The sequence below is a fragment of the Diospyros lotus genome, chromosome 5 (genome assembly GCF_014633365.1).
Source record: "Diospyros lotus cultivar Yz01 chromosome 5, ASM1463336v1, whole genome shotgun sequence".
Classification (NCBI taxonomy): Eukaryota; Viridiplantae; Streptophyta; class Magnoliopsida; order Ericales; family Ebenaceae; genus Diospyros; species Diospyros lotus.
This window is the reverse complement of record NC_068342.1, coordinates 34,071,025-34,143,113: the sequence shown is the minus strand read 5'-3', so window position 1 is coordinate 34,143,113 and position 72,089 is coordinate 34,071,025. Positions and strand designations below refer to the sequence as shown.

Genomic DNA, 72,089 nt, shown 5'->3' with positions numbered 1-72,089 from the left:
AATAATGACAGTTGATCTTTGTTACCTTTCGAGGGAAAGGCCCCATGCAATAACCCGGACATCTTCTGGGAGTCCCATGGGAAGCAGCATCTCAGGTCTAAACATGCCAGAATTTCCAATTTCCACCCATTTCTTTAGGCCTTCATGATAACTGATCAAATGCAGGAGAATTAATCTAGAGGAACAGGTATGATAAGAAATGAAACAACTTAAAATAAGATGCTATCATCAGCTTCCCTATATGAGAGGGCCATTGGAAAAATCCAATTTATTACCCAAAAATTTCCATGCTGGGTTCAGTGTATGGATTGTAAGCAGGCTTGAATTTCAACTTTGACATACCTGCACGCAAGAAACAAAAATAGGCTCTTAATAGTTGTTTCACGTTGTGTTCAAAATCACAAGGCTGTTTTTAATATATTACCAAGACGAGTAAAAAAGTCATAGAAAACTCCAATCAAGTCACCAAGAGTAAGACCTCGATCACATACGAGCCCTGAAGTCCCAAACAGAAATCCCATCAGGTTAAAAGGTTACACAAAAGGAAATAAAAAGGCATAATAGAAGTTCAACAATTCCTCCCAGTCATAAGTCATATGAACTCAACTAAAACTTTTATCCAACTACTGACCCAATTTCGCCAATAATGCATCATTGCCCATCTTAATTATGTAACTGACCCAATTTTTGGTCTACATCATCATCCCCCACTACAAATAACATATCATATAATCTTTTGGAATATAAAAACACAGTTCGTTGGGCCATCAAGGCAAGTTAAGTGACAATGTGAAGCTAATAAGATTTTAGATCATGAGATGTCACCATTGCCAGACTTCTCCCTTTATTTCATAACTCTCACATTTGCACTAAAATACCCACACAGATCAAGTCATATGCTGTAGGCCATATGAATGAGACAATTTAATTCAAACAGCACATCTGTCTAGTCCTGCTGTGTGTATATCAAATTAATTGGTGCATAGATGTGCCCATATTAAGATCCCACCAAAACTAACTTTTGCTCCTTTTCTCAGTTTTTTTTTTTTTTTTTTTTTAACTAGGAACTCCTTTTCTCTGCTGAGTAAAGGTTTAGCACCTGAGATTGGCACAACAGCATGTTCAGATCTAACATGACAAAATTTTGTTTACAAAGTTACTCAACCCCAATATATTTAGGACAGGATTGGCACAAGAATGAGATGATTCCAGTTCTACACACTGTAGGCTTGCTGCTTGCCTTACCACTTTAACCCTATACATCAAATACCAGTTTGATGCTAAAATGACCCAGAAAATGAATGACATGTCATTCTAGCAACGACTCAAGGAACACAATTTTACATCCCATACCTTCTATTTGGTGGAACTCTGCAAGGTGAGTTCGATCCACAGCTTCATTTCTGAATACACGATCTATGGAGAAGTACTTTTTGGGTGCAAAACCATTCTGGGAAACAGCATCTTAATCAATACTAAGAAAGGATAACAATTTACCAAAACCTCAGAAAGCATAGCCTCATATACTAGTTACATGTTAAGAGAAAAGATTACACAAATGGGGTCCCCAGTGCATGAGGCCCCTGCTTTGGAAGGGAGCTCAGAAAGACTTACCCTTTATTTGCAAAAAGAAGGCTGTTTCCAACACTTGAATCCATGACCTTCCAATCACAAAGGAGCAGCCCATATTCCACGGATAAATGTGAATTCAGTGCATAAAGACACCCACATTGTGGGCTCTAGGGAAGGTTAGCTGTATGCAGCCTTACCTTTGCTTAGCAAAGAGGCTGTTTCCCAACTTGAACCTATGATCTCTAGATCACAACGGAGCAACCATAACATTCCGTGAAGGTTCACATATTCCACAGATACACCAAAATCTTTTTCTTTCTTCAGTGCTTAAGAAACCCCATTACCCCAAAATGTTGAACAGCAGAAAGAATCTAATCTATAGCACTTCTTTTTGCATTTACTATTTATACCAAGCTACACATCATCTCAACAAAAAAGCTACACCACATGAAACCTGTTCCACTGTATGAAGATCCATAAGAAATCTACTAATGAGTTCAGCACATCTAAAATTAACTAGACTCTACCCTCAAACTAATGAGTTCAGCACATCTAAAATTCACTAGACTCTACCCTCAAATAACAACCACCGATGCCCCCTGCCCCCCACAAAGAAGAGAGGGGGGGTGGGGGATGGAGGAAGTATAGCAACATTAATGTAATATTTACTAATTATTCCCATCATCAACCATGAATACCATACTTGTGAAATCAACCCATAAAAAGCCCTCAATACTACATAATAACTAATGGGTAATGGTAAGGGCAATTGTTAAGGCGCAGTAGATGCACACTGTTTTCAGACAAAGTGCATTTATTGCATTTCATTTTCAACCAAAAAATTGGTTTGTAATAAATACAACATTTTTGAAATAATTCATCAACTAATAGAATTGTTTTGAGGCTAAAAACATGATGTAATAAATGCACCTTCTCAACAGCAAGGTGCATTTAGTACACCCTAAGACAATGGTTAGCATTACCCATAACTAGAACATGTGATGCTTTTTTTTTTTTTTTTTTGGAGGGGGGGGGGGGGGGGGGGGGGGCGCAATATTGAAAAGACAAATAAAATATGAATCTAGAATAGAAAGAATATACAAATTCTTAAACAATTTAGTGAAAATAAACCTGTGCAAGCATGTAGAGCATCCTCGAAGAAACAGCAGTTGTATGAGTTCGCAAAAGGTTTTTGTTTGCTTCCTCCCTTTTCCAATCGTATTCATGACTGCAACAAAAGAAATATTGTCTCAAACCAACATTGGGAGTTAGAGCAAGAGAGAAAACCAAAAACACAAAGGAAAATGAAGAAGAAGAATCTAAAGAATAAAGAGAAAAAGTTGTATACCCCCTGGACCCATAGCCACCAGACTCATGGATACGCTTCACCTTCTCAACATAATCTTCAGGTAGAGTCTTTGTCATGGAAGGGACTACAGATGAGATGAAGGAAAAGCATCAGAAATAAGCTACTAATTATATGTAATGACATTGAACTGAAGCCAACTAAACCTTGCAGGAAGAATGTATCATGAGAATCACGAGCTGGGTGTTGTTGTGGCTGGAACAATGCATCAAAATTCCAGAAGCTGCATAGCCATACAGAACATTTATGATTGACTGCAGTTTGCTGTAACACTACCCCCATGAGTTGCAACCAGAGTCCCATCGAGAAAATATATGTAGTCTAAAGTCAAGATAATAAGATCTCCTCAGGCTTCAGCAAGCCATTTCGGTAGTAACTTAACACTCAGATATTCATTGGCAACTCAATAAATTCATTGTTTAGAAAGTAATCAATACAAAAACCATGTGATATGACAGGCAACCATCTCTCCTGGTCATCAGTAATTCGGGATTATTTGGGGAAAGCAACCACATGTACATCCAAGGCTAACATATTCTGCCATAATTGGTTATTTCTTAGTCTTCAGAAGCACCAACTTCAAGGCTATCAAGGATATAGCTGACAAAGCTAAAGTTTCTTATATGTTGCCACAAGCTCAAAACAAATATCATAAAAAGGGTGTGAACAAAGTTACCTGCTTTCAACAAAGTTGTTTGTGGGCATTTCCTCAAATCTGCATCCAAAAGTTATCAATTTAAGAAAATGACAACCTCAAAATCACAGTGATTCATACAGCATGAACGAACGGATAGTATGGTAGGAAACTGTCTTCCATAGCCTAGGTTTTGCTTCACCATTTTTACTCTTTGATTAAAACTTAAATATGATCTAGTTCTTGCTAATTATACGTTGTTGATTGTACATGTAAATAAGGAATTCTAGGGTATTCACAATCTGTTTGTGGGTTATGTATCTCATTAAGCACTGCATATATCCACTATAACCCTGTATAGATATGGGTTGTAGTGAATTCATGCCCAAAGTGTTAAACAGATGAGTTCTACTGTGTATAAAACCAAATGATAACTAGTCCTTGAAGAATCTAAGCCAAAATATAAATTTGCTAGCATCACAACTATTGAAATGTGAGAACTCATTTACCAAGAGACCAATTACCAAGGCAAATATTTGAAAAAATAGAAGGCACCTATTAAAGCAACAGTGCTAGCTTTCTACCTCTACTATGACATATCAGCACATACATTTTGTACATAATCACATGGATCGGGTCTTACCCCATTTGAAGAAAAATCATCTTGAATTGTTGTCGCACCTGAAATGAAGAAATATGAGAAAATGTAATCTTATGTAGACATGTGACTGAGTAATTACCCATAAACCAAAGTTTACCATGATAAATGATCAATGGAATGCAGATGAGAAAATTGTTATTCACCAGACTTTTTGTTGCCATTCTCTCTGCAATTATCATTTTCTTTTTCTTTTTTCATGAGCATTGTTTTGCTATTACCTTAAATATTGTCACACAACCATTCTTATCATCTTAAAGAACCATTCGGTTAGGAATCTGTGGGTAAAAATCAAAAGGAGAGAAAACAAAATAAATTTTATCCTTGCCTTGAGCAATGGATGGAGATGACCACCTTCAATTGGCTGACCTTTAGCACTGAAGTTATATTCTTTAAATTCCAGATCCTTCCAATCTCCCCTATAAAAGAAACAGACAACAACTTTCAGCATGACTTACTGTAAGTGCCAACCGTGTTAAATTAAACGAGAAGAAACCAACACATGAGCTCCATAGCAACTAGCATCTAGGCTCAACTTTTCATTCTTGGAGAATGACAAGCAGACACACATTCAATAGCATCAATAGTTTAATGCACAGACAATCAACCTGACATCAATACTTCCAAGGGGACAGAGGGATACAACTTATGGTCATGCATGTCCAATAGATCCCACGCTGAAATTAGTTCATTGAAGCAGTTGCACCATATACCTTTTAGTGATTAAGTAAAATGTTATAAGTTGGAATTGGAAATTAATTGTTGTGCAGAAGGAGGAGACTTCTTCCACAAAGAAACACTTTCAATTCTGGTTTTACTAAAATTAAAAAAAGATATAAAGAATGACTACCAGACTTCAAAGTTCAAGAAGATTTTTCCTATAGATGAACACCTGTTTCCTGATATATCATTAATATACTAAAGCAGTCAACTTGTACCCGTGCTTTGACATGAGTCAAGCTAAGCACTCAAGACAAATCAATACCATACAAGCGGTGACGGTGTAGGTGAATGAGGAAAAGATGAAAAGGGCATAGAATTATAAATGTATATTTATATTGGAAAGCAACAAAGAATCATACATTTGACTCGACATATAATGCATGGTCTAAAATCAGGTTTCATCATTTGTGTGCACAATACATATCTTCAAGAAATATCCATCAAGTTATCTCCAGTCAGATCAGTGCTTTCCCTTCCTGGAGCATATGAGGAATTTTTCACAATTCATATGGTAAGTGCAGGTTTAAATCACCCAAACATTCAATCCTAAACACGTACAGCAGAATACATATTTTGAAGAAACATACACTGGATATTGAGATTACCTTTGCAGATTATCTCGAGTCAAATCAGTGGCAAATTTTTTCCTTTTTGGAGCATAATTAGGACCTTTCCTTACTGAGTAGCCCTTCCAAGTCCTAAAAAAGAAAAAAGACAAGGATTCAGAAAATGAAAAGATATGATATGTCAGAATCAAAAAATTTCCCATGGTTTGCAAGTTTTCAGTTTGCTATCATTGCAACAGAAGAAAGAAAAACACAAAAAAAAAGGTTACAGCAAAACAGATAAAAAAAAATATTGAAGAGATAGTTTAATTACTGGGGAACAATGAGCTTTCGTCGTTTGAGAGCATCAATTTCTTTTGGATCAATGCCCTGTGGAATCAAAATAGTAAACAATAAACAAAAGGAAAAAAGGGTACAAATCTGTAGGTATGGTAGGACAAAATAACTAAACCAAGTTCGCTTACATGTTCATAAACATTTATATTCTCTTTTTCCCCTTGAATGAAATAAAAAGTAGTGAGAAAAGCACTAGATATAAGATGCTTCGAGATAGTACTTAACTATACAGCAGTCATAAATCCTATAGCCCATTGATTCTTCTTATTTTTAGAAATCAAATGAGTAGCTTATACCAAATAGTGAACTCAACATTCCCTTAGCTACAGTCTGTTACTATTCCTCAATGGTTCTTATATAATAACCATAAATCAGAAGATATTTACTCAGTAAAAAAAATATTATGATGCTAGTTTCATTGCCATTTCATTTTATGAATGGGAAGTAAAGCTGGAAATTTCATTTATGCTCAAACCGAGAGATGAAGAATGAGAACAATTAACAATTAATTGTCAGAGGAAATAAAAAATTGAAAAGACCAAAAAGTCAAAGATATATCTACCTGCTCGTTTTGTACCCGTATAAGTAAATCCTGAACTTTGTCTTGTACATTTGAAACCTACAACAATTGACCAGCATCAGAAAAATGTAACATAATAAATTGATACAATAGACATGATGTATACATGGGCAAACACAATTCCAACCACATGATCTTTTTATGATCAACACAGGAATCTGAAGAAGTAGATATCTTAAAAGGCAAACAACAAAAATGAAGTTAAAGGACCTTCTATCTAGAATTCACACATAGCAGATGGTGGTCTGGTTAAAATAATTTGGATCCTATAACAAGTAACAATTAGGAAAGGGGCTAAAATTCTAAAATTTTACATAGTTGACTGAAACATTACATGACAAGCAGAAAACCATAAAGATGGTTAACTCATTGTGATCCATGCCAACTAACTTAATCATAGTGTTAACCTTGTAGGGTGCAGGGCATATTATGCGGACCATTGTAGCAGATTATTTCTCTACAAAGGATCAGTTACATCCAGTAACTGTTCTTGGTTAGCTATTATATAAAGCTAACCAACTTGTATTGAAAAGTAACAAGAATATTGAATACAATTCTCAAATTCTCTCTCTAAACTCTTCTCTGTTTCCTCTCTAATTTCTCTCTATTTCTCTCTCTGTTTCCTTCTTCCATTCTTCCTTCTCATTTCTACATTGGAAACCTTAGATTCAAGGCCTAGGTCGTGACACATAGGTCATTTCTGCACTTATAACATGCAGCTAAGAATTCAAAAGCATTGCAGCATATTATCAGGGAGCAGAATCATTAGTGTCAATATAAATTTTCAAATTCAAGAATTCCCAGTAGAAAGATCGGTAGCTCTTCCAAATTGATTGGAATATTTACCCATGTTTACCTTTCTAGTAACTAGTTGCTTTCCCATCTCCACCCATTGGTTCTTTATTGCTTGTGAGCGGCCTATTTTGAAAACTGAAGGGTCTATTTTGCTCTGCATGCAAACCGATTAATATTATGAGCACATAATAGACAGATATATCACCATGAGCACAAATCAAAATGCAAACAGAAGCCAAGTCAAATCCTACAGAAACAGCCGCATATCTAAGTCAGTGATCCAGGTTCTGTCCGTTTGAAATCAAGTAGAAAACAGCAGTTTACTTACAAGTAAAAACAATGACATGTTTTTTTACATCAGAAGTATCAAAATAGGCAAAATGATGCAACTACAAAACCAGAGCATAGTTGTGCCTGGATGCGGAATCTCATTACTTAATCAATTAAGCGGGTAAGTCTTAACCACAATAATTAAATATGTAGAAACATAACCTGCAATTCTACGGGTGAGATGCCCTCAGGCGGTATGGCCAAGAAAACCAGCACTTCTGGTGATCCTGCAGCAGCGTATGTTTTCCCTTCCTCAGTAAGTACCCATCTCTCCCTCTTGATGTCCTGCACAATTTTCATGAAGCACGTGTGATACACGTAGATACACAAAAGTGAGGAATAAATGCTGCAATACAACCCAATGAACTACTTTCTCCGTTTTACAGAATTCCCCATAATCTGAAATTATTATCATGAGACAGTGGATAAATACAACGAACTTAATCCCAATAAAGATGAACATGTTGGAGACACCAATTTATATCCAAAATGTCCAAGAGACAATACGTAGCTGGGAGCAAGGAGAGATCAAAATGTCCAGGAGGAAAGTGAGAATAAAAGGTCTATGCTAATTTCCAGATGGTATTTGGAATAGGAAGACAGCAAGAAGAGAGGAATTAGCTCAAGAGGAGAAGAGTCAGCATGCACATCCAGCTGGAGACAAAGATCTCACAGCTGGGACTGGATTGAAGGATGCTGATGGTGTTTGAGCACTGAGCAGAGCAACTTCATAGGGAATTTGAGTGATTATGCCAACTGAACCATAGCTACAAGACTAAAGAAGCTGAATATGAGGGATTACGGGGTTCTACGCTATTGATGTTGTACCTGGTAGTTACAGGTAGTTGTGTAGTTAGTTGGCAGTTACTAAGACTTGTTTTCCAGTTGTGAATTTTATATCAAGCCATTTGTTGTACTGAATAATTGCATAAGAACATTCTCAATTCTTCTTCCTCTCAAACTCTGTTTTCTCTTTTCTCCTCTTGAACTCCATTTTCTCTACTTTTCGATGGTCATAGCTCATCACTGGTTATAGCAGTAAACTAGCTTGTATCACAGGTGCTTCCATTGGGAGAATTATTCCCTGCAATCTCATAAAGCAGCTCACATACTACATTCTGCAACTTGACGATCCAGACATGGAAGAATCCACCAATAATGGAATTGATGATGGAGTTGATGAACAACCCATACAATGAATTCAAGGAAGGCATTATGAATGAAGTGCAAGCCTGGTAACAAAGACATGAGGCCACAGATTCCAGGTCGTCCCAGATTCAGATCCATGATGAGACAGTTTCTCACTTCTCATCAATCAGATTAACAATCTAGCCCCTGAAAGAAACCACTTCAAAAATGTAGAATTTGATAATTCTACTCAAGTCTGAAGGTCCCAGCTCTGTCCCGACCACTGGTTTTGAGCCCTTGCGAAGGAATAGGATTAATTCACCTTAGACCATGCAATACTACCTTCCAAATTTCAATGACCATGAACCCACAAATTGGCTCTTCAAAGCCAAGCAATACTTTGAATTTTACACTATGGAATGTCACAAGATATGGGCCTATTTGGCATTGTTGTGCCGTACTGTGAAAGTAGTGTTTATAAAAGTAGCATTTAGTAACAAAGTGTGGCATTATGTTTATTAATAAATTATTAATATTAAAAGGCACGTAATAGTATTTGGCTAACCTTTTACTGTTATGCTGCGTAGATGTGCAAAATGAGTAAACAAACTAATATATTAAATAAGCATTTCAAGCAAATATTTTATACCAAGGCTCCGTTTATTTCAGCATAAAATATTTTTAAGCAAAAAACATTTTACATGGAAATGGAATAAATTACATACCCAAAATTTTGGTAAGTCATTTTTGTTTTGAGGCCAAAACTAAATTATTACTATTTTGAAAAGAAATCATACATATACACACAAATTATCATCAGAAGAACCAAGTGTTTGGCTTTTTCTTATATGAGTCATTTTTATGTAAAATATTTTGACATAAAAAATAAGATGAAAAATATTGTTTGCATGAAATAATTTTTACTTAAAATATTTTTTGAAGTACTATTTTCTTTTCAAGAACTATATAAGATATTTGTTTCCACATATATGTCTTATACACAAATGCAAAACTAGTACCGGTATGCATTAGAAAGTAGATTTAATTTTAAAAAATGTAAAATGCAAGCCAAACATCAAAAAATAAGATAGAAAATATTGCGTGCAAAACATTTTCATAGGAAAATTGGTTTCCAATGTAAGTAAAAAACAAAACAAAAAAAAACCTTTAGTACATATGTAAGTATGTTTAAAAGTTAGGGGTAAAATTGTCCACTAACTTCTGATAATAGTGGTTCCCACTAAATGTAGTTCTGTTTTTTATCTAAAACAGAAGATCGCTTGCTTTCGATTTAAAGCAACTTAAACAGCTTTTCTAGAAGGTTCAGGTATGATTTAAAAGTACAAGATTACCAAATAAGCCCCAAGTCTAGCTTCATTCCACATAGGAAATGTTGCTAGCTGGTTCTAGAAGATGAAAATGAGCAACCAAAATGGACTTGGGATTGAGCTCGAGCCTGTCTTACTATTGATTTTTGGCCCTTCTGAATATGAAGATCTATTCAGGGAATTACCCAAGTTCACTCAAGCGAGGTCTGTCAGAGAATATCGAGACCAGTTTGAGGCATTGTCAACCAGTCTTTGGGTTATCCAAGACATTCTTAAGAGTTGCCTCATATGAGGTTTGAAACTTGAAATCCACAGAGAAGTGATTGCAAACAGACACTATAATCTCACCCCAAGCTTTTGGGTCTACTAGATTACAGAAGGACAAGCTAAAGGCTGATGGCTTTCGTCACCAAACCCCCCGCCCCCGAAAAAAAAATCCTCTATTCTAGGTCCTGCACCAATATGGAAAGGTCCTATAATTTCCCAAATCCCATCTCACAAACCAGGTCCTCAATACCTATAAGGAAATTAACCCCACAGAACTGAAACGGAAGAGGGACAAGGAAGGGCAGTGATGAATAAGAAGAACTGAAGTGCTGATGAGGGAGTCAGAGAATGAGATCAGTTACCATGCCTTACCGGGGCAATCGAATCCCATAACCATATGGCTAACAGGGAGCGTCAGAAACCAACCATAAGGCTAACAGGCCTTATAGATAGTGGAAGTGTCCACAATTTCCTTCAATTGAGGACTGTAAAGAAATTGAGGCTAGTTGTGGAGAAGTGGAAAGCTTTCAAGGTCTTCGTAGGGATCACCTTAATTGTGATAAAAAGTGCCTCCAAGTTTCCCTGAAATTACAAAAAACCTCTCTTTTACTGGATCTTTTTTTCTTGAAAAAAAAAGAAGCAGATCTCATATTGGGCATTCAATGGTAGGAAATCTTGGGACCTGAATTTACAGATTGTATGGAACTCGCAATGGACTTTCAGTGGCAAGGTCAGCAAGTGAACCTGCACGGTTAGACAACTTTCAATGAACATCCTATTTGTGTACGACATCTATACAAGTTGAAGCCAGAGGAGCAGAAGCTGAATTTTTTCAGCATCAAGGTTGAAGCTCCAATAAGAACACTTCACAGGCATCTCTTTCTAACCCTAAGGAATTGGAAGACCTTCTCCAAACTGAAGCGCCAAATAAGAAAACTTCACAGGCCTCTCTTTCTTACCGTAAGGAATTGGAAGACCTTCAAAAGTTGTCTTCAAGGAACCTGAAGGTTTAAGCCCTTCAGTGGAATTAACTATCAAACAGTATTAGAACCCAATTCAAAATCAATTAATGTTAGACCTTACAAATACCCACATTTTCCAAGGAATGGCATAGAGAGGCAAGGGCAAAAATTGTTAGACAATGGAATTATACAACCAAGTGTCAGTCCCTTGACAAATTTCTCATACCTACAATTGAGGAACTATTAGATGAGTTGCATGGAGCTATAGTTTTTCTAAACTCAAGTCCTGATTATCACCAAATCAGAGTCTTGAAGAGGGATATTGGGAAAACTGCTTTCACCACTCATCAGGACCATTATGTAAAAATGCACATGCGTGGATGCGAAGAAGAGAGAGAGAGAGATGGGAACCTGAGCATCGACGAGTCTAAAACCATGAAGGCTCTTGATGATGTTAGTGAGTTCTTGGTGATCGATTCCCCGTTCGGAAGCGAACTCGCCTGAGTCTGAGATCTCTCCGTGCTTCTCCAGGAAGCCCAGTACGGCTTCCTCGGCCATCTCTCTCTCTCTCTCCTCTCTTTCTGTGCTGCAAACTAGGGTTTTGTGCTGCCAAACCAGGCACCGATGGCCGATGGGCTAGACTGAATTATGCACCGCAGGAAACTGATTTGGGTCGGGTTTGGAACTTCGAATGGACTAACCATCAACACAAGCGTTCCAGCCCATCCCCATACAATCCAAGGCCCAATATTCCTATTATAAGTGGGAAAATAAATAAATAACTACTTCTTTATAATTTACACAATAAATATACATATGTATATATATATAATTACTCTTTATTAATTTATATAGTTTACTCAATAAACTTAGCGAAAACTATATTGAAACAAATTTCCTTGTAATTACAATTCTCATAAGAAACACATATAATGACTTAAAATATAAAATAAACATTACTTATTTTCATGAGTCAAAAGCTCGATCAAAATCATATCTAATTTGGATAAGAAAAAAGAAGAGAGAGAGAGAGATGAAATATCTTACTGTTGATCAATAATTGTCGTCTTTATCCTGTACTAGGAAATAACATGGATAGAGTGAGGGGAAGAAAAGAGAATTTTGGTGAAAAACACTCTTGATTGCATATTCGTGTGCACAAATAGAGTTACTATGTTTTGTAATGGCGACCATGGGTGTCAAGAATAGTGATGAAAATAAAGGCAATTTTTTCTTATTTTTTTCTCAATCTATTTCAAATTTGGAACCCAATAGCGATGGTGGTGAAATGTGTGATGAGAAATGATGGGCAACGATGAAAAAGACGGTGGTCAATAATGAAAGGTTCAACATAAATTGCAATAATAAGTGAAATAAAAGAAAAGATAGAAAATGATAATAGATATGAGAGAGAAATAGAGAGCAATGGTTTAAATATAGAGATAAATTTATTAAATTAATATAGTCTTGAACAATAAGAAAGGTCAATGTTATTTTTGAAAACACAGACAATTGATGTAATTTAGGCAAACATATGGATGGTATGTAAAATTTACTAGATTCTTTATGTCTTCTTTTCGATTTTTTTTTGTGTAAACAAATAAAAAATATTATATTTTGTCACTTAACCAATCACATGCCATATTAAGATTTCATTGAAATATCTTTAACTTCTATTTAAAAATTCTTGAATCTTATATAATGTTAAATTACTGAAATATTGACAAAATTATCATTCAACCTCATGATATTAAATTTGCATATCGTCATTTTTTATGCCTCAACCACTGAGAGTTGACATTTTTTCTAGTTTTCAAGAGACTTACAAAAGAGGAAGCGATTAGGGGAGCGAGATGTCTCTGCATGGATTTTTTGATATTTATATTAGTTTTTATAGAAAAGCGTAAAAAAAACAAGAAGATTATAGTCTGAATAGAGTTATAGTCTTAACTCAACAAAAAAAATCATCTTTTATTTATAAAGGTTAAAGTTGACGGGTAAATAAGTATTTAAGTCTTTTAAATCATATATTTCAAATTTTTAAGTAGAGACATTAAAAGTGAGTTTGACATATTCTTGAATAGGGCTGACAATGAGCCGAGTTACTCGTGAACTGGCTCAAGACTCGATTCGAAAATTGACTCAATAAACTATCTCATGACATAAATGAGCCAAGTTTGAGTTCAAATATTCGGCTCATTTAGTAAATGAGCCGAGCTTGAACTACCATTAGCTCGACTCATTTGATTTATGAGTCAGCTCGATATACTTATATATATATTAATTTTATAAATTTATTAAATAAAAAAATATTTATTACTTAATACTCAATAATATAAATATATACTTAATAATTTTATAAATATATTATTTAAATATATATTTATATTACATATATTATTTAAATATATATATATATATATAAAAGTAAAGTAATAGTCAATTTCGAACTGAGCCGAGCAGAGTCAGCTCGTAGTCATCATCGAGCCGAGCTCGAGCTAAAAAAATCAATTTATATCGAACTCGAGTCGATCTATGAGCCAAGCTATAATCAATCGAGCTAAACTTGAGTTGGGCCTAGCTCGGATTATTGCCAACCCTATTCTTGAATCTAAGAAAATCTTTCAAGAATATCTCTTACGAGTATCGAGAAAAAAGATGCGGAAGAGTCTCAGGTGGCAATTTTGTCAGAAATGTCCCCTAAACTTTATGTTTTGAATTCTTTTTCTCGGATCTATCTTAAATTTGATCGCACTTTCTTAAACACAATAATTATGAATGTAAAAATAAAAAATAAATGAATAACAAAAATAGAGAAAAAGACAGGAAAACGTCCCCCTCCCCCTTGCGTGTCTTTCTCATTCCCCGGTGATATATAAATAAATAAATAAATACTTAAAAAAGAGCAGTAGAAAAGCAAGAATGCTTCTAGAAGGAGGGACAGATGAATCATGATGAATTAGGCTTTTTAAGAAAGAGATGATGTATGAGGTGGCAGCAGCTTATACGTGAAGGTGTCGAGGCAAGTCAAAAGTGGGATGACGACCTACGCAATTAATTAATTAATTATTTAATTAATTAATTATTACCATATTGTTGATGAAAGAATTGAATATGGAATGGATGGCTTTTGATTTTAATTTTGTTCGTTTGATGATTACATTACAGCAGGGTTAGCCCCCGCCTCCCTCCCCCTCTCTCCACCATCCATCTGTACGTAGTAATCTCTAATTCCAATACAAAGCTTTTCTTCTTGGATTTTAATGGAAAGTCTTGACAGAAACCTTCCTTCCTTCCTTCCTTCCTTCCCCAAACATAAACAAACAACACTTAAATTATCTTAACCCCCTAACTAATTGCTTCACATCAATTCCCATTACTGCTGCTACTGCTGCTGCTGCTCAAATCATATCATTTTTGCCACTATTTTCCTAATTTTTGTTCTAAATTAAATTAAATTAAATTTCTTACAAATAACATACATTGTTCATATAAATTAAAATTATTTTAAGAAGCATTTGATCTGGTGGGATGGGAGATAGTGGTTCAATTATTTGAGATCCCTCTTCTCTTCTCTTCTCTTTCTTCTCTTCTGTGTCCAATTTAAATCCAATCACATCTCCCAACTCATCTACTCTCTAAACTCCCCTTCTTTATTCCTTTCTTTTACATTATTGCTATTGTCCAAAATTCTACTAAATCCAATTTTAATTTCCTAAATTATTCCCCCAAAAAATAAAATAAAAATAAAAATACATCAACATCACGTGAAATGACATGACATGTCCCCATTCATGCGTCACCACATACCAAACGCCCCCCTAGTTTGGCAATATTATATACATACATATATATATTTATCTTAATTATAAAATGCTTCATTTTTAACATTTAAAAAAAAAAAAAAACCCAATAACTTAATTAATTTATTTGGCTGAGATGTCATGCGCATGATGATAATATAATAAGGGATTAATAACTTAATTATTAGCATTTGTCGATGTAAAAAGTCTCATGTGCATGTGATGATGATGAGGTAATTTCATTTTCACCATCACATCAAGAGGAATAGGAAAGATAAATGAGTTTGACCTAAAAAATATAAACAAATAAATAAAGCATTGAGTCATTCACGATCCGTCACGCTCAAAGACATCATCCCCACCCACCAAACATATCCATGCATCTAGAATAGATCCTCCTCCATGGTATGGTATGGCATGCCATGCCATCGTATGGTCTCCATGCATCATTTTGCATCTCGCCCATAATATATTATCTTCATTTCCCCACATCCCATATTTCTATCAATATACATATATATATATTGTTAAATATAATATAAATAAGAATATAACTAAATTTCATTCCGATTGCATTTAAACTTGTAGTCTAAACTAACAAAATAACATCATTTTTTACCCTCTTCTTCTCTTTCTCCATTAAATCATTCTAACCAAAACGCGATCCCTCTTCTCTTCGTCATTGATTGTAGCCAAAGCCCATTTCCTCTCCTATTCAATGAATTTTACATTTTTCTTTTTGATCTTTTTTGTTGAACGAATCTTTTTTGTTGCCTATTGTTCAGGGACGAATTCAAGAATTTAAATTGAGAAAAGTTGAAATTTTAAAAGATTAATGTAATAAAATTTTTATGTAATTAAAAAATTAATAAAACAAATTTTGAGATGAATTATAATTTTTGTTGGGTTGAGCTACTATTAATTTTTTTTATGTTAAAAAATTAAATATGGTAGTAGGTTGTCTTAGATTTCAACACAGGACAGCTCATATGTAAATCAACCTCTGCCACGATCATCAACAAGCCATCTTTCCCTTCTCTTTTTTTTTTTTTTCAAACTTTTACTTCTTTTCTTTGATCTTCATCAATATTATCAACGAGCTTTGTCAATCGTTGTCATTCTAGCTCCCTCTTCCTTTGAAACCCTTTTTAGAGTTTTATGGATAAACACTTTTAAAAAATTATAAAAAAAAAATTAAAACAAAGCAATTTTAGCAATTCAACCTACTTATGTATGAATTTTAACTATTCTATGATAATAATAATAATATTATTAGAGATAAAGAAATATGAATTCCCCAAAAGTCATTCTTATCCGACTGAAATCTCCTCATAATTTATTATCATATCCCACCTAACTCGCTCGACTTCCCCCTACCTGCGTTGCTTTTGCTATCTTACGCGCGGAGCACAATGCCCCCACCTCTCCCTTTCTTTCTTTTCTTTTTTATATATCATACATCCACTATTGTATAATAATATGATGATGGGATTAAAATATTAACAAATTAAAGCTTATGGACAAAACTATCCCTCATATTTTAAGTTTATTTATAATAAAAATTTGTGAAATTCATAGATAGTGGAAATATCAATATCAAAGAGGCAAAAATGGAAAGGAATGTGGATGACATGAAAGGGGCCAATTGATACAGCCCCCCATCCCCCTTCCTTTCTAACTTGGAAAGGTCTTTTTATTTTAATTTTATAAAATAATATCTATTTATTACATCTTATCTTCTTCTTTTTTTCAGTTTTTAAAAATTATATTTTTGTAAAAATACATGTATTTTTTATTTGAAAATTCAGACAAAATATTATTATATATGAATAAAGAGTAATTATTATTCTATAAATAAATTATGAAAAAATTGAATGGTGGTGAATAATAAAGGATTAATTAATAAGAATAGAATAGAACAGAACAGAACAGAACAGTAGGGGTTAAGTTGAGGAGTCAATGAATGGTCACTTCCACCACCATCGGCGGGGGCCCACCAGAAAGAGGGTAGGTGAGTATTATCACACCGTTTGCCTTTATTGTTGTGAACTCTTTATTTATATATATATTTACTTATTTTAACTTTACTTGAAGGTGGTGGAGGTGGCCTTTGACCTCCGGTGGTGGCCCACCGCCGCAAACGGAGCACATGACGCTTCGGCGGCCGTCCGTCCGCCCGCCCGCCAACCACCTCCCATAACACACGCACAGAGACGGACACCAGAGTTGGTAGCCTGTGGAATGCAAACCCTGGCCTTACTCACTTTGGCCCCCCAATCCCTTCCCTATTTACAGCCCCCCGCCACTCAACCCATCCGTCCATCGTCCCTCCCTTTTGTACCATATTTGTTAAATATATATTCATTAATCTAAGCTGCTGCTGCTGCTGCATGTGTACTAATGGTAAAACTTAAAAAAGAGATTATTTTTATGATTTGATCAGTTTAATTAAAGAAAAAGAGTAAAATACATATATAAGAGGAGTCATTGTTTTAGGTGGTCTGATTCATTGGGAATAATCAAACGAAACGTGTCGTTAATAATCACAATCATTACTAATATAAGAACAATGATATGAATCGTTCGTTTTCACCCATAATGATAATGATGATATATGAAATGAAATGAAATGGAAACGAATAATATTAATATTAATTTTTAGAAGAATTTAAGGGCATAATTAAAAGGCAGCATATATATATGATAGAAGTATGGTGGGGGTGGGGATGGGGATGATGGGCAGAGGAGCAGATCGGGAAAGGGGAAAGGGGGAGGACCCACCACCCAGTATCATGCATGTGGTGTTTGGTGGGAGTTGGACTTTAGATTACTATTACTATTATTATTATTATTATAGTTGTTGTTGATCCAAAATAATAATTATTACCCTATTTAGAGAGAGAGAGAGTACATTATATTATATTATATTATATTATATTATATAAAATAATAATAATAATATAATGATAAAGCACAGCCCAGTTTTGAGAGTGAAAGGAAAGGTGGTGATAAAAAAATATCTTATGGAAGCTTCCATTGTCTCTACCTAACACCTTTGACAAAGGGAAGAGAGATTAAAAAAAAAAAGAAAAAACAAGGAAAGGAAAGAAAATGGGCAAGCAAGTAAATGCTGAAAGGCGACACCTTTTTCCACGTCCCCCCCAAGCCCCCCCATTCTTTTCTTTTCTTTTCTTTTCTTTCTGCAATCCCCCTTTTCCACCCGCCTCTCTCTCTATCTCTGTCTCTATCTCTCCCTCTCTCTCCACCCATTCGTGTCCTGGCTCCATCTCTGCTTTCCCTTCATCTCCATTCCATTGCATTTGCGGGCAGCGTGTCTTAGTGGGCTGGCTCTAGTCTCGTTGTGTGTGTGTGTTTTTGTGGGTTTTACAGTTCATCTTCCAGCTGTTCGATGAAATTACTCTGAGAAGGAATGTGAGTGTGTCTACTGTCTTAGTCTTAGGTTCAGAAAGTTTCTTGCGTTTTAATTAATATCCAATTTGAAACCCTTTGTGGTTTTCCTTTTAGAGATTTGAAAACGGCCGTCACCTGAACCAACGTTGAGGCAGTTTCCATCTCTCTTTAGCTTCATGGTTTCCGGGAAAAAAGGGCTTTCCTAGAAAGCTAGTCCGAGGTCTCAGATTTTGAATATGTGGGGATCACAACCTAATGACCCAATTTAACATTTTCATCGCTAATTAATTATGATTTCACATTTGAGTTGAACATAATTAAGTCAAACATGCTTCACCTCATTCTTTAATCAGTTTATTTTATTTGCCGGCCCAGGTGCACCATCAAATCCTGAATTTGCTCAGCTTCCATGCACTATGTGTCTCGTATAAAGTTCTTTTCTTTTCTTCCATCATCCGCTTGTTAGAAAAGATTTCACATTTCATCAGCTAGCTAATTTAAGCCCCCTGCAGATAGATATATAAGTTTTTCCCCACATGGTGCCAAAAGCAAACAAAATCAGATGAACCAAGAAAGTCGCAGCAATTTATAACGGCAAATAGAGAAGAAAATCTACATTTTACCATCCATATATATATTTAGGTATACTTTTTGTGTTATATTTTGAGATTCAATAGCAAATATTAGCATTTCAAACTGTTTTGATTCATTTGAAAGGCCAATTAAATATAAGGAACTGAGATCCTTGTATGCATAAGTTAAAAGAACATAAACTTCAATTTAACTTCCTCAAATCCTTCATACTCGTGAATTCTCCCGTTTCCCAAATGCCTATTACAACATAATTGCCGTTATATGAACTTATCCTTAGCTGTGATGACATTAAAATTCGAATTCTTCAAAGGAACCCTTGAAGATAACAATTTAAATCCTTAATTTACTGTTTCTCTTAAATCGAACTGACTCCCTTCACCTTCAAACTAAACCCGAAACTATACTGTTTAAGCTCAACACTGGACTAAAATGCAACAGCGAGTTATAAATATACCTATGGTTGATTATGACAATTGTGCAACAGCCTGAGGCTTGAGCCAAGAAATAGGAGTCCAAGTAAAGAAGGAACAAGAGGGTAAGTAGCTAGGTTAGGTTTTCCGGCGGGATTGAAGTTGCTGCAGCTGGGTCGGGTGGGGGTTGGTTAGGTCATTGGCCGAGACAATAATTGCAAGGTTGGTAGAGAGATGGTACCACGGACACTTGTTAGTTTCTTCACGCATTCTATTTAGCTTTCAGTACTACTGTTTCTATTATTATTATAATAATAATAATTATTATTATTATGTGCTGTGCTGTGCTGCCTTCTCATCCTGCCTCTTCTTTCTCTGCCTGCCTTCTCATCCTCTCACGGCTTATCCATTGAACTTGAATCCCTCCAACTCCCTCATTTTCATGGAAATTAAACCCAATATCGATCCCTTTCTCCCGAAGCCCACTATATATACGCACGTACGTACATACATACAACTAAATGTTGTAAAGCGATCCCAAACTGGGAAATTAAGGAGGAAGTCATAGGAAAAAGAAAGATTCATATATGGTGCCGTCAAATTTTTCTACTCTACTCTAAGATTACATAAATCAACATAGATTCATGGGCGAGGAAAAACCTTTATGTTAGATAAGGATAGAATAAATCAGAACGAAAATGAAATGCTGCCTTTTAGGAAGACATAGATACCTTAATATATAGATGAGCTACAAATAGCCTCTCTCTTATCTTTCCGGAGAAAGATAGTCTTCTTGAAGGTTTTTCTTTTCTGGGAACTAAATCTTTCATTAAGTAGAAAAAAATTGGATCAGCAAAAGATCAGAATGAGGAAGGGGGAGAAATCAAGAACAAAGTGGAAGAGAGAAACATCACAATTGACATCAATGGCACACATCCATAAAATAACTGGATTGAATATCCAAGAGTTCTCATCTTTGCTGATACTATTAACACTATGCAGCACTAGTATCGTACAAAGCAAGAGAAGATTAGGGAGATTTTTACCTAATACCAAATCCCTTACCCATTTATCTCTTTGCTAAATCATGCATACTTTCATGGCCCCACACCCTCTCAACCCTCACTTCATCTCCAAGCTTCTGTAATCCAACACCCCAGTTTTCAACCCTAAGAAATCATACCCAGCGTTGCTGCTGCTGCTACCGTCACTACAACTGCACTCTTTGCCGTTTTGGATGCCCAAGCTACACGAGAAACAACGGCAAGCGCTGCTTCTTCCTCCCGTCTTCAATGGCTCCGTTCGGTGTTCATATGGAGGGCTAATTCTCAGCTCAAGGTTGAGGTCTGGGCACCGTTCTTGAATTGGGCTCTTCTCCTTGGTGTCGAAACCAGAAGTTGTGACTTTCTCTTCTTCTTTGACTGCTGCAGAAGCAAAAGATATAGTGGTAACATCGGCCGCCTGTTCGTTAATCGGCCGGTGTGTCACGGGGTCGATGCCACGGTTCAGAAGCTTTCTTCTGATGTGCGTGTTCCAGTAGTTCTTTATCTCATTGTCCGTTCTTCCTGGCAGTCTTCCAGCTATAAGAGACCATCTACAACAAAAAAGATTATACAACCGAGGACTTAGTGATGGAGAGTAACAAAGATTCACAATCCTCAAGCTCGAGATTTTAGACTTCCTAACGCTACTACCGAACGCGGAAACAAAGATGGATTCTTTGTGATTGGAACAAACATGTAATGATTAAGGGCTTTACTTGTTGCCAAGGAGGCTATGGAGTTTGATGATAAGCTCGTCTTCTTCTTCAGTGAAATTGCCTCGCTTGAGGTCCGGACGGAGGTAATTGATCCAGCGGAGGCGGCAGCTCTTGCCGCAGCGGAGGAGGCCGGCGGCCTTGGGCAGCGAGCGCCAGCAGCCCTCGCCGTGAGCCCGGATGTAGGCGATGAGCCGATCGTCTTCCTCCTTGGTCCATGCTCCTTTGTTTGTGTGAGCCTTCTCACAGCAAGGTGACCTCCCCATTTCAGCTAATTAAACTTCTGCGTTCCTCACCAAAAATCCTTTGATCGACCCTTTTTTCTTCTCCTCGGATTGGCTGTGGCAATGGTGGAAATGATGAAAGGACGGTTTTGGTGGTGCCTGTTCGTCAAGGCCGGCCCTTTTTGAGCGCTTGAGATGAGTCTTATAGACTTTTTCCCGGGGGAGAGAGAGAGAGAGAGAGGAGAGAGAGAGAGAGAGAGAAGTGAACCTAATTGCTTCTAGACGTGAGTTGGTGAGGCAGGTTTGAGGGGTGGGGGAAGGGGGTGGCCACTCTTTTAATGATATTAGCATCATGATGATATATCATATAATATGTTAAAGGGACATTAACTATGGGTAACCTTCAGGTAGGTGTAAAGTAAACTAAAGCAAGACACGGTGTGATCTCACCCGGCCCCTTTCTTTAATTTGTCTAAACTCTGAACTACTTTGGATTTATAATAAGTACTTCACTAACTCATCAACCCCATCTTCCCTAATAACTCAAATGAATTCAGCAATTGATTAATTAATTACTAGTACCCCAACATATCTAGTGACTAGTGTTTTATTTTACTATATATATATATATATGTGTGTGTGTGTGTGTGTTGTTTGGAACTAACATCCATTTGTATATTATTATGTTAATAATATTGGTAATTAAGGATCAGCATGGCTACATATATAATACCATTTTTAAGACCCGCCGATGGAGCGAATGTATTGTTAATTACATGTCTGTAATTGCTCCCAACTCGAATTAATTATTATTAGCTCACCAATATTTGATATATGCTAATTAATAATTAATTTCCGATGTTTAATTAACCTCACTAATTATATATGTTTTAAGCAGTGCTAACTTCTCAAATTTCATAAGCTGAAATGGGTTCATAGCTAGTCTGATTAATGAGGAAATATGGAAACTTGTTCTTTTAGTAAGTTGGTTGTAGTGGAAATTCAAGAAAGAGACGTCAAAGTGGGTTTTGTCTATTCTTGCGCATAAGCATAGAGATGGTAGTTATATATGGCCCTTTTATTCTATTGGTGCCCAGTCATGCATGAGATATGTAATATATATATATATATAGAGAGAGAGAGAGAGAGAGTTAGGGTTTCTAGAAGGAAAAGAGGGAGAAGAAAGAGAAGAATAATTTAAGTATGAATATGAGTGTGGTTGTGGTTGTATGCGCGATTTGGTTCACCTTCCACTTTTTTTTTTTTTTTTTCTTTTTCATCTCTCCTCCTAACCTTGTGGTGCAAGTTTAGGCACCTACAAAAGTAGGGGTCAGAGATGGCAAGCTTGATTAATCTTTTTCTTGTTATATAAATCCTCCCAATTTGCCCATTACATGTTTCTTTCGTTTTTTTTGTTTACATCCCAGTAACTGTTACCCACCACCAACACACCCACACACACACACATATTTATATTTCTACTCCCCTCTCTTTGACAACAACTTGTGCTCATAAATCATAATTGGTAACTGATGTTGTGATAAAAATTTTATATAAAAATACCAAATAGGGACTGATTTTAACAGATACTGATATAGTAATTATCAGTTAGATAGTGTCTTGAATTATTATTATTATGTTAATATATATATGTGTGAGGAAATTAAGGAGAGATGTCCATTTGTGTAATTTCATGTGTGTATTTTTACCTACCCATACACCTTTTCCCCACTGTCCTGATCCAAAATTGGCCCACCTCTGATGTTGAAGCCTGGCACAGTTTTGTGATTTATATTCCAAAACCCCACACTGCACACACATTATCCCTTCTTCCTCACAAGAAAATAATAAAAAAGAAGGTACACACATGCATAGAACACCCACCAAGCTTATCCATTTGTTTCCTTTCAAAATCTAGATGTAACAACAAGGCCATTTAAAGCTTGTGATGCTCAGAGGGAAAAGCCAGCTATAGAAACAAAAACTGGCCATTTCTCAACCCCTAAAGTTTGATGAGGAATTCTTTTGTTTCCTGATTGAATAATGGGGGCATTTATTGCTCTTAGATAGGTTGGTTTGTTTAGCCAGTGGGGTTTGGTACATGGTTGGTTCATTCACCCCCTACCCAACAAATTCAGACACTGCATGTACATAATGAAGAAAGGAACCAAAAAGTGTGAAGCACAGTGCAGGTAATTGGAGGAGAGGAGAGGAGGGTAATATAGGGTTAGGCAAGAAACTTATGATGATGAGGTGATGACCAACTCAGCCACTTGCGGGCATCATGTGCTTAGGTATTTGAACATGACCAGCGCGGGGGAGGGGAGGTAGGGTACTTGTCCTAAACCCCCCCTCTTACCTACCTACCTCTTTGGCTGGCCTCCTTCAGCCTCCATGTGAGCCTCCTGTACCTTAGCAAGACTAGGGTCTGCTTCAACTGACCCACATGGTGGATAAAAACCTTCTTCAATAATGGCATCCTCCAGAATTAATATTCTTTTACTTAAATAAGAGCAATCACTTATATTTATATAGTGGCTTAAAACTTAATGATTTCTCTATAATATATTGGCATATTGTCATCTGCTAACCAAGTTTACAATTGCGATTTCTTCCAAAGTTTTGATTTATTATACTAACAAATTGTATTTGAAGTTTGGATTTCAACCACGCTTGGTTTTCACTCTCTTTGGTCAGAACTTTTTACCCCACAGAATCACCACGCCAAGATTGATTTGAGTAACAATTGTAAGAATTCACTCAAATTGAGGAGCGAGCTAGCTGGCTTAATTAAGAATTAACAATACGAAACCTAGTTCATGCAATCATTCATACAAAATCCAGTTTTGAGTTCTGATCTGTATGTTTGACCCACAAAAGGAACCACTAACCAGGACTCCATCGTGTGACAATAAAACATTAAAAGATTTTGCAAAATAACTTTATGAAAAATTCCGTCTAATTTATTTTTTCTGTGGCTTTTATTTTCGGACAAGCTCAGCTCACCTGGTAGGGAGAATTAGGCATGGTTTATCATGGTAGGGTTCCACTGGCAATACCGATTGCATCATTCCCACAAACTTCCAATTGTCTGACCTAACTGCCGACAGAATTAGGTAAGCTTACAGCCCAATTATATGCATATGGACATGCATAAAAAAGGAGAGTTGCATTCCCTAACATAATGCATATGTTATTTTAGAACATAGACAACCATCAATACTTCCAAAAAACCTCCTTTAAAGATGACCTACTTGTCCCGTAAGAATCTGCAACAGATTCTGCACAAACACCGGCTTTCCAGAGAAAGGGAATGATCAGCAAACTCTACCTGTGACTGCTATATATATCTTCCTACTATAAATTCAACCACTACTTCAATGAAAGCTTTATTCATCCACTCCCATACTGGTGGGTTTTCATTATTACAATAATAATTCATACATGATGATGTATATAAACTCCATATGGCCAATTTAGAAGTCTAGTTTATTTCATCTTTTTTCGAACTTCATACAAGTAAGTCAGGACCACCACGGCTGCAGCAACAGCTACGCCAACTGCGCTTTGTGCCAGTATCACAGCATCCTTCACCCCAGTCTTGGAGCTCGGATTGAACCCTAATTCGGATAGTTTCTTGTGGGACACTGCATAATCTCTGAAGAACGCATCCTCATCCTGCCATCAGCGGAAATCGAATAAAGCAGGAGTTTAAATTACTGCGGCAAAGACAGCAAAAAGATGCAACTAAGGAAGGTATACAGCCAGTTGGATTTCACCATGTTTTGAATGGATCAAAAATTAGATGAGAATCCATACAGATGCAACAGTGCCAGCCATAATTAACATCAAGCTCCAACAATCAATTACTTTGCTCCACACATATTGGAATAAAATTTAAATTTAATTACATAACAATAAAAACTAAAAAGGTGCTCATGTCATTAAGGTTGGCTTCGGGTACGCCTAAATCCCTCCGATTGACATGATGGAAGCCTAAACTTCATTCAAACAGAAAAGATTGCAAGGTCATTTGGTGGCTCTAATTCAGACTACGTCATTTATAATCATAGATTACCACCATCCAGATTCAATTGACCTGGAAAGACACTGCTCCTGTCCCGCCTTCTTCGTGCGTCCCTGTGAACTCTGACCTAAAACCTGTCTGAAAGATTCAAGGAAGTGAAATGAACTTACTACCTTTGCATACAGCTCAACGTAACGGCGGAACTCAGGATCATCCAGTAGAGCCTTGTCTGATGGAAGTTTTAACAGCCCTTCTGATTCTTCCTTCAGCAGCTCCCTGTTTTCAAATACTAAATGTAAAATTGACTGCAGAAACTCAAAGGCCTGTGTTAACCAAGGGTAACTGACTAGTAAGAGAAAAGACATGCATTCATCCTTAAATCTTACACGAAGTATGAGTTATCAAACTTCAGGGGCTCCTTAGTCCAGGGGCCATCAAAACCTGATCTCTCTGGGTGCGCCCTTCCCTAACAACAACAATAACAACAAAACCCAGATTTGATTAATTTGAAACGCCATACTTTGATCTTTTACATCTGAGAGCAGAACCATTTTGACTTTGGACAAAAGCAAAAACACCACTACTCAAAGAATTGTAGCAATGTAAACCAAGTGTTATCATATGCAAAGAGAATATTTATTTTACTTCGATAATTAATTTAAGAGTGAAAATTACCAGTGTGTGGCCCCCTGAGAGTGCTACAATATCCTTGTCAGATAAACCCATCCTATAGAATATCTCTCTCAAATGCGGTACCCCTACATTAGTATTCATAAGAGTGGTTATGAAAGATTAAAATTCCTAGTGGTAAACTTCAAATGCCAAAATAAAAAAAAAAAGGAGGAGAGGGAGGACAGGCTTTCTAGGAGCTGTCTGCTTGCTGGTTCTGTCTGTTCATCATGGGCTGAGGAACACCTCTCCTAGAGAGGCAAAGTTCTACTTCCTATTATATCCTTGTATGAATTCTTTTACATTAAAAGTTCCACGCAGCCATAAAATAGTAACAATAATAAACAACCACAAGACAGCTATATGATAATTAAAAAGCAATGGCAACATTGTTAAGATCAACATTTCAACAATAATAGTCAAAATTAAGTTTGATTCATGGGCCAAATACTTTTCCTTTCCAGCTTTCCATGTGCCAGATAAGGAACACAAAAGCAAAAAAGGTCAGGCAATAATTCTTTAAACTGGCTATTGGTTTCCATTTCATCTTTCTGATTCAGAAGCAGAGACTATTGGCATATAGGCTTCTAATTGTGTTCCAACAAGATTTTGTCCAGCTTTAGCCTAATTATTATCCCAACACCAATTCATCAAATTGCTGAAAATTGAACCTTAAGAAAAGGGAAAATTCACCCATGGTTCACAACAAAATCTATGACATATGCTGTAATGATCAGAAGACAAAATAAACTGATGTTGCAAATTCAAATAATTCACAAGTCATGAGTCCTGAAAAATATAATGACCATCTGAAACTCATGCACTCATATCTAAGTAGAATTTGAGACCTTTCTTAGCATCTGGTAATCGCCCTTCTTGGGGACAAATCAGCGAGTCCTACAAGAGAATTTAGAAACTTAACCAAATGCAATATATCACGCCAAGATAGTTTCTTATCATATAACATATCAACATACCTTCCTTCCAGGAACAAAGTCAACAGTTGGACCCCCAGTGACCTCAACTGCAACAACACCAGCAAGCTAAAAGCAAATAGGTTTTCATGAGTCACTATCCCTTCTCTTTTTTTCCTGTAAATCACTAACCCCTCTCACAAACACATAACTAAGAAGCAGTGGTACTGCCAACTGTTAATTACACAATCATCACCATTCATTATCAATCAAATGGTTAACTCAGTGTGTTTAGATCAGAAGAAAGATGGAAAACAAATTCTAAGCCATGAACATATTATGTTGGCATTTCTGAGCAAAGATATCTTTTAACAAGAGCATAGCTATAAGAGGTTTAACGTATCAACATATTGATATACTTCTCTGAACTAGGAATATTATGGAGTTACAACATTCTCCATCTTCAAAATAGAATTAGAAAAGTAACAAACATAAATCCTGTAAAATTATTTTGTAGTACCTTTTTGTTGAGTTTTCTTGTCAATTGATTCAATCTTCTTCTCATCTTAACAGATGGGAAGCAGTTCAGAATATTGCATCAAGTATTCTAGCAGTCAGCCTTAAAACTATGGACAATGAGTTGATGGCAATGAGACACATCATCTGAATAAAGAAGTACCTTAGACTTTGCATTCTGACTCAGGCACACTTTCTGTTTGGTTGATTCTTTATGCATCAGGCTCCTTTATTGAAGAATCTGTAACTAGAAAATCTAGACTACTACTTTTTAAGTACCATCCTTACCATTTTGATAATTTAAGAAATGAGTTTAACTTTACATAACAGCAAAAAAACTATTTGATGACCTTTAGCACACACTATACCAACCAACCCAGGCAACTGTCAGGTACTCAGATCTGACAAGGTCAATTCTCTGCTAATTGAGAGAATTAGGGCATAATTTAGGGAGAAATGAGAGGAAGATTTGGAGAAAGAGAGGAAAACAGAACTGGACAAGAGAGAAAGCAAAGTTGAGAGAGAAATTGAGAGGGAGAAACAGAGAATTTCTGAAAAAATGCTTTGATGATCTTTCATTCAGCTGGATTAGGTTTTTATACTAATCCAGGCGGTTTAGTTTGCCGCCAATAAGGCTGCCAATACAAAGTACAACTTTGAACAGCTTGTTACAGTACAACTGCTGTAACTACCATGCCAAAAATACCAAGATCATTATTGTTTAAAATCTGAGACCATCTGTCATGGCTCTTCCTGACCACTCTGATACTGTCCATGCTTCCAATCACCCAATTGTTTCATGCTCTTATTTTACTACAAGCAATTAGCAATCATACCCAGTGCAGTAACATTGTTCTTATCTTTCTGTCCCAGTCAGTTTAAGTAGCTTTTAAACCAAGCGGTTCAAACACTTTTTTTTAATCTACTTTCCTTTGGTATAAATTAAGCATAAAAAGTCTAGCGTTATTTTCTGATTAAAAATAAAAAGTTTCTTTTACTCTACTTTAATCAAATTTTACTTCCATTCCTTGTGATTTTAAGTATGGGAGAGGGAGGGTCAACAAATGAAAACCTGATAGATAGCCAAGAGACTTATTACTAGTATCAATCATTGCATGTAAGGCATGTAAGCTACATTAAACATGATTTTAGGATAAGTCATCTTCTGGTTTTATCAATGCTCTTGATTCTACAAGATAACAAGAAGCATTCAAATTCTTTCAACCCTCTAACAGACACCTGGTAAAGGTCTGCAAATGTAATCTTTGGATGTTTGGACTTTATCTCTTCTGCAAGACAAAGGAAAATTGTTAAAAGCAAAATCAAGAAAACACAAGACAAGTCCAGAGAAAAAGAAAAGAAAAAGGGAAAGGACCAGAACAGAATATCCAATTACAATCAATATTAGAAGTACTAACAATGTCAATGATTACATGGATACCAGGACAAAAGCAATTCCCAAATGCATCATTAGAATAGGACTATGGGAGCACAGCATATCCAAATGTCATGAAGAAACAGAAAAATCAACATATGCAAATGCTCCATTGGAGGTCATAAGTCTCTAAACAACTATATTAATGAACAGCATATGAATCCATCAGTACTTCACCACAAATATTTTGTACCTCAAACCAAACACTGCCCCCCACCTGCCCCCCCCCCCCCAACACACACACACCAAAAAAAAAAAAAATCAACATAAGAAGCCTTTATCCCACTATGTGTTGTCAACTACATGAATTCTAGATTTCCATTCATTGCTATCCGTTGGCCTTCAGTAAGGCCCATATACTTAATATCAAACTTAAGTGTCTCACACCATGTTTCTTTTGGTCTCCTCTACCTCTTTTGCTAACTACATGTTCCACAATCAACTCTCCTTACAGTAACCTCTATTGGTCCTTTATTCACACAACCAAATCATCTTAATCATGCCTTCCACATCTTATCTTTATTAAAAGATAAGAGCCACTTTGACCTTATTACAAATAAACTTATTTTTAATTTTATCTTTTCTTGGATGAACCCACATCTATCTTAGCATCCTCATCTCAGTTATGATCATATTTTGCACATGTTTGTACTTTACTACCTGACATTATATACCATACAACAAAATTGGTCTTATTCCTATCTTATAATTCTTTTAGTTTTAGTGGAATCTTGTATCACACAAAATGTCAAATGCATATTTCCATTTTAACCAACCCATATTAATTCTATGAGTAAGATCCTCGTTAAGCTCCCCGTCTTTTAGGATATAATTGATCAAAGATATCTAAATTGGTTTTTTCTTGGTATGATTTGATTTTTCAATTTTACCATAACATTATCTAAACTTATATTCTTACTAAATTTACATTCCATATATTCAGTTTCACCCTACTTAATTTACATCGTTCAGATTCTAAAGTGATCCTCCATAACTCGAGCTTAGCTTTCACACTTTCTTTTGTCTCATCCACCAACACTTCCCCCCACCCCATAACCCCCACAAAAAATAAAATAAAATCAAAATAATAAATTGGTGAATACATGCAAAACAAAGACCTGATACTTTGTATCTAGCACATACTAGGATTCATGTAAACAAGTTAGGTTCAATTTGATCGCCAGATGTAGGTTTCCCACACACTGTATTCTGCTGGCATAATTTTATTTATGTTTTGTATCTCACACATGGCATATATTAAATTTAGAATACTATAAGTTTCTATTTAGGAGTCATAATTCCATCAAAATTAGGAGAAACCAATTACCAAAAAATACATATCTGCCTTTCCATTACCACTAGGCAGGGTTAAAACTCAAAATTTAAGCCTCTGTGAAAAGCATCTGAAGCTATTTTTAATGCTTAAAAACTTTCAGGAGCAATTTTCTTCTCCTCTTTCTCTTCTACTGTCTCCATGCTTCTATTAGTATTCAAAAGCATAGTTCGTTTTCTCAAAAACAAATCCCAACCCTACCAAGCCCCAAAAAAGCCAGACCCTCCAAATACCTTCTGGCCTTCAACAAAAGGGAAGACAGTTTCTACCCAGAACATCTGGCAGATCATTCTTCCTTTAAAATGGCAACCCTCACCTCTTATAACCATATTTTGCCTTTGCTCCCCTATATCTGGACTAATGAACAGCTTGCATTTTGCAATGTGCAGAGGAACATGATATGCATATCTCTTCATAAAAACGAAAACAGAATTTTGTAACATATGCTGCACTCTGTTCTTGCCATAGGGTATGCCACTCTAATGCCTTACCTTGGCATGTCTTAGCATGCTTGTGACCTGCCACATCCCACAGACCGACCCGAGTCACAAGGTCTGGGGTGCTCCTCCTCAGCCCGTGGCAGATGTATTAAGCCATTTCTGTGAGTAAAACTTACCCTCTTATCTCTTATGTCCAGAACCTCTCCTTTGGAGGTGTATTTTCCTCCCCTCAGGGTCAGCAGTTGATATGGTCAGTTGATGTTCATTCTTCAGCCCCGCAGCTGCAGACAATTGACCAACAGCCATTATCCAGTCTCAATAGTCAACTTCCAAACATTTTGCACTCCACAGTGATCTCCTGCCCAACTATCCCTTTTGGTAACTGATCTTTTAGGTGACAGCTGACTGTCTCGGACTTAAGTCAACCCCTTAAAATTTTTGTTTCCCCACAGTAAATGAAATAGTCAACCAAGACCATGCCTTTTGGTAACCGATTGGTAACAGTTGAGCCCATCAATTGACTATCTCAGCCTTCAGTTGACCCTTTTCAATCTTTGTCCCCACAGTCAATGAAATAGTCGACCATTGGTAGACTATCCTGCCCATGATCACACTTTAGTCAACTAGCTCTTGTTTGTCTGTGTTACAGACTGCTGCTTACTTTGCTGTCATCTATCCCTTGCCACTTCAACACTTGCTTCAGCTTTCCCTAGCCACCTCATGCTCCATCTTGAAGTCCTAAAATTTTCTACCACATTCTCCAATTATCCTCAAATCTACACAGCTGAACATTTGCTTTGATCCAGATTAATTATCCTTAACCACCTTCAATAAATCTTTAATCCAACTTCCACGAATCTTAATTAAAACTAATAATGGAATCCTCTTTTAATACCATTGGAATCCTCTTTTAATGCCTAACAACATATCCAAATTTTGCTTAATTATCATTTCATTTAAACCCTCAAGATTAGCTCCAGAGTCAGCGGCTTACTTGGATATTTAACCTGCTTTCAGCAGCCGATCCATCAACAACTGTCTTCTAGGCAGTTAGTCTTAGCATGGCAGCCGATCCTCACAGTTAAACTCTCAGTTTGGTCAATTTTCATCCATTCTCCACTCCCTCTCCTTTTTATCCTTAATCATGTATGAGATGTCACAATATATGCAGTGGCAGGCAGTTCCCGCACCCCACCCCCCTCAAGTTTGGGAAAAATACACATTAGCTATGATATTTGTAAAACTTTTCAAAATTATCCTGCTCAAGTTTGGAAAAAAAATGCATATAGGGTATAACATTTTAAAATGTTTAGAACCACACCAAAATTAAACATCTAAATAAAAATGTTGTACATTCTTTTTTTTTTCACCATAAAAAATGTTGTACTTCCACAAAACTTTAAAATAGACTATTAATAATATTTTTTTTTATCTTCCTTAGAATATAGTTTTTCTTATTCTTTTACATATTGAAGACTTGAAATTAACCAAAAAAAGAGAAATAGGAGAGGAGGAGATAGGAAAAAGAGGGAAAAAGTAAAAGAAAAATAAAATCACAAACTTGAAGAAAAGTGATTTGAGGAATGAATAAATTATTTTTTCCTTAAAATTTTTTTCAAGTGTATGCAAGATTACTTTTTATTATAAAATGAGAGGGAAAAAAGCTATCTTTCATTTTTTAGATCAGTATCTTTTATATAATTAAAAAATTAGAGGATATATAATTTTAAAGAACTATAATTCTAGTACTAACTATATAATTATAATTAATTTATAGTTTTTAAATTATACAAATTTTTTAAGCTAAAAGTTATTTTTAATAGGTTATATTTATGGACAAATTTCTTAAGAGGAAAGACATGATAAATCAACAATCATCTCTTGAAAAATTAGCCAGTGAAGATGATGAAAAAAGTTTTTACGAAAATTGCAAGTTAAAATAAACTTAGAAGATCTTCACATTGACCTTTGATTAAAGATTCCAATGTTAAATTATTATTCAAATAAGCAAAACAATATATGTAGAACATGCTAGCAAAAGAGATGTTGTCAATATTCTTCTGTAAGGGGTGTAAGCAAGCCGAGTTTGGCTCTCTTCAAGTTCGACTCATTTATGTTCATGAACAAGCTCGTTTACCTTTTATTTAAAGTTCGTTTATTATTTGTTTATAAATAAAATGATATTATATTATATAGTATATGATATATAATATATATTATAATGTAAAATACATAATACAATATAAATATAAATTTTTATATATATATATATACATCTTAATCAAACATTAAACAAACAATAATGAAGATTTAAATGAAATGTAAACAAGTTAATTCATGAACATAAACAAGCTCGTCATGAACATAAAAAAGCTGAGGTAACCTATGTGCTATGGTATTAAAATAAAAAAAATTGCCCTCGTTGCGGGGTGGGTCCTAGCTTCACAACTAAAGGTATAAACATGCATAAGATCAGACAAACTAGCTAGGAATTATATCATGTAGGGGATAGTCCCAATCTAGGGAATTCTTTGAGAGGGAGCAATATAGAATCATTTAAAAGGGGTGCACAAATTTTATTGAAAAGGGATAAATTAAAATTTCTCTAGTCTAAGCAGGGCAATACATGATTTTTTGTCATCATCAAAAACCAGAATGTAGATGGTGCCTTAGTGGATTTCCATGACCGTAGAGGATAGGGGCAGGCCTAACACACCTTTTTACAATCTATCTACTATTAAGTAAGTAGAAGATTCAAGTTAGTTTCATCAAGAGTTGCCACGTGGACACATGCTAATCTTTTCAAACTTGAAGTTAGTTTCACTCTGAGTTGCCATGTAGGCACATGCTAACATGGTTCTGTCACGTCATTCCACCCTTCATCCCTTCAATTCTATTCATTTTTTTTCTCCCTCTCAAATGTTTCTGTTCTCTCCTTCAATCACCAGCCCATTCATTCCCTCCTCTTCGCATTTAATCATCAAAAACAATGGTATGAGTGTAATACCATTTTACACTATAAATGTTGGAGATCAAGACTATGATCGAGTTTTACAATGTCTCAGATTGGGCTAAGGAACACCCAGGTTCCTAAATCTGGGTGACCAGGATGCGGCAGATGCTTTCATTGCCTTCCATAGGCACTGCCTGGCAATACTGGACAGGTTCTTTGTTGGGTATTATCTGATGGATTTTGAGGTTTCAGAGGTCTCCACAGGAGGCTTGATACAGAGTTTTCCAAATTGGTATGTCTTAAAATGAAGAGCATACACTGATTTATTCCTTCTGCTTTGTTGTTTTGCTGCTTTTAGCAATCATTTCTGGATTCATATAAGTGTGGGTGCATTGGTGGGAATTGCTTGGATCCAAATGGCTTATCTAGGGCATGATTCTGGACACTATAATATTATCATAATGAGAAGTAGGGGAATTGAATAAATCAGTACAGATCCTGACTGGATATTGTCCAATCAGTATCAGCATTGCTTGGTGGAACTGAACTCAGAATGTCCACCACATAGCTTGCAATAGTCTTGATTATGATGGAAAATAGCATTTTTATTCTTTCTACTGTTGATTTATTTTTCTGATGTTAAATGGCTGTCATTTTGTCTCATTTTCTTCATGTGGTTTTCCTACATGATTCACACTCCATTAATGGACGGACCCAACAAGGATATGTCATGTAAGCTCTAACCTGATATACATTTTTATCATTCTTTTTATCTTAGTCAATTAAACATGTTCTTTCCTTCTAGCATTCCATTTTCTTTCTTAATTTTTTTGGGTGTGTTTTATATTAATCGATATATCTTATCAAGGTGGACCACAACAATTTCAGCAAGTTGATAATATTTGAACCCATATATATATATATATATGTATATATATGTCAGTTGGTGTTTTATTAAAGATCTCATGCAGTTAATCTATGTACCTTGCTTCCAATAGCTATTATTGTGAATTTGTTTGAATCTGGAAACTGTTTTTGTGGTCATGTTTGTTTGAAGTTGTTTGTTAAAATGATCAAAAGAAATTTGGTAACTGATATTCTATACATTCTTAAAATTCTCTACTTTTGGTTGATATTTTTAAAGAAATAGTTCATGAACATATATACGAAGCTCCTAAAGAAAGCAAACATGGGGAACAGATGAATCTTATGCAATCACAAAAGTGTGTGCACGCATACACGATAAATGTGCATGATTAGATAATCTTCTCACCACTGCCGTCACATTGGCAATGAGTAATGTCTCCTATCCTCATAAAATTTACACATTTATTCTGCTTAGTTGCTTGACAACATTATATAAATTTTAGCAATGGCTAGCATGTGTTTTATAGTTCCTTCCTTTTTAGTTTTTGTATTCAATTTTTTATTTAAAATATAAAAAACTATTTAAAAAATGCACAGTGAAATGATATAATTACTCAAAAACTAAATAATTCCAACATTCAGCCACTATGCATCTCCATCAAGATTTGCAATACCAAAAGTACAATTTCTATCCCCCAGCATAAATACGCTTCTCATTACTTATCCACACGCAACTGCATTAGTGTTCATTTTGGTTCAGTTTTTATTTTTATCTTTAAAAAATATTATCTCTACTAATAAATGTTTGGGTTTAATCTATTATATCAATATAAGAATCTGTACCTATTTATTTTCAGTATAAACGTTGAAAGCCTAATCTATCATTTTTCCTTTGAAAAAACTTCAATAAAAATGCAAATCATTAGACATTTTTATAATGTCTATAAAATATAAATTCAAACTGCACGTAGCACGGGCAAGTTATCTAGTATATCAATACCGCGAAATTAAAAACTCACCCTTCACGTTCACTTTTATAAAGAATGATTGATAATCATTTAAGCTAGGTCCTTTGATATCTGCAATTTGTTTGGTTTTATCATTTGAAGACATTGTCACTGATGCAGAAAAGACTCTCCCAGGTGAATATGGTATGTGTCAGTGTATAAGAATCACCTAAAAGTATAACAATCAAATTCACGCAATCGAACTTTAGCAATGAGAACAAAAGCAGTCCCGACCTCCACATAAAAAATCACCAAGCAAGTGCGAAAAATACTTTATCAGGGGTTAAAAAGGAGAGGAAAGAAAGAAAAGAGAACAAATAACTATCAAGGATTTAGCTCTCCACATGCTAGCCAGCATGATTTATTTAGATTATATTAGAAATAATCAAACAATAAAAGCCCGGCTAACTAAGTCCCTTCATAATTATATGATTTTGATTAGGAGAATTACCACAGAAGTCAATTGCAATCTTTAAGCCGTTGTTTGCGCCATGACTGTACTCTTGCTCGCTCCTGATCGAACCATTAGGACCTCCGGTCTTCGTATGGACATCATAAGTCCCAGCGTCGTGCCACCTGCATCGCAACACACCGCACACAGCGTTACACGATATCATCTGTGAAACCATCCATTTTCAGGTTTCTCAAGAACAAAACAGAATTCACACAACAAATACGCATTCACGTATATATAAATATAAATATATATATATATATAGAGAGAGAGAGAGAGGGTACGCCAAGCGAAGCATGATGGGGGCGCAATTCTTGCTGGAGATGAGAGCGCGTAGATCGCGACGAGCCTTATCGATTTGCCTGAGGTACTCCGTATCGACAACTGGCATCGCCATTGAAGCCAAGCTTGGGTCCAGACACTGAGGAGAAGAGGAGAGAGTTGGAAAGAAAATGGATTTGATTGGCTTCCAGTGAACCCCAACGGAGCGCTAAGATATCATCGATTTGCGATTAGGTTCATCGCTTGCTACTTGCTGCCGTCACGTGCCCTTCACAAGCGTTCGTTGTCGTCCAACATCTATTAGCTCGCCACGTGTCCATACCTTGACTGCACTAACCGTCAAAGTTTACCATCCATCTCAAATATTTCACTTGTTTTTTATTTAAAAAATATTTTTTTAATTATTCTAATTTCCAACTAAATATAAAATAAATCAGATCAAATGTCAAATAAATCATTATATTTTTTAATTTAAGATCAAATTATCCATTAAAAATACTTTTTGAAAATAATAAATAAGTTATTTTATTTTTAGACATAGAGCTCTATCAACTATTATTATTGTATTAATTAATTAACTTTATCAATGGTAATTTAATTTCATCAACAATGTTAATTTTATTTTTATAAGTAATTTATAACTGTACAAACTTCTTTAATTATAAATTTAAAGTTCGAATTAAGCGTTGATAACAATATAATCTCTATAATAACCAAGGCACGATGATTGGTGTTGACAATAGTAAAACATTATTATAATAAATAAGTTGATTCCAAGACCAAATTTGCTCTATCAATTATTGGAACTTACCCAAATAAATATTTCAAGTTCATTCAAGCCCTTTTGGCTATAACTATAAATATTTTAATAAAATTTTAAAATTGAAATTTTTCATGTTACTGTCAGTTAATCAGAATATATGATTGTGCTTAGGAAGTGAAGAGTTGAAAATAAACTAAAAATAAAAAGGCGCGTGACGAATCAGAATATAAATTTTGAAACTAGAACAGATCCAGATAGAAACAAAATGAAACTTGAAGGCGCAAGCAGAGCAGATTTGGTATGAGTATAGACTTGAAGATATTAATAATGTACAGAAACAGCAAACACAATTGACTTGAGATCAACAAGCAGCAGCAGCAGCAGCAGCAGCAGCCATTCATAAAAGCTTCCCCTCCCCTTCAACGTCTAGCAGAATGCTGAGGTTCCAGGCACAGGAAAATATAATCACACCCCTTTAAGAAGAAGGTTTCCATTGCAGCTCAATTTGTATCCTCCCATTCCTCGAGTCGATGAGGTGGAACTTCTCGTTGATCCTTTTGTTGTTGACAACATCGGACAGATTGATGTCGATGTACCCCAAAATCTCCTGATTCCAGAAACACACGGTTTAGACATTCAATCAATACATGTATGTATATACAGCAAAAACCCGAAACGGAATCAAACATCATGGCTGGTGTTCTGTTTTGTAATCAGGAGAACCATGTTGGCTCTTCCCCCCACCCCCAAACAAAAAACCAACCAACCAACCAAAACAGTGCAGTTGATACTACTTCTAAGATGCTTCACCTTGTCCATTAAGAATGTCATAGAGAACCTGGTCGTGTCACCTTTTTTTCATACTAAATTACAGAATTCTACAATCGGGGCCATTGATGACAAGATGCTGTTCAAAACATCCAAAACAAAAGTGTAAGCCACCTGCATAATAGCAGAAGAGTACATACTGGGAGGGAATGGGTTCCAGGATTAAGTGTAGTGTTACACTACTGATCACAGAACATGTGGAGCATAAAGGAATTGGCTAGAGACAAGGTATTGACCAATTTAGAGTAGTTTTGAAAACCAATCACGTCCAGAATAGAGTGCATAACATTCCCAAGCATGAAAATCTATAATCCAGGGATGGCTACTTGGACTGAAATTTAGATTCCCAAGCTTTTTGGATAGTGTCTAGGAATCATAAAACCAGCATTTCACTTCCAAACTCGTAATATTTGCTTTTCAAATGTTCAGTTCTATGAGCAACTATTTCAGCCAGATATTTGTACCTTGGGATGCAGTAGGCCAATCCTTGATGAAGTGCTCACAACTTCCACATGAATCCTATCGTGAATAGGAGGCTCTTCCAGCATGAAATGAAATTCCTCTTCCCATCGAGGATCTCTATTTTTCTTTACATGCTGTACAAATAAAAGATTATAACATTATGAGGGTTAAACACACATATTGCATTAAAATTTTACAAGACCACTGATCAACATAACTTCACTACTTTGGCAGTTCACATCACTAAACTATAAATAAGCGAACTAACACACAGTTCACAAACCAATCACTTGTACAAATCAAATATTGTAACATTTTGAGGGTCAAATACACATGGAAGTATTACTAGACCACTAACTAATTGTTAGGAACCCTGTTAGTTGCACTTACAGGCGACATAAAAGGAGGGGGGAAACAGGGGCAGCCAAGGAAAATAACTCAAGGGTAAAAGAGTCGCATTTGGTTAGAGGGGGAATAACAACTCACGTGGCTGCAATGAACTAAGGATTACATATAAAAGGGAAGGGGAAAGGAGAGAGAAGGGATTTGGAAAATTTGGAAGGAGTCATGAGAGAGAGAGAAGGCCCTCTCGAATAGGCCGATTTTTTGCTTTCTTTTGTTTTGTATTCGTTCATAGCTACTGCTGTAAGCTTCTAAAATCGAAGAATTCCTACTGTTCTATTCCTAAATTCAATTAATTGTGTAAGGGTTCTACCAATTTTGGTATCAGAGCCTTGATCCATGGGAGTGATTGTCTCTGAGAGTTGGAGAGTTGGAGGGGAGATTGGAGAGCTATCAACAGCAGATAGAGGGGAGAATGGAGGGATTGCAGGTCGGATTGGATTCGATGAAAAATGAGTTCCAGAGGGTGCAAAATATAGAGAAGAACATGGCAGTGATGTTAGAACAATTCAATCTGCTGATGGAGAAATGGGGGGAGTAGGAAAAGGGAAGGGAAAACAGAGTGGGGAGAACATACCCATGGATTCTTCCCTCACCTTCAAGGATATGCCGAAAGTTGGGAAAAAGAGAAGGGATGTAGGCAGTGGGTTCAAGGGCTTCGGAAGGCTGGAAGTTAGAAGTCAGCGTTTGGAGATGCCTACCTTTGAGAGAGACAATCCCAGTGTTCGAAAATTCGGCCTAGGCGGCCGCCTAAGCGCCGCCTAGGCGCTGAGCGGCAACCGGCCGCATCGATTTAGGGCTACTCGGTAGCCCTATGCGCCATGGCCGACTAATCGGTTCGCGGCGCCGCCTAGGCGGACCAGGCGGCGCCTAACCGCCTGGGCGGCCGCCTGGGTCGCGCACGACCTGGGCCACCTAGGTCGTGCGCGTCTTGGGCCAACCTTTTTTCCCCCTCCCTTTCTCTATTTCCCGATCCCCTTTCCCTTTCTCTCTCTGGTTGTGTTCATCGCGGCTCCTCTCTCTCTCTCTCTCGCCTTCGATCTCTTCTTGGTTGTTCGCCACCACCATTGATCTCTTCTCTTGGTCTTGCTCTCTCGTTGCTGCCGACCTCACCTGTTGCCTGTTGGTCGTTCTCTCTCGTCGCCGTTCGCGTCTTGCTGCGGTATGTATCCAACCATCCATCTTCCTCCGCCAACGCAAGCTTGCCTTTCTGCAGCAACTCAGCAGCAAGCAGCAGCGCAAAGCTACTCATGGCTCGCTTGCATATTGCTTGCTTGCTGCTTCAACGAGCAGCAAGCAAGCAATATGCAAGCTTGCTGCGTCAGCTTGCTGCTTCAAGCAGCAGCTGATTTCATTTCATTTGATGAGTTTTAGTTAAATTTTAATGTATATTATTGAAATTATTCAATACTCAGGGAAAAACAGGAGTCAGGAAGTGAAATGAATGATTCGGATAGGACTGGAAGTACGGGAGCATCGTCCGAGGCCTCCTCAATTCTTAAAAGGAAGTCAAATGATGTCGGATGGGAGTATGGAATGTTAATTGATCCGAAAAATATGGATAAAATTAAATGTAAGTTGTGTGGTAAAATTATGTCTGGAGGTGTTTACAGAGTAAAAGAACACATTGGCCACATTTCTGGAAATGTTTCTGCATGTCCAAAATCTTCTCCAACAGATCAAGCCAAATGTAAGAATGCTATTGCCGAGGCAAAGAATAAGAGGAAAAATAAGAAGAAGGAGGAAGATTTGATGAGATCAACTGTTAATATCTCCGAAAGAGTGGAAGGGGATGATGAAGATGAATTGCAAGAGTTAGGTAGCAGAAAAACGTCCCGTACTCTTGGCCCTATCGATAAGTTTGCAAGCTCCATCAGCCCTGAAACTTGTTTGAGTGCGAGAATGAGCCAAAGGCAACAAACTATTAGTGAAGCATTGTTTAAAGAGAGAACACAGTCTGTTCGTGAATATTGTGTTAGATGGGTGTCTGAAGCCGGTATACCTTTCAATGCGATTGATAATGATAGCTTCAAATTGTTTGTTGAGGCGGTTAGTCAATTTGGGCCGGGCTTCAAACCTCCCAGTCAATACCAATTGAAGGAACCACTATTAAAGGGGGAAGTTGACAGAATAAAAGAGTTATTGAAGAAGCATGAAGAAGAGTGGGCACGAACTGGGTGCTCCATTATGACAGATGCTTGGACAGATAGAAAAAGGAGGAGCATCATGAACCTATGTGTTAATTCTAATGCAGGTACTGCTTTCCTTTCTTCTAGAGAGTCTTCAGATGAAGCACATACAAGTGAACTTATCTTTGAGTATGTAGATAAATGCATTGAGCAAGTTGGGCCACAAAACGTCATCCAAGTAGTAACCGACAATGCTGCCAATAATATGGGAGCGGCAAAATTATTGAAGGTGAAGAGGCCAAATATCTTTTGGACCTCATGTGCTACTCACACCATCAATTTGATGCTTGAAAGTATTGGAAAACTGCCGAAGTATAAGAAAGTCATTGATCAGGCCAAGAGTTTCACAATCTTCATTTATGCACACAATAAGACCTTGTCCTTAATGAGGTCATTTACGAAGAAGAGGGATATAGTGAGACCAAGAGTTACTAGATTCGCTTCTGCTTTCTTGACTTTACAGAGTTTGATGGAGAAAAAGGCCCAATTGAGGGCAATGTTTACCAGCTCCGAATGGGAGGAGTGCAAATGGTCAAAGATTGTTAAAGGGAAAGCAGCCTATGCTACTATGATGAGCATTGCTTTTTGGAATGGTGTGACTATATGCCTTAAAGTTTTTGCACCTTTGGTGAAGGTGCTTCGAATTGTTGATGCGGATAGAAAGCCTTCTATGGGCTTTTTATGTGGAGAGATTAAGCAAGCAAAGGAAGATATTAAGGAGGCCTTAAATAATCTTGAAAAGAACTATAAGCCTATTATGGAGATTATTGAAGCAAGGGTAAAAGATAGGCTAGATAGTCCACTACATTTTGCAGCTTACCTTTTGAATCCCTACTACTTTTTCAAGGATATGGATATACAACTTGATAATGAAGTGATGGATGGACTTTTTAACTGTGTGGAGATGTTTTATCATTATGATGGTGAATTGCAAGGCCATGTTATAAATGTTGAGTTGCCAAAGTATACTCGTAAAGATGGAGCTTTTGGAAAATCGTGGGCAACTCAAGGGTGTGCGAAAAATGATGACAATTATAATCCAGGTATAAAATTCTTTTAATCCTTTCTATTGTGTATTAGTGTATAAATTAAATTTGTTTACTTTATACTTGTTTGACCTATGTAGTTACATGGTGGATGACTTATGGAAATCAAACTCCAAACTTGCAACGAATGGCGAGAAAGATTCTCTCGTTAACCACTAGTTCATCCGGTTGTGAAAGAAATTGGAGCACTTTTGAAGGGGTTAGTTTATATATGAATTATATTTATTTACTATCAATTAGTTATCCTTATTCAGTTATCATTTATATTGATATTGCTTTTATTTTATTTATGTAGATACATACGAAGAAAAGAAATAGACTAGACGTGAATCGATTGAACAATCTAGTCTATGTTCAATTTAATGCGAAATTGATGAACAAGCACAAAAGGGAGAAAGAAAGGAATGTTGATGTGCTACTTGCTAGTGATGCTAGTAATGCACAAGGATGGATCGTTGATGGAGAAGATGATGAAGAAGTTGAGCCTGGTACGGGACTCACTTGGGAAGTGGTTGGTGAAGCATCGGGAGCAGACGAGATGCTTCAAGCTCGAAGAAGTTCTAGGATGAGAGAGCTTCATGAAGATGATTTTCAATCAGAAGAAGAAGATGAGCAAGAAATCAATGAATTTGATTTTGAGTCCGATGAAGATCGTGTATTGGAAGAATATGGAGAGGAAGAAGACCAATTAGATAGTTAGACTTAGATTCTTCGGATATGGTTTATGTTGTATTATTGCTACTTCTACCTTCTTGAACTTATAACTAATATAATAGTTTATTTTTTGAGTCTTAATTCCATTATTTCACTTGTCTTTTCAACTTTGATTTACCTGAAAATAATATCAAATTACATCAAAAGGTTTTTAGAAAAAAAAAAAAAAAATCATTTTTCCTAGTCGCCGCCTAGGCCCCGCCTAGGCGCCCGACTAGCGCCTAGCGCATTTTTGAACACTGGACAATCCTGATGGTTGGGTATTTAGGGCTGAGAGATACTTCGTCGTGAATCAATTGACAGACACGGAGAAGCTGGATTCCATGGCCCTCTATTTTGAAGGTGCTACTCTCTCATGATTCCAGTGGAAACAAAGGTAACGACAGGTGAGGAGCTCAAGGTGGCGTTGAGGAGTAGATTTTGATCCACGCAAGAAGGCATGGTGGAGGAGAGATTCCTCGCTCTCCAGTAGTGGGGATCCATCAAGGACTATCGCCTTTACTTCGAGCCTTTGGCATCACTGCTCGAAGACATGCCAGAGGTCTTACTGGAAGGTCATTTTATCAATGGGTTGAGACCAGATATCAGGGCCAACATGAGGGTGCTGACGCTAACTGGTCTAAAGCAGATGATGGACCTAGCCCAACGGATTGAGGAAAGGAATCAAGTGATCCATGGAAGTACTTCGGACCAAGCCCAAACAAAGGTCAAGCCCCTTCAACCCCAACTTTGAATTACCAGGGAGTGGTGATTTCGCCTCTTTCGCCAACGTCACAAAAATCAGTGACACCCAGTCTCGCCCCCTCACACCAGCCTCTAGCCATCGGAAAGTGGAGCAACCCCTCTTTCAAATGGCTTAGTGAGAGCGAGTTGCAAGCCAAACGGGCAAAGGGCTTATGTTTTCATTGTGATGAGAAGTACTCAATGGGGCAGAAATGCAAGAACAGGGAGTTGCAGGTGATGGTAATTTATGAAGAGGAAAAGGAAGAGGAAAAAAGCACATAGAGGGAGCCGAAGTAGGGGAGAATTCTAGGGAATTGGGAGACACGGTCAAAATGGGGGAAATGGTAGAGCTATCCTTGAATTCGATAGTGGGGTTAACACCTCCACAAACTATGAAGGTAAAGGGGGAAATAGAGGGCTAGGAAGTGGTGGTCCTAATTGATAGTGGAGCTTCCCATAACTTCATCGCTGCTGATCTGGTGCAAAAATTGGGACTGATCCGGACACAAACTAGAGGTTATGGAGTGATCATGGGGTCGAGCATGGCGATACAGGGGGCTGGAGTATGTAAGGGGGTGACCTTATCGTTGCAAAATGTTGAGGTAGTTGAGGACTTCTTGCCATTAGAGCTAGGAAGCTCAGATGTAATCCTCGAGATGAAGTGGTTAGCCACGCTTGGGGAGACACAAGTGGATTGGGGCTCATTAGTTATGAAGTTTAGAGTGGGGGGCACGGTCGTAACACTACATGGGGATCCCAGCCTCAACAAAACACTAGTAACTTTGAAGTCAATGATGAAGGCATTCCAAGAAAATGGAGAAGAAGTGTTGCTAGAATTGGGAACCTTGGCAGCTAAGGTCAACGAAGTGAAAGTGGAAATTCTTGGTGATAAGTGTTTTTTTATACACTTAGATTAGGTCAATGAACTTAGCATTTATTCTATTAATGAGCACGATTTCTATTTTAATTTGTTCAATATTTGGTCATGTAGGTGTGAAGCATGTGTTGAAGACACTTGGAGCAAAAAGTGATGATGTTGTCACATTTTTTGGAGCTAAACTGGGCATTAAAGGCAAGGTCAAAAGTTCACTCGGGGCCGAGGTTGATGAGGTCGCAAAGCATCGAAAGGAGGACGTTATTGGCGAAATGTTGGAAATAAATGAGAAACATCTCACGGTGTTGTCACGCAAAGCATTGTGTGGTAGGGTCGCAGTAAGAATTCATTTCTGTGGCTCACGGTATTATCATGCAAAGCATACCGTGGTAGGGTAGTGATTGTTTAAACTTTATGTGGCTCACGGCCTTATCGCGGAAAGCATTCTGTGGTAAGGCCGTGGTTGGAAAAATAATATGTGGCTCACAGCCCTGCTGTGGCATGCATTCTGTGGTAAGACCGCAGTAAGGCGCAAAACATCGTGAAAATGTCGTTTTAAGCCTGTTTCCTTCCAAATCAAGTGAAGATGGGCTCTTTCAAGAGGCATGACTTTGAAGACTTAGAAACCACTATAAAAAGACTCGTTTTTGGAGAGAGAGAAGAAGGCAAGTTGAGAAAGAAAGATTTTCTTGAAGAACTTCAGTTTTGATTGTATTTTTTTGTTCTTTCTTCTCTCCCACATCATGAACTCCGTTTTTATTATTATTTCATTGGTTGAAACTATATTAGGCTAAATACCTTGTGGCTAGGGTGATTGATGAAACCTAGTTCAATGATGGTTTAATTAAAAGTATTCAGGTATTATCATATTCTTGTCTTTTAAGTTGATTGTTTATTATGCACTAATTTCGTTTTAATGCTTGGCCGCTATTATAACGTGTTTGTAATTTATATTGCCTTTGAGAGATTCAATATAGATTAGCACTTGGTAATAAATGACATAAGATTCGATAATAGATAGAGATACCATTATGCCTTGTGAAATCTTATTTAGATGATCATTGTGGATAAATGCATGTTTGTATACTTGTAGATTAATTATAGATAATTAATCTCATATGTAAGCATAGATTTGATTGAACATCGAGAGAGGCTTTTGATTAACTTAGGATCATCGATTTTCAGCTCAAAGCAAGAATTATAAAACTTGATCACTGAAAGATTAAACTAATTAAAGAACTACGATGAATTCATGAACCCTAGTGCATTAGATTTCTGCATTTAAAAATCCAAAGGGTTGTTTTGCGTTTTTAGTTAGTCATTCAATTTTAATTAATATAATACCTACAGTGAATAATTTCTTTATTGTGTGTGGCTTGTTAAACTTGACAGTGGTTAAAGTGGGGATCAAAAGCTAATCCTCGTGGGAATGATTTATCATTATATTACTTGTTAAGATTCCGTTCACTTGCGGGAAAAAATACACGTACACTTGGCATTCTGCAAGAGCTGCTAACAGACTTCAGGGAAGTGTTTGAAGAGCCATGTTGCAACCGGGGGTCCCTCCAGTAAGTGCACAACCTTACTGCTACCCCCACCTCCAAAAAAATGAGATTGAGAGGTTGGTTCAGGAGATGTTGGCATCATGGCTCATTAGGCCGAGTATTAGCCCATTTTCCAATCATGTGTTGTTAGTCCAGAAGAAGAATGGTGGCTGGAGATTTTATGTGGACTACTGGGCTTTAAACAAGGTAACAATCCCCAATAAATTTCCAATTCCAGTTATTGAAGAGTTACTAAATGAGCTAAATGGAGCTGCAATTCTTTCTAAGTTAGACTTGAAATTGGGGTATCATCAGACACGAATCGCACCTAATGACATTCCAAAAATTGCTTTTCTCACATGAGGGTCATTAAGAATTTTTGGTTATGCCGTTTGGTTTAACAAATGCACCCACCACATTCCAATCCTTAATGAACAAGATTTTTAAAGAGCACTTGAGGCAGTTTGTTTTGGTATTTTTTAATGACATTTTGGTTTATAGTAAGAATATGGCCGAACACAAGGAGCATTTGAGGTGCGTATTACAGGTCCTAACAACTCGTCGGTTGTATGCTAAGTCAGTTTGGGCAACGGGAGATTGAGTATTTAGGGCATGTCATCTCACAAAAAGGTGTGGCTGTAGATAGCACTAAAGTAAAGGTGGTTATGGAGTGGCCCAGCCCTAAATCTTTGCACAAACTCCGAGGGTTCTTAGGCCTTACAAGGTATTATCGGAGATCTGTGAGCAACTATGGCAAATTGGCATGGCCATTAATAGAGCGCCTCCGGAAGGATAACTTCTTTTGGAAAAAGTTAGTGGATCAAACTTTTTTGTCCCTCAAAAGGGCTATGACAGATCTGCAGATGTTGGCCTTACAGGACTTCTCAAAGGAATTCATTGTGGAGATAGATGCTTCGGGGCATGGATTAGGGGGCGGTTTTGATGCAGAAGTAACAGCCTCTTGCTTTCTTCAGCCACACCCTAATCCAAGTGGTCAAAATAAATCGATGTACAAGAGGGAGTTGATGGCGATAGTATTCGCAATGAGGAAATGGAGACATTATCTATTGAGGCAGAAATTTGTTATTTAGACCGATCAGCAAAGCCTTAAGTTTTTTATGGAGCATTGAGCGATCAGTCCGAAATGTCAAAAATGGGTGGTGAAGCTAATGGGATACAATTTTGAGATCCAATATCACCCCAGGTTAGAGAATTCACCTCGGGTTAGAGAATCGAGCAAGGGATGCCCTCTCACGCCTCCACTCCCCTCTCACGTTGATGGCCCTCATCATTCCTCAAGTCTTGCAGCTAGACGATCTTAAAAAAGAGGTCGAGGAAGATAATACACTCCAATGAATTGTTAGGGAGGTGTAGGCTGATCCTTCTAGCAAACCCGATTTTGCGTGGGTGGATGGCCATTTGCTATTCAAAGGGAAGTTGTATCTTCCTAAGGGCTCCACCCTAATTCAATTGATGTTAAAGGAAGGACACGATGAGCAGATTGGGGGCCATTCTGGTTTCCTCAAGACTTAAAACGAATATCCGCTAATGTATATTGGGCTGGGATGAAGCGGGGCATTCATCAATATGTCTTTAATGCCCAATATGCCAACAGAGTAAATATGTGGCACTATTGTCGGGTGGTCTGCTGCAGCCACTCCCTATTCCTCATCAAATCTAGGAGGATGTGTCTATGGATTTCATTGAGGGGTTGCCAAAATCAGCGGGAAGGGATTCTATTTTAGTGGTTGTAGATCGACTAAGTATGGACATTTTATTGCTTTGAAACATCCATTTACAGCAGCCAACATAGCAAAGGTCTTTGTGAAGGAGATTGTCCGGTTACATGGTGTTCCAAACTCTATCGTTTCCAATAGAGATAAAATCTTTGTCAACTATTTTTGGGAAGAACTATTCAGGTTGCAAGGCACTAAGTTGAATAGAAGCACCTCCTATCACCCTCAGACCGATAGCCAAACGAAGGTCCTTAACCATACTTTGGAGACGTACCTCAGATATTTTTCTTCCTCCAAGCCAAAGGCATGGTGCAGTTGGCTTCCTTGGGCTGAATATTGGTATAATACCTCTTACCATGTTTCCTCAAAATTAACTTCATTTCAAATAATCTATGGGCATGAACCTCTCCCCTTGATGAGATTTGAGAAGGGAACAATGGTTGTTTTTGTAATAGAACAATAGTTGCTGGAGCGTGATTCAGTTTTGGAGTTGTTGTAGGCCCAATTGTTGCGGGTGCGAGCAAGAATGAAAGACATAGCAGATAAAAGGCGGCATGACGTTCATTTTGAGGTTGGCAAATTGGTTTATGTGAAAATCTGCCCCCTACAGATAGAAGACATTGGCTACAGGCTGAATGAGAAACTGTCACCTCAGTTCTACGAACCTTTTGCAGTGGATAAAAGGACCAGGAAGATGACATACAAGCTGTCTCTACCGCCCTCCTGTGCCATTCACCCGTATTTCATGTCTCCCAGCCCTGCAAAGCTGAAGGAGCAGTGCAGAAGGCGACAAAAATCCCTAACCAGTTAACTATTGAGCTAGAGATGAAAGTGGAGCCAGAATTTCTACTGGGGGTAAGGTCGAGCACGGAAAAAAACTTGAGGAGCCTAGATGTTCTATCCAATGGAAGGGGTTGCCACCCCTGGAGGCAACTTGGGAGCCATACCATCAAATACTGCATCAATTCCCTGAGTTTCACCTTGAGGACAAGGTGAGTCTCAAGGGCGGGAGTAATGTTAGGACCCCTGTTAATCGCACTTACCAACAACGGAGGGGGGAAACAGAGGCAGCCAAGGAAAATGACTCAAGGGCAAAAGAGTCACATTTGGTTAGGGAGGGAATAACAACTCATGTGGCTGGAACGGACTAAGGATTACATATAAAAGGGAAGGGGAAAGGAGAGAGAAGGGATCTGGATAATTTGGAAGGAGTCATGGGAGAGAGAAGGACCTCTCGAATAGGGCAATTTTTTGCTTTCTTTTGTTTTGTATTCGTTTGTAGCTACTGCTGTGAGCTTCTGTAATTGAAGAATTCCTATTGTTCTATTGCTAAATTCAATCAATTGTGTAAGGGTTCTACCACTAATCAACATAACTAGTCCACTATGATGGCATGGCATAACCAATATATAAATGCATAACTCCATCAACTAGCTTATGCGGTTCACAAACCATTCAATAACAGAACTAAGACAATTGTAAATAGAAACGTTCAACATGTTCACTTGAAAGACAACATTGCATGAAACAATTTTCAGTTTTCTACCTTTCTGTAACTAACTTCATGTCTGAAATAAATATTTATCACTAACATATCCATCAGAAGATTTTTTTTTTTATAATTGTATCCATCAGTTGAAACTATCCTTGGATTCTTATTTATGAAATATTAGTATCAAAATGCCTTTTAGGGTAAAAACAGAGACATAATAACTAATCGTGCACCTTAGTTTTCTTCTCCTCCCCTCTGAAAATGATCCTTGCATAAGGATTGGTGTGATGTTTTCCTTCAACATCTTGTGCTTCGTGAATTATAACCACAAGCATGCCTCCACCAGCAGGTGCCCCTTCAGGAGCTTTTTCACCTTCGATGTCATTTGCAATGTTGTCCTCCTTAAAGGGTTTATATGTCAATTCCACCACAAGCTGCCCACGTAACTTATCATTTTCAGCATCATCGGGATTCATATTTTTCAGGAGATTGCAAGTAGTAACTTTTGGTTCATCAGGGGAAAGTTCTTTCAAAGGAATTACATTCATGCCCATCTTTTCAGGTTTACCAACCTAAAACAGGAATAAACAGGGTTGAGAGGCATAATTTGATGATACAAGAACAAATTTCAAACTTGCATTTTGAATTTGAAATATATACCTGCTCCCAATCATAAACATTGAGTTCTAAAACTTGGGTCTCCGGATCTTTAACAACCATGTTAAACTCCTCATTCCATTCAGGGTTCAGGCTCTTGTGCTTAACCGTAGTTTTCTTTGATTGAACCTTATCTTCAGTGAGCTTTAACTTTACAAAAGGGTCTGAACCACCCAGCAGGTCTTTTTTTCTAAGTTTCATTGCCCTCAGAACCTTCACATGAAGGATTCCTACAGGCCTCTTCATGGCTCTGCAAATTCAAGTGATTGTCTTGGTAAGGAAATAAGTATGACAACAATGAAGATGTTTGAACATCAAGGATGGATTTAGAAAGATATACTTAGTTGGATCCATGATTGCTACTTCTAGGATTCTGGGCCATAGATACATGTTGGCAACCTGGTCTTTGATAAGCTCCTGTAGTAATATATAGAAAGAAAAAAAAAAAAAAAGCACCTGTAAGAATTTTTAAACTGAAATGCAGATAAAATAGCTGGCAGTGAGAAAGAAAACTCCTAGTGATACCCTGACTGAAGGACAGGAAAAGTTGATCTAGAAAAATGACAGCAATACACCGCTCTTCTCAACAGAGATAAAATTAGACTTCCTCTTATATGAAAATGCATCCACACAAAGAATGGATCAACACAGGTATTCTAGTTCCTATTCTTCACCAAATCATGAGCTTCACTAAATCTAGAGCACATGCAGACCAACGCCATCTCCAGGTTGAGTGGAACAAAAGATAGGATGAGGATATCCCTCTCTTGCTTTCTTGAAGCCAAAAATGAAATATCAAAAAGTGCACAGGTGCATATAGAGACCATCTAGTTCTAAAACAAACATGTAAGGTGTCATTGAGCTAGATATACAGAATATTACCAGTTCCACTCCATCAAAAAATAGGTACCAACTAGTATAATCTGAATGAGATGGCAACAAACGTTATCAAAATGAATAATAAACAGAGTTACCAAATAAGTACATGTGGGTTCTCAAATAGATTATGTCCTAGAAGTAGAGGTGGGATGCAGTTTAGTATCAATTAAGATACATAAATAATTGTTGCGAAGTAGCAATCACCATCCATGTAACTGAAGCTTCCAATAGTATGTTCTTCCCATCAATCACAAATTTCTTTTTTTTTTCTTTTTTAAATAATGATGGAAAACCTGCATCCACTACCCTTTGGGTGTAAACTACATGCATTGAGCATGCACAATAACCTGCAAACTACACACATCAAGCAAGGACACAAAAATCTGTGTATTGGCTTGCTCCCAGGAAGTTCTTTTCACTATGGTCTCTTACCATCAGCCCAACCCTTAAGTCTGAATCACAAATATCTATATCAAGTTAAATGATCTGCAATGATTTATTCCTGAACTTCAAACCCTAGTGTATAGATCATATGGATTGCTCAACTGAACTCAATGAAGCAATATGTTCCAACTACTTGCAGCTAGAATAGGAATGTCTAGAGAGAGGGAGAGAGAACCTATAATTATCAGCATGGATAGTTGTACCTGAACGAACCTGTACAGACCAGGAACTGACATAAGATCAGCCCCAAGGAGCTTAAGTCCAAAGTCCACATGTGGCTGCAAGAGTAAAGATAAGCAGTTATAAAGAAGAAGAAGCCAAAAGGGTCATTCAATACAAAATACTTCCCCACAATAATGTTTGAAGGGCATCCCAAGTGCACAATGCTCCTTGGTGACTGGATTGTCACAAGTTTGAGTTGCGGAAACAATCCCTTTGCAAAACAAGGATAAAGCTGTCCAAAAAATGACCCTCCCCAACAAAGATATCTAAAAGCTTAAAATATTTAGTGGCTGAAAACAGTAAGGCTACTCTGGCCAAGTGTATGTGCTCAGAAGGACTTTATTGGCTATGGTTAAAGTACCAGAGTCCATAGGTATAAAATAGCAGGTGAAGGTTTGCTCAATAGGCTCTAAAGTTATTGCACAATAAAAAAAATAAAATAATTTACTGTTAGAAGAGCAAACCTTTTCCATGAGAGACACGCAGATTTTGGCGAAACAAGGAAAGCTTGGCACCAATGGCTTTAGAGTTATTCGTGGCGCAGCAAATATTTGCAAATCCACCACCTGAAATTCTCCAAGAGTTATGTAGTTAACACTTAGTGCAGCTAATAAAGACTCTGGGTATCAGCATTCAGAAATCAGAATGCTGATAAAGTATTACCCTTAATAATAACAATGAGAAAAAAATCCATTACCTGAATGTTTGCTTTCAAGCCGAATGCTTTGACAGCAACAGTGACATTAGGATTTCCTGCCCATTTCACGGATGGTTCCATAATCAACTCCTTCTCATCAGTAATATAGACTTTCATACCTGCGAAGAATGACATGTGCTGGAAAAATTATGGCAAGTCTTGTAAGCAAATTATCAACAGCTTATGCTTTCCAAATTAATTACTAGAATGAACATAATGAGATAGAAACTCATCCTTTTCCTATAATAAATATATCAAATGGATCAAAAGATGGAGATATTTTAAGGACTAAAAGAAGTGGTGTCTGAGATGTACATTAGGTATCAAGGACCTCAAATTCAATACTGATAGTAGAATTTTTCACTGAGCTGTGGCACAAGCAGACACTAAAATCAAGCGTTTCAATGGGAACAATAGTACTGATTAAGCATGTGCATATATTGAGAAACTTCTGAACCCCAAAGCATATTCAAACCTAAAAACTACTCCCCCCACCCCCACCACCCCCCAAAAAAACACAAAAACAAGGAACAAACAAAACAAAAGAAGAGAAAATAAACCAACTTAAGTCCCATTTAAATAATAGCAGCAGGTGAATATGTGTGCCAGTAATGGTGTATACATGAGTTTGGATGGTGATGGAATTTTGTAAAAACATATCTTTATAAACAAAAAAGGTGAAAAGGGGGAATTCCAGAACTATCAATGTTCAATGATTATTAGGCATAACAGCATTATATCAATTATGCAATGGAAGGTGACTTTGCCAGAACATTCTTTTTTTAAATAAAAAGGGTAACTCTAGCGCACAAGACTCCCTGCTTTACAAGGGTCGGGGGAGGGTTGTTTTCAGATGCAACCTTACCCTTGATTTGCAAGGGGTTTGTTTCCTCAACTCAAACCCATCACCCTCTGGTCACAGGGCAGCAATCTTACCATTGCTACGAAGGCCATACCTCATTCTTCTTTTCAATAGATAAAAAATAACCAACACAAAAACAAAAGGGGGACGGGGGAAGAGGGCAAAGAGATAAAAAAGAAAGAAGAATTAAAGAGAAGAATAACAACTAAAATAAATAAACAACAAAAAAGGCTCCAGAGATAAGACAGGAATCTTTGAAAACCAGGAAAATAAGTGGGTACCATTTACACAAACACCCCCCCCTAATGCTCTAGATTCTCAAAACTCTCAAATTTCATTCGCACCAAATATGCCACATGATGCCAATCCTACTAAGCAAACCCAACTCCAAAAAAGTCAATCCTAACAAAGAAGCCAGCATCACCCACTAAACAACAAAAACAAAGGAAAACTTGCCAAAAATATATCTATTACAAGATTCTTACACAGACCCGTTGTCAATATCATTTGGACTAAATGAATAGTTCTATTCCATCCACTCTCCTCACACCACACAGGCTGTTATTGTCCCACCATGTTTTTCCTGGTCTTCCTTTACCTCTTCCGCTAAATGCTTAGTTCTATTCCATCCACTCTCCTCACACCACATGAGCTGCGATTCGCCTTCTTTTCACATGACCAAACCATATTAATCCTGTCTCGCACCTCTTATCTTCAATAGGAGCCACTCTAACCTAATTACCAATAACCTCATTTCTAATCTTATCTTTCTTTTTCTTTTTTCTCTTTTTTTCATTTCTGGTATGGCCACATATATCACAGCATCATCATCTCCATTACACTCATATTTTGCACATATTGGTGTTTTATTGCCCAATATTCTATGCCACAAAACAAAACCAGTCGTGTAACTTTTCCTTCTAGCTTTAATGAAATCTTACTTTTAATGCAATGGAATCTTTAGGGGCTATTTAGTTAAAAAAAAATTCCTGTTTTTCATCTCCAATTCTCTACTTTATCTCTATTGTTCGCTTTCCAAAGAAAATTCAGAAAACATGTTCAACTGATAAATGTGGAAATTATTTTCTTATCTTTTAAATTGAAAAAAGTGATCCAAATGGTTATATAGAACATGTTTTCAATTATTATGTAATGTAATATGTTGCTAATAATCATGTGATTATAATATTAAAATAATAATAATTATACTATTATACAATTAATATTATTGACACAATATTTATAATATTGCTAATACTATACTTTTATTGATAATTATTAAAGTTATTATATCAAAATTATGAATAAATCATATTTATATTATTATAAAAATGACATTGCTAGTAGAATATTCAATATATTGCTACAATATTAATGATACTGATTATTATTTTTATTCATTTCTAAAATTTTAGAAATTTTATAAGATTGAAATTGTTGTTATTGAATTCTGACTATTTCTTATTAATCAATTATATTATTTATTAATATTTTTACTATATTAATAGTATTAATATTTTCATATTATTAACACAACATATCAAGCCCTAATCTCACTAGATAAGGTCCAATACATGAATTCTAACTCGTCAATCATAGAATTCATGATGTCAAATCTAGCAAGTTTTACATTGATTGTGTCTGTCAGCTACCTAATGTAACTCTCTTCCTTTATCCAAGTTTGAGACCAATTGTAAATAGGAGGAACACTTTCAAAACTAGAAGTTTTGACTATTAGTCAATTTTATAATTATTGATTATTCCTAGGGTGCATGAAATCCCTAGTCATAACAAATAACAAACAACATACAAAACCCAACATTGTCAATGAGATACTGAATTGAGATCTAGGACCTAACTTGCTCTTAAGCAATAAGTAAGATATGAAACATTTTCTAATACCATCCTCTTGATTGAAACAAAAGAAGTCTCAAGCTGCTAAATACTAGAGCACATGCAAGTGCTTGGGAAGGAGAAAACATCTCTTTTGTCCTTTTCGAAGATTAGTTTCTTTTTTTCTTTTTTTAATCTTATGGACTCACAAACGAGAAATTTAGTATCTAATTAATAGGTATATAAGCATAAATATAACATATATTGAGCTTTTCAATCAGAATTTAAGCTGTAAAATATTAAAGAATGAAAAAACAACAATAAACAAGGTGTATCTGTTTCACCGACCTTGGAACGTTGGTGGAAGAGTCCCCAAAGTAAATGTCTCAAATTCAACAGAATCAATCTTATACTTCGGAGTTTGCTCAGCAATAATGGGTTTTGCAATACTTATAGCAGTCTTGCATATTGCCTGGTGAGGAGTTGGGGGAGCCAGCAACAAATACTCAGAAAAGTTAAATGAAGCAACTATCTACTATATGGTTCCAACATCATCAGAAACATAAAAATACCTTGTCCAGATAAGGCCACATATACTCGATAAACTTGTTTAGCCAATCAATCTTTACGAAAACAAAAACAAACAAAACATTATCAAAACATAGTGCACACAAGAAATGGGAAGACAACAGTAATAGCAGGCAATATCAACCACCTACACGATCATAATCTGGATTTTTCACCCAAAGAGGAATCTCAGGAAGCAGTCTCTGCAATGTCCCAGAATCTTGTTCAACCAATGGTCGAATAACAGGGTCCTGGACAAGCCAATAGTCAGGGCCAACAAATATTCAGACAACTGAAATTGCAAATGACTGGTAAATTTAACACACACAACATGCAGGGTGATCTGAAGCCCCATGTACAACTTTAACATTGGAAAAGACATTGGGGGGGGGGGGGGGGGGAAGAAAAAGAAAAGTTAAAATTAATCTATTGATGCCGTGTTGTTTAAGAAAAGAAAAAAAAAAAAGAACTAATAACCGTTCCATCTCTGAATAAGGTCAGTCAAAAAATCATCAACTTTGCCTCTTCAGTTCAGTAGGTAGTCATGGTTCACCATCATTGATGTTGGAGATAAATTGAGATGCTCAAAACAAATAGATTACCCCATGGAATCTATAAATAGACAGTACAGATAATGCTAAATTTGGAAAGCTCAATTCAGTCGCATCTAAAAGCATTTTTTAATCAATGACTGTCCCAGCATCACATTCTGAGTCAAGATATCAAGCAGCTAATACTAATCTCACCTCAGTAAGCAGGCTCAATCTCCTATATTGAAAAAGGGAAGGAAAAGAACAGAAAAACTTCAGGACATCTACAAATGAAGTATTTCTAACCCAAATTCTCCAGATAATACAGATTATAGACAATGAAAAGCATTACATTAATATATAATATAATATATATATATATACACGCACACGCACACGATAGAAAAAATCTGATAATTCTTCCCAACAACCAAATGCACACCCAAGAAATTGTTAAATCTCGAATACCATCTCAAAAAACCCAATCCATCTAACTCCAAACCAAACTCTCTCCCGATCCTATGTAACAGCGCAAGCGTTTAATTTCACATCTAATACCATATCACATGCAAACAAATAAAAAGAACAACAAATTCCATAAGAACACCAATATCAACACAATATACCCAGAGAGAGAGAGAGAGAGAGACCTTAACATCAGTGGGCTGGAAGTAGATGAAGAGGAAGTACCCAATTAGCAGGCCGGCAGAGAGCCCGACTCCGAATCCCGTAAACCCCATCAAAGTACTCAACAAACCCATCTTCAATCACACTCTTCCACAACTCCTAGAAAACTCGAAATCAGCCCCAAAAACCAGTGTTCCTCGGCTCTATCTAAACCCACCCTTACTTTCCAACCGAACCCACATCCATAAAGTTCCAGAACAACAAACAACAGCAGATCTTGTCGATTTCCTCCTCGAATCGCCACCAAAATAATTGGATAAAAAAGAGTCGCTCAGAAATGCTTTGGGAGTGACGAGGAGAGAAGGCGGAGGGAGACAGCTTTTCTGGTTTTGAAAGTTTAATGCGTTTTTTACGCGACGCCAACACGTTATGCTTTGGTGCTCCAATTGGGCCACCGTTTCAACAGGGAAATTATTTTGTCTTTTTCAAATTCATATATCATTATCTCCTATTATTATTATTATTATATTTAAGTTGTTACCTTTTTAAGCCAAATTAAATCTTCTATAAATATAATGAATCTTTTATTATTTTATTTATTTTATTTTTAATCTTTCAATATTTTTATTAATTAATAAAATATTTTAAGATACCCTATATTTATTATTAACCAAAAAAAATATTTGAGTGTCAACAATAATGTGTAATTATTATATTTTTTAAATAAAATAAAATATATTAAATACACTTTAACAAATGTCCTTATTAACAATACCTGAATGATATTTAGTGATACTAATAAGATTTATTACAAATGTCCTTATTAATAATATTGTTTATTACAAAAAGAAAAAACCCAACTTTTGTTATATTTTCAATCACTTACTAAATATTTAAATTTTTTAATATTAAATTTAAACTTTTAATTCATATTAATTAGCATCATTATATGTCTCAATTAAATAACATGTTTTTTTGAAAGAAAATTAATTAAATAAAATAATTTAAAATATCACAACATTTTCTTTTAAATATCTTATTTGTTAAATATGACAGAGTAAATTAGATATTTTAATAATATTAATAAAAAAATTAATACTCCAGACAAATCGTATATACATAACATTTAATATTATAAGTTTTTTAATAAATAAATTTAGCTTTAAAACAAATTAAAAGTATAATCTTAGTATTCAAAGAATAATTAAAAACACAATAAAAAAATAAATTATTTTTTAATAAGGGACCCTTTTCCTTTAGTTCACGGCACCAAAGGCTTTTATCTCAATTTAATGGGGGATGGGTTGCCATCAAAGCCAGACACGGCAAGATCAAATGGGAGAGAGCCAGGCAAGAAGACGACAGGTGATTTTGGTGGCCACTCCAAGGTGCTGACCTGTAGTTAAGAAAATTGGAAAATATTATTAATATATTATTATATATATATCTTATACTATATAATAATGTACTAATGTTTAAAATGTTTTTATTTAAAGTGGTAAGGTACAGTGAGACGAGAGATATTTATGTCATTTATATGTCTTGTGTACCTCAAAATGTACATAAATAATGTACAAATAGAATGACTCTAAAATAATTCAAACGAGTTTAGATTTGTGGAGCATTCACCAGTTAATTTGTGGTTTTTGATTTTTGAATTTTATAATAAAAATTAATTTTTTCATATCTTTATAGCTTTGAGCTTATTGTTTAATTAAATAAGGAGCTCTTTTTTGATTGTATTGTATAATATTTTGTTAGAGTTTGAAAACTAATAGCATATTACAAATTTAGTTTATATAATTTTATGAAGGATAAATTATACTACTAATTCATAAACTTTGTATTTTATAATGTGAAAATCGAAAAGTTTTCAATACATAATAGCTTTCGATTCGGACTGTCACACTTTCTCTATAAATTACTAACCGCCCCCTCGAACTAATGGGTAAGTCTAAGTTAAAAAATCTAGACTTTGATCCCTCAAATATAAGTAGATAATACACTACTTATAAGGACCTATACTCAAACCCATAATATTGCGCCACTCAAACTTTTGAATATGTACGTAATATTATTATTATTATTTTTAAAAATTTTGGTTAAATTCTATTAACAAAAATTGACATGATCTATATTAATATAAATCTTAAAATCATTTAATTGTGAGGGTTTATGTTAATTTTGAGATTATGGATTTTTGATGGGAAAACACGTGTGAATTTTCTTACTAACAAAATTGAAGAATTAATAAAACAATTTACCTAATGTAGGACGTAATGCAACCCCACTAATATTAATATATCCCATTCTTGAAAGGGATAAACTTTTAAGAGATAAAGGAGTGGAGGATCGTTATCCAATAAAGTACACTGTAGATGCCTATGGATGAATGATGATGATGATGATGATGATGATGTCTGGGTTGGGAGAGCTGATCCGATGGATGTTATGTTTGGCATTTTGTTTCTATTATCATGTCTAAGAATAGAATGTGTATAACATATAGTTATTTAAATGCATAGATTATAAAATTAATGGGGATACTCATTGGTTGTTTGGTTGGTAATTCAATAGTTAAATCTCTTGTTTACAATCTTATATCTAAGAGGCTGTTGGCTTATTACTTTTAAAAATAGTTTATAAGTTGTGTAAAATTAAAAAATTGAGTAACGTTTAAATTGATAACGCATTTAAATAAATGTATTTTTAAGTTATTAATTATATGTATTTGATTTGAAAAATCTAATAAATTATCAAAACTTGACAAAAAAAATAAAAATAAACATATTGAATAATGTAAATAAAATTCATAAATATATTATTTTTTTAATAAAAATATTAAATACGTTAATTTAATATATTATATATATATATAAATATATAGCGAATAGAGGAGGTGGCGGGAGCGATGGCAACTACAAGAAGAGGCAAAGATGGAGGCAACGGAGAAAAAGATGAAGACGATAATGATGGGCTGGGACGATGAATGACACAGGACGATGGAGAAAAAGATGGAGGCGATGACGATAGAGGACTACGACAGACAACGGCAATGACGATGATGAAGATAGGTCTGGCGATAGTGCCTATAGAGAAGGTAAAGAGATGAAAAATAATAAATATTTGAAATATGTGTTTTATTTAAGGGTAAATCAAAAACTTACTTGGTCACCACAAAAAACTTCTACGAAGTTATTTAGAAAAGTTGGGAGAGGTTATTTCAAACCTTAATAAAATAGTTTATAAGTTTGATAATGTTTAATTTCTTAGATATTGGCAAATGCATAAAATAAATAAGTCATTATAAGATAATTTAATAACTTATAATGACTTATTAGCGGTCAAATCGGTAAGTCAAACATGCTCTAAAACATAGACTTAATTCTATTGATTATATTAAAAATCTAATTTTATTTTTTAGAAATATAATAAAACATCTTATGATTTTATAAATATATTTTTAAATTAAGGAACATAACCACCCTTGCAAATCACTTTGGGATTGGAAATGGTGGATTCATATTCTATCCATTCTAATAGTTGTCGATGCTCATGATAGTGACGTGTTATCCCTTGGGAGCTCTGGTATCTCATTGTTTTCTTTGAAAATGGTGGATTCAAAGACGACCAATGGGTGATATTAAGATTTTTCAAAGCTCGAGGTGTAATAATAAGGACCAAACTTAATGGATAATTTCCACGCGTCAAAGATGTAGAAGATTAATGTGGAATCTCTATCCTTTCTTGTGTTGGCCCAATTTCATGCGTGTGAGTTCGAAGCTCTTTAGTGACTTCTTAGCCCCATAAAACCATAATCTAAATAAAAGCAAAAGGAAAAGTTTGTAATGTTGTAATGCGGGATTGGAAACATTTAGAAACCATTTGAAGTTTCACTTATTTTTGTTACAATCCCTCACATATTTCAAATAGTTTGTGTGTAATACTCCGAGAGCCCAGAAAAATTAGTATATATCGAGGATAGTGTAAGAAAGGAAACAACACCAGCTGGATACCTTTTGGGCTGAATATTGACAAAGAACTTCCAAGTTAAGCGTGTTTGACCCGGGGTAATCCAAGAATGGGTGACCCCCCTGGGAAGTTCGCGTAGGCCCATCAGGGTAAGTTGTTCCGGATCTTCCTATCGCTCGAATGGGATGTTACAGGTGGTATCAGAGTCGACTCCCGAGCCTCTGAGCGCGGTGGTGGGACAAACCTCAGCGAGGAGGCTGAGTCCCGAGGGGGTGTGTGTAGGCCCCTATGGGAGGTGTGTGTAGGCACCTTAGGCGAATTCCACATCGGCCATGCAACGGGGGGAGATCTGGGACCGGTTGTAAGGTCGCATGACGAGGACGTCATGTGCTTAAGGGGGGAGAATGTAATACCCCGAGAGCCTAAAGAAGTTAGTATATATCGAGGATAGTGTAAGAAAGGAAACAACACCAGCTGGATACCTTTTGGGCTGAATGTTGGCAAAGAACTCCCAAGTTAAGCGTGCTTGACCTGGGGTAATTCAAGGATGGGTGACCCCCCTGGGAAGTTCGCGTAGGCCCATCAAGGTAAGTTGTTCCGGATCTTCCTATCGCTCGTGGGGCAAACCTTAGCGATGATGCTGAGTCCCCGAGGGGGGGTGCGTGTAGGCACCTTAGGCGAATCCCACATCGGTCATGCATCGGGGGAGATCTGGGATCGGTTGTAAGGTCGCATGACGATGACGTCATGTGCTCAAGGGGGGAGAATGTAATACCTCGAGAGCCCAGCTGGATACATTTTGGGCTGAATGTTGGCAAAAAACTCCCAAGTTAAACGTGCTTGACCTGGGGCAATCCAAGGATGGGTGACCCCCCTGGGAAGTTCGCGTAGGCCCATCAGGGTAAGTTGTTCCGGTCCTTCCTATCGCTCGAACGGGATGTTACATTGTGTCTGTCAAATCTATGTTATAAGTGAACAGATCGTAACAAATAATATAATGATGAGTAGAGTATCGTACTTACAAAAATTAATTATTAATGCATATTTTAATCACACTTAATTTCAACAAGGCACACACAATTATAGGATAATTAACAATTGATTTTATACTAATTAGAACTGATTAACAAATTACGGATACACAAAAACAATTATTCATATTTTAAGCTTAATAATTTACGACACTAGGGTTCATAAATCTACTATCGTTCTTAATATGACTTAATTCTTCATTACTTGAGTTTGTTACTTCTTGTCCTAAGTTAAAAATTAATGATCCTATATCAATCAAAAGCCTCTTTCGATAGTCATTCGATTCTATGCATATATATGAGATTAATTATCTTTAATCAACTTATGAATATATAAGTATGCATTCACTCTCAATGATCATCTCAAAATGATTTCACAAGGCATAATAGTATCTTTACTTATTATAGGATCTTATGTTGTTTATTACCATGTGTTAAATTCATATTGAATATCTCAAAAATAATATAAATCACAAACACGTTTTAATGGTTATCAAACATCAAAACAGAATTAGAGTATAATAAACAATCAACCTAGAAGACAAGAATACAACAAAAACGAACAACGTCAAACTAAACTAACAAGAAATGAAGTTTCATCATTCACCCTAGTTGCAAAGCACTTAACCATACATGATTTCAATAGATAAAATAATAACAAAGATGGGAATCATGATCTGGGATATGAGAAAGAATAGAGAAATACAACCCAGCTCTTGAGTTTCTTTAAAAACGTCTCATTCTTCCTTTATCTTGATTTCTTTAAAAAAGTCTAATTCTTCCTTTAGCTTGATTGTGTCTCATTCCCTCCATGGCTTAGAGTCGTCAAGAATTCGTCTTTTTATAATGCTTTTGGGGTCTTTAGAGTCGTGCACCAGAAAGACGTCCATCACTGATCAATTTGGAAGAAAATGAGCCTGAAAATCACTTTCAAACAAAGTTTTATGCCTTATCGTAATATGCATTCTGCAGTAGGACCGTAAGTAACAATAGGCAACTCCAACTATATATGATCCTACTGCAATATGCATACCGTGGTAAGATAATGAGCTTCAATGAAGAAATCCAACCGCAATTCTATCGCAATATGTATTCTGCAATAGGACCTTAAGCTCTAATAGCCTTCTCCCACAATGGTCCTACCGCGGTAGGGCGCAAGCTATTGTCGCTCGGACTTTTGATTCTTTAACTTCTATGTTTTGGTCTCGACGCTTTATGAATTCATCAACATTAACCCCTAAAGGTATCCAACCATGCCTTCAACGCTTGGTTCAACTCCAATCATGCATTGAAATCATCATTTCTGCTCCAAGTTCATTTAACATGAGATTTGCAGTTACATAATCAAATATTAAACCAAATTAGGTAGCAATCATGCTCATTAAATGAATAAATGCTAAGTTTATATGCTTAAATAAGTGTATAAAAGACACTTATCAATTTGAATTAGGAAAAGAATGACTACTGCTGGATTAACAAAGTCGAGAGTAATACCTCAAACCTAGGGTTTTTTGGACTATGAACCAGGTCGAGAGAAATTCTGATATAATTCACATTTATTGGTGAAATTTGTAGTTTCTATAAACGAATAGCCTTCTTATAAATTATGATTCTCACTAATCATATTATACCTCACAATTCTTGCTGCTCATCTTGGTTTTGCACTAATAGGTTGTGCATTTGCCTAGTTATTTCGCGAGTGCTTTAGATATTCTACCACATATCTCATAAGAGTGGCCCCCACTTCACGCTCATACATCAATTGTATACTGCAATCTAACAACCCATAAGGGATACGTAATTCATTAAGACCCATGCTCATCCTCATTGTATATGCACTTTAAGCATTACTCACATATTATAAATGGGATTTAAATTTTAAATATATAGTGTTATATAGAATTGACAAAATGACTTGTTGTTACATATGAACCTATGTTATCGTTATCAATATTTCAAGTTAGCTTTAGTCCCATTCCCATCGATATTTCTAATATTAATTTCCTACCAGGAAATTTAGTCAGATGATCGGCCAAATTTATTTATGACCTTACATAATCAATGAATATAATTTTATTTTTAAGTAATTGTTTTATCACATCATGTCTCACTCAAATATGTCAATTTTTACCATTGGAAGTTATATTCTTGGTAATGATTATTGTTACTTGGCAATCACAATGCATTAACATTGAAGGTGTAGGTTTCATTCTTAACAAAATATTTGTTAAAAAGTTTTTCAACCACGTAATCTCATTACCAACTAACTCAAAACTATAAACTCTGATTCCATGGTGGATTTAGCAATAATAATTTTGTTTGCTTGATTTCCAAGATACTACACCCCTACCAAGGGTGAACATATAACCATGGGTAGATTTTGTCTCATAATTTGAATCTAAGATGTAGTTAGCATTACTGTATCTTTGTAATATAATGGGAAATCTACTAAACATAATACCATAATTTATGGTACATTTCAAATATCTCATAATTCTAACTAATGTAGTCAAATGATCTTGATTGAGATTTTGTGTATACCTGCCTAGTCTACACATAACAAAAGTTATATCCAGTAGAGAAAAAAATTGTTAAAAGCATCAAGCACCCAATAATCTCTGCATTCTCAAATTGGGTAACATGATCACTTCAATTTTTCTTCAGTTGAGTGTTAACATCATACATCACAAGTACTTAGTGGTGTCACATCAAAATTTTCAAATTTCTTAAGAAATTTTTCAATGTAATATTTGTGTGACAAAATAATACCATTATTATTCCTTTTGATCTTCATACCCAAAATGACACTAGCTTCGTGCATATCTTTCATATCAAATTTAAAAGTTAAAAAACTTTTAGTACTACTATGCCTAGAGATGGAAAATGGGCAGGCCAGCCCGTATCCCGCTTGGCCCACCAATTTGGTGGGCCGGGCCGAATTTGGCCCACGAGGGAGATGGGTCAGGCCAAGAAAATGAAAATTTGGGCCCAGCATGACCCTGTGGTCCTTAATAAATGGGTCAAAGTAGAGCGGGTCGGGCCATGGGTCTGCTGGGCAGGGCCAGCCCGTGGGCCTGGCTATTTGGGCAGGCCCATGAGCCATTTATTTTTAATTTTTTTATATATAATTTTTTAAATATATTTTTTTATTTTTTTCCCAAATGTAACTAATTTTTTTACAATATGTTTATTAATGTTTACTTATAATTTTGATGTTTGTAAAATTATGATGTTTACAATAAACATTATGTTTACAAAAATTACACTAAAATTATGTTTACAAACATAATTATGTTTACAAACATTATAATAAAATTATGTTTACAAGAAATATAATTTTTAATTATTATGTTTATAATTATTAAATACAAACATAATTTTTTAAATATTTTTTTATTTTTTGGTGGGCCGGGCCAGGCCATTTTAGCGAGCCGGTTGATGGGCCGGCCCACGGGCTATTTTGGTGGGCCGAGCCGAGCCACCAAAATAGTCTATGCCTTAGCTTAAGACAAGTACCAAATATAAATATATCATCCATACAAATTTATAATTACACATTCATTACTAATGACTTTTATATACACACATTTATTTACTTTAACAGAAAAAAATCATTGCTTGCCAAAACTTGATCAATTTTTTTATGCTATTTCTTAGGTGCTTACTTTAGTCCATATAAACATTTAAGTAACTTACAAACTTTATTTCCTTGAGTAAGGAAGACAAAACCTTCAAGTTACACTATGTAAATCTCTTCGACAAAATCCCTATTTAAAAATGTGATTTTGACATCCATTTGGTAAATATAAATTTTGTAAATTAAAGTTAAGACAATGAAAACACGTATAAATGAAATTATAATCACAAGAGCAAATGTATCAAAATAATTAATATTATATTTTTAAGTAAAATCTTTTGCTATTATTCTAGCTTTATACTTGTCAATAGAATCATCAGAATTGAGTTTCCTTTCAAAAATTCATTTACAGCCCATACGTTTAGCTCCAAAATGTAACAACCAATTCCCAAGTTTTATTTTGTAAAATGGAATCAATTTAATCTTTTATGGCTTTCTCTGAAAACAATTCATGAGGAGAGGATATAGTCTCAAAATAAGTTAAATAATCATTATCAATAAAATAAGTGTAAAAATCATTTTCAAAAGAAGTTCCATTTCTTGGAGTCTTACTCCTCAAATCTTCTTTTATATTTTCAAAGACATCTTAAGAGAAGGTGCATGATAAATCTTTTCAAAATTTAAAGAAAAAATATTTTCAAAGAATTCAGTATTCTTTGTTTCAATTATAGTTTTATAATCAACCACGTCACTTTTCAATACAAGAAACCTATCTTGCCCTCCTTCTTTCCTTCTTTCCCAGCTCTTGAGAACTGTTTTCTTTATTTTATTGTGAATCACATGTTTAATATAACCAATAAACATCCGATCAGATATTTTTGACCATATTTTCCATTTCTTAAAATTAAGAAACATAACTTTTACAAGACACTTCCATACTTTCAAATATTTCAAGTTTAGATTATAATCTTTCTATAACTGATAAGGTGTCTTACTAGTTTTCTTTTAAGGAATTCTATTTTGTAAATGACAGGTAGATAAAACTATTTCACCCCAAAGATTATGTGCATTAAAACTAAGAAGCATGTAATCCATCATTTCTTTTAAAGTCTTATTTTTCCTTTTTGCCATGCCATTTGATTCAAGAGGATAAGTAATCTTGTGAATTATTCATTTTTTTTCTCCAAGAAGTCATTATATAAAACATACTCACCTCTTCTGGCTGATCTAACTCTTTTTATCTTTTTATTTAATTGATTTTCTACCTCTCCTTTATATAAAAGAAACATGTTAAAGACCTAATCTTTATTTCTTATCAAATATATTTTTGTATACCTAGAACGACCAAAATATCTCTATATATAGTCATGAAATTCCACCAGCCAAAACCCTTGAATGTGTCTATGTATGGGAATCTAATAGATTGAAGAAAATTAATATCTATGTATCAGTCAAGTAATATTTCATAGTCGTGGAAGTTCTCGGTGAAGCAATTTTGCTGCTGCTCATTGGTGAAGAAATCGTGCGGTTGACTCATATGTTGCTGCATTGGAGCCCTACTCGCGCTTACCTGGTCCTTATTTGGATTCTTGGTGCGCACCATCTTTGGTTAATCTCATGGAATCGAATGACTAGCCCAATTGAAAGAGAGATTTTACATGATATGAACGATCACACGAAAAGAGAAACAACTTGGGTTCTGTCGACTAGTTTGATATGAGATGAAATGGGAAAAATAAAAAGTTCTGTCAACCTTTATAGCAGAGGATTCAACAAAAACAGTCAATAGTTTTTACAAGGTTGTCAATTCTTTTATTAAACGGTTGACAGTTTATGGAAAACAATCAACAATTTTAATGCTATTCTTCTTTTTTATGGACAATGGTGAAAAACATTCGACAGTTATATTGAAAACAATCGACATTTTTTCTGTCATTTTGAGAATTTATCAAAAATGCTCCCAAAAATAATTAAAACCACAACCGCATATAAATCACATATTTCACAAAATTCAAGATCTCAGATAGGAACAATCATTAAGCATATTTGATCTCAAAAACTAATCATACCTAGTTCATTCCTTAGAAATTCAAATTTGTGTTTGTCCAATGGCTTAGTAAAGATATTAGCAATTTGGTGATTTATGTCTACAAATTCAAGCTTATTGTCTTCTTTTTAGACATGATCTCTAATAAAGTAATATTTAATTTCAATGTGTTTAGTTCTAACATAGAAAACGAGATTTTTTTTTTTTTTTGATAATAGCTATGGCACTAATGTTATCACACTTTATATGAATATGATTTAATAGTATTCCATAGTCCTCTAATTGATGCTGAATCCATAAAATATGTGGACAACAACTACCTACAACCACGTATTCAGCTTAGGTAGGTGATAGTGTAATGGGGTTTTGTTTCTTATTGAACCATAACACTGATGAATTTCCTAATAATTGAAAAGATCTATTAGTGATTTTTCTATCAATTTTTGCACCTATCATAATTAGCATATGTGCATACAACTAAGTCAAACTTATTTGATTTAGGAAAGAATAATTCAAGATTAGAAGATGATTTTAGATACCTAAAAATTAGAAGATGATTTCAACAGCTATGAGATGAGATTCCGTTGTATTTGATTGAAATCTATCACAAAAGACATACACTAAATATTATGTCTGGTCTAGAGGCAATAAGCATAGCAAGGAATCTATCATACTTCTATATAACTTGTTTCCTAGCTCATATTTACTTAGAGATGGTAAACTACTTATGGGAGTTGAAATAGGTTAACACTAATGCATGTTGAATCTCTTTAGAAAATCTTTAGTGTATTTTTTTGTTGGCTTATGAAATACCTTCATCATTTTGCCTAATTTGCAATCCAAAAAAATATTTTAATTCCCCCATTATACTCATTTCAAATTCCCCTTGCATTAATTTGGAAAAGTCATCACAAAGGGTTTCATTCGAGACTCCAAAAATTATGTCATCAACATAAATTTGTACTAGCAACATATCTTTATATCAATATTTCCTCTTTTAAAACCTTTCTCCAATAAGAACTTACTTAATTTTTCATATCAAACTCTTGGAGATTGATTTAAACCATATAACGCTTTAGTAAGTTTGAAAACCTGGTTGGAGAGAAAGGGATTTTCAAAATCAGGAGGTTGCTCGACATAAACCTCCTCATTTATAAAACCATTTAAGAAGCCACTTTTAGCATCCATTTGAAAAAGTTTAAAATTTTTATAACATGCAAAGGCTAAAAGCATTCTTGTTGTTTTGCTCTTTGATATTGTTTTGATAATGAAAAACTTCATTTGATTAATCAAATATTATGCATCCATCTTTTATAAAATAATTTTCTATAAGCGCAACTAAATTATTTTAACCACTATAATTAAGCACCACACTGAAAATTATCCAATGCCAAAATAAGTTTTCAATATCTTTGATGGCATTAGAAAAATCAAGTTTTTATTGTCAAAAGAAATATTTGTATTTGATCCACCAAAATTGACCATATAGCATTTGAACATGAAAACCATATTTTTAAATTTGAAGACCAAATTGTCGATCGTTTTACACAAATTGGTCGACTATTTGCCCTTGAGGCGTTGATCGACTATCCAAGCTTGTCGACTGGTCTTATGCAAGCTCTTGACCAGCCTTGGTTAACAGCTATTGAAAATTGACAAAAAGCTATAAATATAGACCAAGATCAGCACTAAAGGAATAAGAGAACTTGTGCATTTAAAGAGATAATCAAATCATCCTCAAAGTGCTTTAGTGTTCTATTTTTTTTTTTAGAGACTAAATTCTTCAATTGTATCTTTCTATTTTAACCTCTATAAATTTATTTGAGATATCATTGTAACTAAAATATTCATCTCTCAAATTCTCTTTTGCCATCATCTTGTAATTTTTTAGTTTGAGAGCTAGAGGGCCTATCATTTTTTGGTTAAGAGTGTTTGTAATTCTTAGTAGGTGTTAGAGGGGCCCACTTGATTTCAAGAGGCTTTAGTAAAGGTTTTTAAAATCCTTAGTGAAGAGTTAATGTAACAGAGTATACTAAGTTAAAACCAAACCACTATAAATTGCTTGTGCCAACTTTTCTTGCTTTCTTTGTTTCATTTATATTTTTCCACATTCAATTTCATATTTGTTGATTTAATTCACTAAAACCATTTTCAAGTTAAATTTCTTCCAAGAAAGTCAATTTTTTAAAAGCACCCAGTTTACCCTCCTCTTAGGTGTGTGGTGATTTTTCGTGACAATCTAACAATTCTAATGGCTTCTAGTCTAAGCTACGAGGGCATAAGTTTCATCATAATTAATTCATTCTTCTTGACTATACCATTTAACTACTAGTCTGGCTTTGCTTTTGATAATAATTCTATTTTCATCCATCTTATTTATAAATATCTATTTTGTTCCTATGGTTAGATGATCATCGGACCTTGGAACAAGTTGTCATACTTCATTTCTTTCGAATTGATTTAATTTCTCTTGAATGACAATGATTCAATTTTCATCTTCTAAGACTTTTTTTATGTTCTTAGGTTCAACTTGAGATAAAAATACAGTGAACCTACATTCATTCCTAATTGAGGACCTAGTTTTAATGCCCTCAGAAAATCCCCTGTTATCTCATTTTTCTCCACATATTTTCTTCTTCTAGGAAATGGTGGTTCTTTTTCTTCATGATTCAAATTTTCTTCATCAATGATATTGTCACTAAAGGGTATTTCTTCCTTGTCTTCCAAAGATAATTTTTCAAAATTTTGATTTAAATCATCATTTACTTCTTCACAAGTCTTTGATGAGTAATAGTTTGAGTCATCAGCTGACATGGATTAACTCTTCAACTATTATTGTTCTCTTGTTAAATAATCTATAAGCCTTACTTTTAGAAGAATAATCTAGAAAAATGCCTTCATTACTTTTTGCATCAAAATTTCCTATGGCGCCTTTTCCATTATTTAAAATAAAACATTTGCTATCAAATATATAAAAACAGGAAATATTTGGTCTTTTGCTTTTGAAAAGTTCATAGGGGGTTTTCTTTAGAATAAGTCTTATGAAAACTCTATTTAATACATAACAAGAAGTGTTTACGGACTTAATTCAAAAATATTTAGGAAGATTTTTGTTTACAAACATAATCCTAACCATTTCTTACAAAGATTTGTTCTTTTTTTCAACAAAAAGTTTTCAAACTTTTTTTTTTTGTTCTAGCATATGAAAAGTTGTGTTCAAAATCGCATTCTTCACAAAAAATTTTGAAATGATCATTTTCAAATTCTCTCCCATTGTCACTTTTAATTTTCAAAAATAATAAACCATTTTTTTGTAACACCTCAAAATTTCCTCAATTTTTGTTTACAACAGTAGAAGCAAATTTAATTATAAGTATACCTCTCAGGGGCTTTTTGATACATGTCAAGGCCTCAATCATTCAAGTTTAACAAATCATAACTCTGACACCACTATGTAAGGTGTAACGGCCCATCTCCCGGAGCCTCCGCGAGCATAGAGGATCCGTGAGAGAGTTATTACCTAAATGATATCGAACAATATCACAACTGCAACTCTTACTAAAATCATAATCTTTTTATCATTTAACATCTCATAATCATTTTTACATAACAATTCACCACTTGGGCCCACCTGGGCTTACATAACATACACTTGACTGAAAATATAAAGGCATTCCTCTGACCCAAACACATGACACCCAGGATCTAGTTTCGGGAGAGCTCTGCATTTGTTATCATGACTCGACTATCTGGACCCAACTCCGTCGTACGCACCTGCGGTCTCAGGATACTCTTACCTGGAATGATGTAAAGCAAACGTGAGTCGCGAGACTCAGCAAGCTCTAGAAAGAAAGGCAACTGGTTACGGATATGACTCTTCCCAACATCCCATGCATTTCATGCCAATGCAACCACACCGTGTCATGATCCATACGTGCCTTACTTCTAAATGCATAACATAAAATCAATTGCACATAAAGGGTCCTTTGGGCCCACATAAGCCATACAATGGCACCCAAGTCTCGCATACAAACCTGTTGGCAGCCTTTTATAGGCCACCATATCACCTCTATTCCAAACATGCTCTCTCCTATCATCATATCGTCTTATCATGCCGTTGCCGTGGGACTCTAACACCCGGTCTTGTTGTTGCCGTGGGACTCTAACCCCCAGTCTTTTCGTGGTCCACGCTGCCGTGGTTCTCACTCCCAAGGTCTTACCGTAGCCACGCCCACCACACATACTCATCACTTAAAACCACACATTCTCACTATGCAGTGCAACAAATAGGAAATGCAATGGTTTTTGCAGCATAAATGTGATGATAAGGCCCCCATAAACCAAGCATCAGGCCATGCTACGCCTATATAAGAATTCACACATGCGATATGCTCTAAATGCACTAGCTCATCTAAAGAACCCAAATCGACTGTTGGACCAACCGGGTCATGCAATTGCTCACACATCTCATTACACACAAAGCATGTCCCAACAGTGAATGCAACCCAAGCCCTATGCAACACACACATCATGATATGCGCAAGCCAATGCGGGAATCTGGTAGTACCAACTTTTCTGGCTCGTCTAACGCTTATCGTAACAGCCAATGACTGGCGCCCATACATCCAGCCATCAACTTCCACGACCCACGGTCGACAATCAGTGGCTTTGTACCCTATCCCCTTAAGACACACATAAACAACATTAAACTCAGTCACTTAAACTCATCATTTCGCACACTTTATCCATAACAACTTACACACCATTATGATATTCACGTTTTCATCTCTTCTCATACACAAGAAACCATTTTCACATTTATAATAAATTATTAACTTAACCCCATAATCTTGACCATAATCAATTTTCTAAGAACCTAACCCCAACGGGTTCGACATCATTCCCAAGGGAAGCGGAGCGATACGAAGCTCCGTAACGGTCGAAATGAAAGACACCAAGACATCATTGCTTAGCTCATTCCATTAATAGTAAACTCATTAATAAACTTCAAGTCATAAGGTGGTTATCATG

The 72,089-nt window shown here is 35.8% G+C and overlaps 4 protein-coding genes across 4 annotated transcripts in view; all 4 read right to left on the bottom strand.

Moving 5' to 3' along the window:
* The window catches only part of LOC127802612 (phenylalanine--tRNA ligase alpha subunit, cytoplasmic), a 12,496-nt gene extending 618 nt beyond the window's left edge, over positions 1 to 11,878 (bottom strand). Inside the window, exons 1-16 of the mRNA XM_052338524.1 lie at positions 11,657 to 11,878; positions 7,723 to 7,845; positions 7,292 to 7,384; positions 6,418 to 6,474; positions 5,833 to 5,888; positions 5,559 to 5,651; positions 4,559 to 4,649; positions 4,216 to 4,253; positions 3,615 to 3,653; positions 3,085 to 3,161; positions 2,921 to 3,005; positions 2,704 to 2,800; positions 1,354 to 1,450; positions 425 to 496; positions 276 to 342; positions 26 to 151 (exon numbers count right to left, since the gene is read on the bottom strand). Coding sequence (XP_052194484.1) covers positions 26 to 151; positions 276 to 342; positions 425 to 496; positions 1,354 to 1,450; positions 2,704 to 2,800; positions 2,921 to 3,005; positions 3,085 to 3,161; positions 3,615 to 3,653; positions 4,216 to 4,253; positions 4,559 to 4,649; positions 5,559 to 5,651; positions 5,833 to 5,888; positions 6,418 to 6,474; positions 7,292 to 7,384; positions 7,723 to 7,845; positions 11,657 to 11,803 — 1,358 coding nt within the window. The 5' untranslated portion in view covers positions 11,804 to 11,878. The remainder of the gene's footprint in view (positions 1 to 25; positions 152 to 275; positions 343 to 424; positions 497 to 1,353; positions 1,451 to 2,703; positions 2,801 to 2,920; positions 3,006 to 3,084; positions 3,162 to 3,614; positions 3,654 to 4,215; positions 4,254 to 4,558; positions 4,650 to 5,558; positions 5,652 to 5,832; positions 5,889 to 6,417; positions 6,475 to 7,291; positions 7,385 to 7,722; positions 7,846 to 11,656) is intronic.
* An 8,501-nt stretch (positions 11,879 to 20,379) lies between these two features.
* LOC127801067 (myb-related protein 308-like) lies at positions 20,380 to 21,756 on the bottom strand. The gene is made up of 2 exons (XM_052335890.1): positions 21,223 to 21,756; positions 20,380 to 21,057 (listed from the first exon to the last, which is right to left on the bottom strand). The coding sequence occupies exons 1-2, from the start codon at positions 21,483 to 21,485 to the stop codon at positions 20,586 to 20,588; spliced, it is 735 nt and encodes a 244-aa protein (XP_052191850.1). The 5' UTR covers positions 21,486 to 21,756; the 3' UTR covers positions 20,380 to 20,585.
* A 3,060-nt stretch (positions 21,757 to 24,816) lies between these two features.
* LOC127801488 (L-ascorbate peroxidase 3) lies at positions 24,817 to 36,551 on the bottom strand. The gene is made up of 9 exons (XM_052336688.1): positions 36,343 to 36,551; positions 36,056 to 36,180; positions 28,809 to 28,858; positions 27,117 to 27,182; positions 26,988 to 27,036; positions 26,146 to 26,228; positions 25,857 to 25,936; positions 25,644 to 25,746; positions 24,817 to 25,121 (listed from the first exon to the last, which is right to left on the bottom strand). The coding sequence occupies exons 1-9, from the start codon at positions 36,453 to 36,455 to the stop codon at positions 24,933 to 24,935; spliced, it is 858 nt and encodes a 285-aa protein (XP_052192648.1). The 5' UTR covers positions 36,456 to 36,551; the 3' UTR covers positions 24,817 to 24,932.
* Positions 36,552 to 37,320: 769 nt separating this feature from the next.
* On the bottom strand, positions 37,321 to 56,842 carry LOC127801791 (synaptotagmin-1-like). The gene is made up of 12 exons (XM_052337194.1): positions 56,455 to 56,842; positions 55,427 to 55,525; positions 55,280 to 55,330; positions 55,056 to 55,179; positions 52,013 to 52,131; positions 51,780 to 51,881; positions 51,297 to 51,371; positions 50,111 to 50,187; positions 49,774 to 50,020; positions 49,347 to 49,685; positions 38,396 to 38,527; positions 37,321 to 37,710 (listed from the first exon to the last, which is right to left on the bottom strand). The coding sequence occupies exons 1-12, from the start codon at positions 56,563 to 56,565 to the stop codon at positions 37,579 to 37,581; spliced, it is 1,608 nt and encodes a 535-aa protein (XP_052193154.1). The 5' UTR covers positions 56,566 to 56,842; the 3' UTR covers positions 37,321 to 37,578.
* Between the last annotated feature and the right edge of the window lie 15,247 nt (positions 56,843 to 72,089).

Coding starts and splice junctions, on each gene's coding strand:
- LOC127801067 (XM_052335890.1), bottom strand. CDS start 21,485: ATGGGGAGGTCACCTTGCTGTGAGAAGGCTCACACAAACAAAGGAGCA. Junction 21,058..21,222: donor CATAGCCTCCTTGGCAACAA/GTAAAGCCCTTA, acceptor TTTTTGTTGTAG/ATGGTCTCTTATAGCTGGAA.
- LOC127801488 (XM_052336688.1), bottom strand. CDS start 36,455: ATGGCGATGCCAGTTGTCGATACGGAGTACCTCAGGCAAATCGATAAG. Junction 25,937..26,145: donor TCTCAGGGGGCCACACACTG/GTAATTTTCACT, acceptor TGTTGTTGTTAG/GGAAGGGCGCACCCAGAGAG. Junction 25,122..25,643: donor ACGTTGAGCTGTATGCAAAG/GTAGTAAGTTCA, acceptor CGCTGATGGCAG/GATGAGGATGCGTTCTTCAG.
- LOC127801791 (XM_052337194.1), bottom strand. CDS start 56,565: ATGGGTTTGTTGAGTACTTTGATGGGGTTTACGGGATTCGGAGTCGGG. Junction 55,180..55,279: donor TGTGGCCTTATCTGGACAAG/GTATTTTTATGT, acceptor ACTCCTCACCAG/GCAATATGCAAGACTGCTAT. Junction 37,711..38,395: donor TTGGCCTACTGCATCCCAAG/GTACAAATATCT, acceptor TTCTGGAATCAG/GAGATTTTGGGGTACATCGA.